This window comes from Gossypium hirsutum, chromosome D03, assembly GCF_007990345.1.
Source record: "Gossypium hirsutum isolate 1008001.06 chromosome D03, Gossypium_hirsutum_v2.1, whole genome shotgun sequence".
NCBI classification, from domain to species: domain Eukaryota; kingdom Viridiplantae; phylum Streptophyta; class Magnoliopsida; order Malvales; family Malvaceae; genus Gossypium; species Gossypium hirsutum.
The window spans coordinates 32263209-32316627 of NC_053439.1; the positions used below are offsets into that span (position 1 = coordinate 32263209).

At 33.2% G+C, this 53419-nt stretch overlaps 3 protein-coding genes and 1 non-coding gene across 4 annotated transcripts; 2 read left to right on the forward strand and 2 right to left on the reverse strand.

Moving 5' to 3' along the window:
• The first annotated feature begins 17070 nt into the window (after positions 1-17070).
• Positions 17071-19030, forward strand: LOC107950629 (UDP-glycosyltransferase 88A1). The gene has a single exon (XM_016885511.2). It carries the CDS (start codon positions 17271-17273, stop codon positions 18711-18713), a length of 1443 nt encoding a protein of 480 aa, XP_016741000.1. The 5' UTR covers positions 17071-17270; the 3' UTR covers positions 18714-19030.
• A 6263-nt stretch (positions 19031-25293) lies between these two features.
• Positions 25294-25400, reverse strand: LOC121215818 (small nucleolar RNA R71). The gene has a single exon (XR_005911789.1). It is a non-coding gene; the product is annotated as a small nucleolar RNA R71 (small nucleolar RNA).
• A 15558-nt stretch (positions 25401-40958) lies between these two features.
• On the forward strand, positions 40959-45208 carry LOC107950631 (reticulon-like protein B4). The gene is made up of 6 exons (XM_016885513.2): positions 40959-41101; positions 42058-43619; positions 44026-44206; positions 44311-44452; positions 44583-44652; positions 44740-45208. Exons 2-6 carry the CDS (start codon positions 43424-43426, stop codon positions 44904-44906), a joined length of 756 nt encoding a protein of 251 aa, XP_016741002.1. The 5' UTR covers positions 40959-41101; positions 42058-43423; the 3' UTR covers positions 44907-45208.
• A 470-nt stretch (positions 45209-45678) lies between these two features.
• Positions 45679-50580, reverse strand: LOC107950630 (uncharacterized). The gene is made up of 16 exons (XM_016885512.2): positions 50153-50580; positions 49901-50022; positions 49691-49779; positions 49571-49603; positions 49382-49472; positions 49249-49291; positions 49064-49155; positions 48533-48597; positions 47953-48446; positions 47791-47878; positions 47555-47689; positions 46858-47426; positions 46630-46768; positions 46483-46551; positions 46296-46406; positions 45679-46187 (listed from the first exon to the last, which is right to left on the reverse strand). The coding sequence occupies exons 1-16, from the start codon at positions 50365-50367 to the stop codon at positions 46074-46076; spliced, it is 2469 nt and encodes an 822-aa protein (XP_016741001.1). The 5' UTR covers positions 50368-50580; the 3' UTR covers positions 45679-46073.
• Positions 50581-53419: the final 2839 nt, after the last annotated feature.

Consider the following 53419-nt stretch of genomic DNA (forward strand, 5'->3'; position numbering starts at 1 on the left):
TGGTATATTTCACTATTAGAAAATGGGTTGTACTTAATTAATATTTGAACTTTTTTATGGATTTAACTCATACTTGAACTTGAATTTCGTTACAATTTCGTTCTTTTATAGTAAAGTCATTAAAATTTTATTATGCAATACCAGAAATCAATCGAAAAATAACATGTAATAGTCTCATATCATAACACAGGGCAATCCTTAATAAAAATTTAAAATATATAAATTTGTAAAATTTATTTATAAAATTTATTTTTGTTCAAAATAAATTTAAACAAATAATCGTTTAAATTAAAATGGTGCTCACTTTTTTTGAAAATTTTATATATTTTTAAATTTTCTTATAAAACACCAACTTTATATATTATTTTAAAATTAAAAATATATAACATATATTTATAAAAAAAAGTAAATATAAGATGTTGTAATAAATTTATGCCATTACCCACCATAATAAATAAAGAATAAACTATTAGAGTAAATATAATAATTATAATTTTAAAGTATGATATTTATAGTTTCACATTTGAGAAAAAATATTTTTATTTTTAATTAATCTAAAATTTTAATTGAGAGTCTAAAATGATTAAAATAATAAAAACAAAGAGCAAATTAATTTAAATGCTAAGATTATATTAATAACTTAATATGAGTTAAGGAATGAAGTGTGATAAGATTATACCTTTTATTATAATATCTTTACGCTATTTAGGAATATAAAATTATAATATAACTGAAATGTTCTGAAATATAATATTTATTTGTTTTGTGTATGTGAGGTGGAGGCAGGAAAATAAGAGAAGGATTAGAGATGAGATTTTTGTTCTTATTAATATGCAATTCAGTTCATATTTGTAAACGTATACCTTTTTAATATATATACATATATGTATATGTATACAGTTGAGCATTAAGATTAAAGAAAGAGTAAGGTGCGACGTTGGAGGAAATAAGGAATTGATAATTACTAAACAAATGGTTTTCCAATTCTATTTGTCTAATTTTTTTAATTTTTTAATTTTCGAACGATTTTATTTTATTTTGCGAAACTAATTCTTTAATATCTATTTTCTCAATTAATGTAGAAAACCAAGGGTTAATTAAATAATTTTTTTTAAAATTGTGGAACTACATTGGGACTATTTTACTAAAAAAAGGCCCATTTCTAACTTTACTTACCGAAATAGGCCATTTAAAACTTTATTTACCGGAATAGGCTAAAAAACCCAAAACGTGCCTACGTGGAAACATTTTAAGGGGAAATTTCAGAAAAGCGCGCTAACTGGGACACACTTTACTCCGTCTCAGTAAAAACGCACTGACATAGGCGCGCTTTTGCCCATGCTCGGACTAAATTTTCAAAAAAAGATCATTTTTTTAAAATATTATAAAAAATAGACCAATTTTTTGAAAATTTATAAGAATTAGCCTTTATAAAAACCCAATTTGGCTCACCCAAATTATATTTCCAAAAATGATGTTTGAAAATTTAGTCCGAGCACAAGCAAAAGCACTCCCAGGTCAGCGCGTTTTTGCTGACACGGGGTAAAGTGCGTCCCTGTCAGCACGCTTTTCTAAAATTTCTCCTTAAAACTTGTCGAAACCATTTTTTTTAAAAGGGGTCAACTTTGATTTTTGAAAACAAAAACGAACATGGGAGTCGCCACCAATCCTTTTTGATGAGGTGAAATAGGGTCACCTCGAAAAGTTATTGTTTTTAATAAACAATTTGATTTATTAAAACAACGATTTTGGCCCACGAAATTCAGAAAGACGGGTTTAGGAGTCGGTTACGCACAAAGAAGAATTAGCACCCTCGTAACGCCCAAAATTGGTACCTAGTTGATTACTTTGTGTTTTTTAGTGCCGAGAATTGAAAATCTTGAAGAGACTTAAAATACGATCCTTTGTTAAAATATTGAAATTTTTTCGAGAAAGGGGCATGTTTCACGTTAAATCGAGAAAGAGGATTACGTCCCGTAAGTTAGGACGCAATGTCTTAAATTCTCGATACGAGAATAAACAACGAAAAATTTGCTTATTTGAAAGATATTCGATTATCTCGGTTTTAGAAAAAAAATCATATTCCGTAAGTTAGAACACGATTTTTTTATTCCTGAGATTATTTAAAATTCAATTTTTTTTAAAAAATGTTCGTTTATTCAAATTTATCGAGAAAATTGAAACCCCGTAAGTTAGGGTACGACCTTTCGAATCTCAAAATACGAAGTATTACTTATTTCAAAATCATAATTTATGTATCGAGTAAAATTAATGTATCACAAATTTGTTGTAAAAATAAATCACAATGATAATATGCATAACACCATAAATGCGTTAAAAAACAACAGGAAAGGCAAGAATAAATTAACGAAACAAACAAGCTGATTACAGATAAAAGAAAAATAACAAGCAAAATAAAAAAAAACAATAGTAAAGAACCATATGAATAAGTGGGATATACAAGGGTTTTAAAAATAATAATACTAATAATAATGAGAATAATATGAATGATAATAAAATAATAAATAATGAATAATCTAAGGTTTATAATCATATAAAAGAATGTGAATAAATAAATATAATGTGATAAAATAGAATAGATGTATTTAAAATATTAGGTAAATAAATATAAAAACAAATATAATAGAAATAATAATGCAAAACTAATTAATTTAATAATATGATAATAATAACAAGTAAATGAATAAAAAAGGAAAATAATAATAGTAATAATAATATTAAATTAATTAATTTGATAATAAAATAGCAAAAAATAACAAAAAAATGGCTAAATTGAACTTTAAAACAGAAATTTAGGGCAAATCAGAAATAAGTAAAAAGGATAAGGACCAAGTAGAACGCGCGTATAACAATGAGGGACCAAAATGGGAAATAATCCCCACCCTCCAAAACGCACAGCTTCAACGTGGACCAAATTGAAAGTCGAAATAAATTATAGGGCAAAAATTAAAAATGAAAGAAACTTAATTGTAAACAATAAAAAAGCAGAAGGGTTAAAGGCGCAATTAACCCTTCCATTTAAAAACACACGAATCCTAGGGGTTAATGGGTCGGGTAATCGGGTGGCCCCAAAACGACGTCGTTTTGGTCGTCTGAGGTTAGTCCCAAAACGGCGTCGTTTTGGGGGCCTATATAAGTTAAAAAAATTCCAAAAAAATTCATTTCGCCACGTTTAAAAAAAATTGCACAACTCTCTTTTTTTTTCTCTCCAGCCTCTGTATGTCCGGCCATTGGGTCACCGACGACGGAGCCGCCGTCCACGGTGGCCAGAAAACGTAGAAGTTTTTCTTTTTTGGCCTTTCGGCTTCCCGAGCCCGGATCTGAAGACTACCGACTGAAAATGTGGAAAAGTTTTGATTTTTATTTTTTTATTCATTTTTTTGTATCTTTTGTATATAAAAGTTCGAAAAAAAAAGAAAGAAAAATCACCTTAAAGTTTCTGTTTGATTTTTCTTCACTTTTTTTTGCTCGATTTTTTTAAATCCACCCCCTTACAATCAGTTTAATGACTTTTTATAGCCGTTTTACAACATTATTTTTCTATTTTTCTACTATTCTTGTACTTGCTATTGCGTGTGTTTCTTTTTCTTCTTGCAGGCGGCGGTGGCAGAAGAGTGGTTGATGGTGGCAAAGGCTAGAAGCGGCGACAACATTATTTTTCTTTGTTTTGGGCCTGTAAATTTGGGCTTTGTAACTGGACTTTTTTTTTATTTGGACTTTGTTATAAATTTTTTTTGTTTTGGTTTTTTTTTTGTCTTTAGGTTTCTGTTTGGGCTCGGGCTAAATTGGCCCATTACAGCTGCCCCTCTTTGCTCGTTGACATGTAATGGGAATAGAGTAAAGACTTTTGAAGGGCCAATTTTGCCTAATCTTGCCGAGTCTTGACTTCTTTGGGTGCTTCTTTTCTTTAGGTAGCCTCATTCCAACCCACTGTATCTTCAGGGGTATAGGAATTATCGCTTCGACCCACTCCACTGCAACTTCAGGGAGATAAGACTTGTAGCTTCGATCCATTCCACTGTAATTTCAAGGAGACAAGACTTATAGCTTCAATCTGCTCCACTACAACTTTAGGGAGACAATATTTGTAACTTTCAGTCTGCTCCACTAGAACTTTAGAGAGATAAAACTTGTAATTTCAATCTACTTCACTGTAACTTCAGGGAGATGAGGTTTGTGTCTTCAATCTGCTCCACTGCGACCTCAAGGAGATAAGATCTATAACTTCAATCTGCTCCACTGTAACTTCAGGGAGATAAGATTTGTAATTTTCAGTCTGCTCCACTGCAACTTCAGGGAGATAATACTTGTAACTTCAATCTGCTCCGCTGCAACTTCAAGGAGATGAGATTTGTGTCTTCAATCTGCTCCACTACGACTTCAGAGAGATAAGATCTATAACTTAAATCTGTTCTATTGTAATTTTAAGGAGATAAGATTTATGTCTTCAATCTGCTCCACTACAACTTTAGGAAGATAAGACTTACAACTTCAATATACTCCGCTACAACTTCAAGAAGATGAGATTTGTAATTTTCAGTCTGCTCCACTGCAACTTCAGGGAGATAAGACTTGTAACTTCAATATGTTCCGCTGCAACTTCAAGGAGATGAGATTCGCCATAATGACTTCAATCTATCCCATTGCGACTTCAGGGGTATGGGTAACTTCATTGATCTGTTACACCATTCTCTGGGTAACATGACTTGTAAAATTCATTTCATGGGCCTATTTCGTGGCAAATGATTAGGATGTTATGATCAGAATGAATCAAATGCTCCTAACTAGATGTCTATGTATGATGAATGCAGAATGTCATTTTTCGAGGATGATTCCCCTTTAATGCTTGAGTTGACATTGCTCGTTGTTCATTGAGGTTTTATCACTGACGTATTAGGCTGCCTTCTTGCTCAGCTGGTATCTTTGACAAGAAACTGGAAAAAATAATTGCAATTTGGGCTATTCTTAACCACATGTTTCCAACTCTTAAATTTGGTTAGTTTTGACCAATGGTCCTGTTTCAGGTTTTTGTACTATTTAGGAAACTTTTCAGAGCAATATGCAAAACCCTTTTATGAAAGTATCATTAACCCATTAATCATTATTTCAACGCAAAATGCTTGAAAAAGATCATAGTGATAGACAAAACTGAAATTTATCAGGAACAAAATTTGAGAAGAATAAATTAATCAAAGAAAGCAGACATTGGTAAAATACAAAATTAATAAATTAATCAACGAAAGCAGACATTGGTGAAATACAAAATTAGTAAGAAGAAATATGTACCCTAAATATCGCAGCATGAGCTTCTCTGCCTGAATTTCTTAAGGACCATTTTGAGTTCAACATGTGTTTAGGGAATCTAGAGCACTTTGTTGATGCCCCAAATGTAGCATCTCTCCTTCTTATTAATTCAGAGAAAGCAAGACTACCGCGTGCCTCATCTGTGATTAAAATTTGAATTGCCCTTTCACAGGTTTTCAATTCAAAACTCCTTTGGGCAAGGCACTTTTTTACGAATTTTCGCCTTGGCCTCTCCCCTCTTTTTTTTAGGTTGAATACTTCTTGACTGAGTCCGAATTCACTGGATTAGGTAGGTTCTTGCCATCCATCTCGATCAATATTAATGCTCCTCCAGAAAAGGCCTTTTTTACAACATAAGATCCTTCCCAATTTGACATCCATTTTCCTCTGAAGTCTTTTTGTATGGGAAGGATCTTCTTCAATACCAAATTCCCCTTATGGAATTCTCTAGGGGCAAACATTTTTGTTGTAAGCTCGCATCATTCGTTTTTGGTACATTTGACCATGACGGATAGCTTTCAACCTCTTCTCTTCAATTAAATTTAACTACTCATATCGGGATTAGACCCATTCTGCTTCATCCAACTTCAGCTCCGACAAGACTCGAAGGGAAGGAATATCAACTTTGATGGGTAAAACTGCTTCTATTTCATAAACCAAAGGAAATGAGTTGCCCCGATAGAGGTCCTGACCGATGTTTGATAAGCATAAAGAGCAAATGGTAACTTCTCATGTCAATTTCTATAAGTCTCAGTCATTTTTCCTACAATCCTCTTGATATTCTTATTAGCTGCCTCAACTGCACCATTCATTTTTGGGTGATATGGTGACGAGTTGTGGTGTTGTTGTTCAACTTCAATGCATTATGCGATATGATCATTTCTGGCATGCCATACCGACATATGACATCCTTCTTTAAGAACATGCTGACTGCCGACTTTGTGACATTGGCGTATGAAGTAGCCTCTACTCACTTGGTGAAGTAATCGATGACCAACAAGATGAATTGATGCCCATTAGAAGCTTTTGGTGAGATCGGCCCAATGAAATCCATGCTCTACATAGAGAAAAGCTATGGAAAATTCATAACATAAAGATGTGAAGGAGGCACATGAATCTTGTCCCCATAAATTTGGCACTTATGGAACTTCTTGGCATAACTGATGCAATCACCTTCCATTGTGGACCAATGATACCCGAATCTCATGATTTGCCTGACCATTATAAACCCGTTAGCATGTGTTTCGCAGACGCCTTCATGGACTTCTTCTAAGATTTTCTTAGCCTCAACAGCGTCTACACATCTTAGTAGCACCTGATCCTTTCTTCTTTTGTATAGGATCTCACCATCTAAGACGTAATCATTGGCTAGCCTTCTCAACGTTCTTTTATCATTCTCAGTTGCCTGGTTAGGTTATTCACGATTTTTCACATATCGTAATATGTTATGGTACCAAGGGTGATTATCCTTTTCTTCTTCTTCTTTGATGTTGTGACAATGAGCTAGAACCTCATAAATACTCATCTGGATAAGTTTCACATCCTGTTATTTGTTCACCTTGACCATGGAAGCTAAAGTTGCTAGGGTGTTAGCCATCTGATTTTCCTCTCGCTGGAGGTAGCAGAAGGTGATATCATCAAACTTTTTAATTAATTCATGGACCAACCTTCGATAATCGATCAACTTGGGATCTCTTGTCTCTCATTCACCTTTAAGTTGATAGATCACCAGCGCAGAATCCCCATATACCTTCAGTATTTTGATCTTGTGTTCTATGGTTGCACGGATACCCATGATACATGCTTCGTATTCTGCCATGTTATTTGTGCAATCAAAATCAAATTTACTAGTAAAGGGATAATGATCTCTATTTAGAGGTACCAAGACTGCCCCAATTTCGTTACCCATAGTGTTTAAGGCTCCGTCGAAGTTTAGTTTCCAAGGATGGCTTTCTTGAGAGTCTTTTTTAGTGGTGGCAACATACATTAGATCTTTGTTTGGGAAATCAAAGTTCTAGGGCTTGTAATCCTCTAAAACTCTACTGGCTAGAAAATCTGCTATTGCACTCCCTTTTACAGCTTTTTGATTCACATAGACTATATCAAATTCGGAAAGCAGAATTTGCTATCGGGCCATCCTTCTATTCAAAGCAGTCGACTTCATCATGTACTTTAGAGGGTCTAGTTTCGAGATGAGCCAAGTTGTGTGGTACAACAAGTACTGTCTCAGTCTTCGAGTTGTCCAGATTAAGGCACAACACAATTTTTCGATCGGCAAGTACCTTTTCTCATATTTAGTGAACTTCTTACTGAGGTAGTATATCACCCTTTCTTTCCTTCCTGACTCATTGTGTTGGCTAAGCACACATCCCATAGAATTCTCAAATACTACCAAATACAGTATCAGTGGCTTATCTGGACTAGGTGGCATCAGCACTGGGGCATTGGACAGATATTGTTTAACCTTGTCAAAAGTTTTCTAGAATTCGTCATCCCATACACCTGGATTGTGTTTCTTGAGAAGACGGAATATGAGGTCACATTTCTCAGTCAGTTGTGAAATGAATCGAGCAATGTAATTTAGTCTTCCTAGGAAACCTCAGACTTCTTTTTGAGTGCACGGTAGAGACAACTCTTATATAGCTTTGACTTTATCCAAGTCGATTCCGATCCCCTTTTTGCTAACTATAAAGCCTAGCAACTTTCCCGACCTAGCCCCGAAGGTACACTTTGCTGGATTGAGCTTTAGTTTGAATTTTCTCAATCTCAAGAACAATTTCCTCAAAACATGTGCATGCTCCTTTCTGCTCGGGATTTGGAAATCATATCATCGACATAAACTTCGATTTCTTTGTGCATCATATCATAGAACAGGGTTACCATGGCTCTCTACTATGTCGCTCCCGCGTTTTTCAGTCCAAATGACATTAATTTATAGCAGAATGTTCCCTACATGGTTACAAATGTGGTCTTTTCCATGTCTTCAAGATGCATCTTTATCTGGTTGTACCCTGAGTAGCCATCCATAAAGGAGAACAGTGAGTAACTTGTCGTATTATCCACTAAGACGTCGATGTGAGGCAATGGGAAATTGTCTTTTAGGCTGGCCTTGTTTAAGTCTCTGTAGTCTACGCACATTCGTACTTTTCTATCTTTTTTAAGGACAGGAACAATATTGGCTACCCATTCTGAGTATTTAACCACTTGTAAGAAACCAGCATCGAATTGCTTCTTGATTTTTTCTTTTATTTTTATCACAACATCGGGTTTTATTTGCAACATCCTAATTTTGGGCCTAGTCGAATCAGTGGTTTCAGGACCATAAATTTGATGAGGAAAAAAATTATTTTATTATATTTTTATGCTCTACGATTTCACAAAATGATTTCGTGAAAATTTCGTTCAAAAATTTCGACGTTTGGGCACTCAATTTAGTCAAAAGGACTAAATTGTAAAAAGTGAAAAAGTTGAGTTCTACATGTTAGAGTTGTCCAATTGTTATGAAATTTTAAATTGGAGGTCCTTATATGGTTATTTAGACCATTGGTTAAGTTATTAAAATGAATTAAAAACAAAATTAAAAGCCAATTTTTGTCCATCTTCAACCCCATAGCCGAATTTCACAAGGAAAAACCATGGCTAGGGTTTTTCAAACTTCCAAGCTCGATTATCAAGAAGAATAAAATTTAGAGTTAGACCGGGAAAAGAAAAAGGTTGAGGACTAAAGTGCTAGATTTGATCATATTTTGTACCGGGGTAAGTTTACGGTAAATAAATGTAATATTTTGATAATTATTATTAATGCTGTTATTTTTCAGCAATTATGTATTTATTTCATGAAAATATCTAATGTTAACTCAAGTATGAGATGACAGAGAATTAGTGTTAAAAGGCCCCGTTGAAACATGAGGAATGTATGGGATACAAATGTCATGACATTTGGGTAAAGAGATCCAATGTAAGACCATGTTTGGGACATGGCATTGGCATCATTGAGATTATGAGAGGTCACATGTAAGACCATGTCTGGGACATGGCGTTGGCACCGAGATGAGAGGTCCCATGTAAGACCATGTCTGGGACATGGCGTTGGCACCAAGATGAGAGGTTCCCCGTAAGACCATGTCTGGGACATGGCATGGGCACTTATATGAGAATTCTCATGTAAGACCATATCTGGGATATGGCATTGGCAGTACAAGAAACATCCCATGTAAGACTATGTCTGGGACATAGCTTTGGCATGTTATATTCAGACAGGAGACCGAGTATCCTTAGTATTCTAAGTGATTCAACGGGCTAATAAATAGACGATGTTACATGAAAGTTCAGGTAAAAGCCTAATAGACAAGTTCAGGTGAATTAATAAGATTAAGAGTATCTCAGTTATCAGTTGAGAAAAGAAATTTCAGCAACGAAGGAGTAAGTTAAGCAAGCAAGTAAGTAAACGAGTAAGAGAGTAAGTAAAGAAGAAAGTAAAGATCTTAATGCTTAATAAAAATTTATGAATATAATTGTTTATGATAAATGTTGTTATTTATTTACTTATAAACTTACTAAGCTTTATGCTTATTTTTTTATTTCTTTTTCTTTCTTATAGTATTATCAAGCATAGTCGGGATGTTGAAGACGTCGAAGAGCGTTCACACTATCAACCACCACAACTCGGTATTTTAAGACGATAAATATTTTGAGCTATGGCATGTATAGGGATTTGATCATTTCGATTGTATATTCTTAAGATATGACCAAAAGATGATATGTAAATATTTGATTATGAATAGTTATTAAAATGGCTAAGTATGAAGGTGTTTGTTGTTATAAATGTCTAGGTGATAAATTATGCTAGAAATCATGAAAAAGTAAAAATTGGTAGTGAATCAGTTTTGAGACAGCAGTAGTGATGTGAATTTGAAAAATCACCAAGGATTGTATAAAATCAATTAGAGGGTGGATGATATATAGAATTAAAGCTTATTGAGTCTATTTTCATAAAAAAAATAACGGTGTAGACAAAGGAATTATGTATTCTGAGATATTTGCATTTTAGTTAGACAAGGTCAAAGTGGTTTTTGGAATCCCCTATTCTTAATTTGGAAAATTATTAAAAATTGTATAAAAATATTTATGAGTTTTAATTTATATGTCTAGATTCCTTATTGAGTCTATTTTCTGTAGAAACAAGTGAGAACACTATATGAAGTCTGTAAAATGAGATAATTGAATTTTAGTGACAAGAGGTCAGGACAGTCGATCAGTGAAATAGGGGAGACTTTAACTAATAAACTGTACTAATTGGCTAAACCAAAAATTCTAAAAAATTTATGGTAAAAAGATATAGGAGTTTAGTTTCAGGGAAAATTTACGGATCTAAATTTCTGCTCCTGCCACTGCTCATTATTTACTTTTAGGAGTTCAACTCGAAGCTCACAGTTTTGTAGTGCGGTTTCGAGTTCTTCTATCTTTCCTTTTAGCTCTTCTATTTTGCTCCGGCTAGACTTCAACTCGATTACAGAGTTACAACTATGATACTGATATAGGGATCTTTCTAACTATGACACCCGAGTTTTTAACCCCACCTTCTCATTTTGACTTTCTACCAAACTCCCTTGCAGAACGTCTTCTTACGCTTGAGCATCTCGAAATTTCCTTTCCCATTGATTGGCTCTACTCATTTCCTCTTTAATTTCTTGCAGCCATTGTTCTGATGTTTTTCCCAAACCGGCAGTTCTTATTGACAACCGCAACTTCTTGTAGTCCATTTTCAAACTTCCAAATCCTCTTCAGCTTTATTCTTCCCCTTTCTCAGCTTCTCAATTTCTAGTTTCTAGACGTCGACATCCAGTCCCAACTACATTTTCTCCTCCTCTAATTACTTTATCCTTTTTTCTAATTCAAACTCTTTCTCTCAAAATCCTGTTTGATGATCTCTAGCTCAAACGGGATCACCTGCAAGTGTTCTTCTATTGAACGAGTGTTTTTTTGGTTTGACGTAGGGATATTATCGTTGATTCTCTGACCCCACCATCGGTCGTACTCAGGGGTAGTCCTCGGGTTAGCAGCAAACCTTTTTATTCTGCGAGTTCGGTTTCAGTGTTTAATATTTCACGAACTTTCTTTTTGTAATTATCTCCCTTGTATACAAACTCGCACTGACCTAACCCTTGTGTTACTGGGGTAAACTGTCTTGATCTATGTTGTCTTAACACGAGCAGTGGAGCATACCCAACAAGCCCCATATTCCAAGTTGGGGAACCCAATCAAAATCTCTACACCGATATAAAATCTCGTCAAGGACCATCCAAAGGGCTCTCCACTTGACGTCTTCGTCTCGCAGATTTTGGAGAATCATCATCCATTTCTCCTCCGTGATATCATCCCGTCTCGGTGTAGCCACTAACTCTTTCAGCGGAGAATAGTTTTCGGAGAAGATTCAATATGAGACATTTTTTGCTTTCCAAAAATGGTTGTGGAACCACGCTAGTAAGAGTTGTGCACATTCGATGAATCTCCCTTCGCCTGCTTTTCGGTATGTGTTCAAAGATCTGAAAGTTTCGGCCAAAATTGCGGGAACAGGTGTGACCTTTTTATCAAGCCGGTCAAATAAATTGAAGACCGCCTTGTCTATATGCCCTAAAGCCTTAGGAAAGGTAACCAATCTGTAAATGCTTAACGCGAAGACATCAACCCTCTTCTTCACATCAGGATGTGGTAGGATCAAATCTCTCAAATTTCTCCAAGGAATGCATTTTCTATCACCTTTCTGTTTGATTCGGGCTGCAACCCACTATTTGCTCATTCCCGTGATGTTCATAAGCTTTTGAAGAATGTTGAGACGTTGGCAGCTTTGGAATAAGCCTTGTAAATTTGAATCTTCGGGCAACGGAGCAAAGCCATGTACTCTTCCATAGTAGGTACCAAATCCACCTTTCCAAAAGTAAAACAACTATAAGTAGGGTTCCAATACTGGGCGAGAGCTCAGAATAAGTACTTGTCAACTTTGATATTGAAAAGATAGGGCAAATCACCATAATTAGAGTAGAATAGTTTATTGATCTCGTCATCCCATTGATCCCATATTTCTTTCATCTCTTGAAGATTATTTTGGGTTACGCTGATACGAGTAAAATCTCACAACTCTGACACGTACCCCTCTGTAAGACTATCACCCTTCTCTTGTTGCGTTGTCTCGGCCCATATCCAGACGGCCGCATTATCCTTCACTTTATCAAGAAACCCCTTTTCAATGAAAAGTATCTATTTAGCAATCGAATGTGAATAAACACCTTTTTTTATGAAAATCCCATGCAGTTATAACAAAAGTAAAACAAGTCAATACTTTATACATAGTTTAAAGCAAGCGAAAAATAATAAGTAAAGCACCTACTCGGGTAACCACTAGAGTTTAGTATGGCTCCACCTAAGGTGGGCTCTTAAGGCTCGCTAATGGGGTTCGGTTCTAACGTAAAGGTACCTGAACCAGCAGATTCCTCGATCCTCACCCATTATAGGATCATATGGATCGAGTTCAGTTCAGGGAAACACATTTCCCTATGGCTATACGGAGATGAAAATCTCACGAAAACATAGTTACGGATGTATTCCGAAAGCGATCCACTATCCTATACGAAGGTGAAGACTTCACGAAGGAATAGCTTCTCACTCCCACTTAAAAAGGTAAAATTTTCTGATTATGCGATGCAATGTGCAGAAATATATCAAACGCTCAACCAAGTAAAGCAATTATAAACCAAAATAATGAAGATTGCAACAAATTCAAATGAAATGCAACGAAAGGATCGTAAATTTAAACCAAGTTTTTAATTTTCGCCAAAAAGACAAAACGTCATCAACTCGTAGCTTGACTCTATTATTTTGGGTCCCTAGCAGAGTCGTCAAGTTGTCGAAACCTTTTTTTTAAAGGGGTCGACTTTGATTTTTGAAAATGAAAACAAACATGGGAGTCGCCACCAATTCTTTTTGATGAGGTGGGATAGGGTCACCTCGAAAAGTGATTGTTTTTAATAAATGATTTGATTTATTAAAACAACGATTTTGGTCCACGAAATTCAGAAAGACGGGTTCAGGAGTCAGTTACGCACAAAGAATGATTATCACCCTCGTAACGCCCAAAATTGGTACCTAGTTGATTACTTCGTGTTTTTTAGTGCCGAGAATTGAAAATCTTAAAGAGATTTAAAATATGATCATTTGTTAAAATATTGAAATTTTTTCGAGAAAAGGGCATATTTCACGTTAAATCGAGAAAGAGGATTACATCCCGTAAGTTAGGACACAATGTCTTAAATTCCCGATACGAGAATAAACGACGAAAAATTTACTTATTTGAAATATATTTGATTATCTCGGTTTTAGAAATAAATCATATTCCGTAAGTTAGAACATGATTTTTTTTATTCCTGAGATTATTTAAAATTCATTTTTTTTTAAATGTTCATTTATTCAGATTTATCAAGAAAATCGAAACCCCGTAAGTTAGGGTACGACCTTTCGAATCTCAAAATACTAAGTATTACTTATTTCAAAATCATAATTTATGTATCGAGTAAAATTAATGTATCACAAATTTGTTGTGAAAATAAATCGCGATGATAATATGCGTAACACCATAAATGTGTTAAAAAACAACAAGAAAAACGAGAATGAATTAACGAAACAAACAAGTTGATTACAGATAAAAGAAAAATAATAAGCAAAATATTAAAACAACAGTAAAGAACCATATGGATAAGTGGGATATACAAGGGTTTTAAAAATAATAATACTAATAATAATGAGAATAATATGAATGATAATAAAAATAATAATGAATAATCTAAGGTTTGTAATCATATAAAAGAATGTGAATAAATAAATATAATGTGATAAAATAGAATAGATGTATTTAAAGTATTAGGTAAATAAATATGAAAACAAATATAATAGATATAATAATGCAAAACTAATTAATTTAATAATATGATAGTAATAACAAGTAAATGAATAAAAAAAGGAAAATAATAATAGTAATAATAAGATTAAATTAATTAGTTTGATAATAAAATAGCAAAAATAACAAATAAAATGGCTAAATTGAACTTTAAAGCAGAAATTTGGGGCAAATCAGAAATAAGTAAAAAGGATAAGGACCAAGTAGAACGCGCGAATAACAAGGAGAGACGAAAATGGGCAATAATCCCCACCCTCCAAAACGCACAGCTTCAAGGTGGACCAAATTGACAACCGAAATAAATTATAGGGCAAAAATTAAAAATGAAAAAAATTTAATTGTAAACAATAAAAAAGCGAAAGGGCTAAAGGCGCAATTAGCCCTTCTGTTTAAAAACACGCGAATCCTAGGGGTTAATGGGTTGGGTAATCGGGTCGCCCCAAAACGAAGTCGTTTCGGGTGTCTGAGGCTAGTCCCAAAACGGCGCCGTTTTGGGGCCTATATAAGTAAAAAAAAATCCCAAAAAATTTCATTTCTCAACATTTAAAAAAAAAACTTCACAACCCCTTTTTTTCTCTCCAGCCTCTGCACGTTCGGCCAACGGGTCACCGGCGACGGCACCGCCATCCATGGTGGCTGAAAAACGTAGAAGTTTTTCTTTTTTTGGCATTTTGGCTTCCCGAGCCCGGATCTTAAGACTACCGACCGAAAAGGTGAAAAAGTTTTTATTTTTATTTTTATTTTTGTATTCTTTTTTTTATATCTTTTGTATATAAATGTTCGAAAAAAAAACACCTTAAAGTTTCTGTTTGATTTCTCTTCTCCTTTTTTTGCTCGATTTTTTTAAAAATCCACCCCCTTACAATTGGTTCAATGGCTTTTTATAGTCGTTTTACAACATTATTTTTATATTTTTTCTACTGTTCTTGTACTTGCTATTGCATGTGTTGTTTCTTCTTCTTGCAGGCGGCGTGGCAGAGGAGTGGTTGATGGTGGTAGAGGCTAGGAGCGGCAGCAGCATTAGGCTAGGGTGCGGCTAGGGTTTTCTGTTTCTATTTAGGTTTTGGGACTTTTGGGTCATTAGGGTTTTCTTTGTTTTGGGCCTGTAAATTTAGGCTTTGTAACTGAACTCTTTTTTAAAATTTGGACTTTGTTATAATTTTTTTATTTTTGTTTTGGTTTTTTTTGTATTTGGGTTTCTATTTGGGCCCGGCCTAAATTGGCCCATTACAAAACTCTTTTACGTAGGCGCATTTTGGGTTTTTAGCCCATTTCGATAAATAACGTTTTAAGTGGCCTGTTTCTGTAAATGAAGTTGGAAATGAGCCTTTTTTTTAGTAAAATAGTCCCACATTGGAGTATAATTCAAAATTTATGTTTCCAAAAATGATGTTTGTACATCTCATATTAAAAAGGGAGGTTTTTTTTAATCTAAATAATATAAAAAATAAAATTAATAACTGAAATGCCCATAAGATTATTTACCAAAATGGTATAGTTTTACTGGTGCCACCTGTCAAATTGACGGCACCAAACTAAAATGTAATGATCTAAAGTATTCAGGGACCTGTTATAAAATTTTTCCATTTAGGATGGCTGCTAAAAAAAGGGAAAGGGTGCCGCCTGACAGTGTGGCGGCACCAAACTTTAAATATGGCTAATTGTCTTGTAAGCCCTCCTTATTCATTATTTTCTTTTATTCCCCTTCAACTCACTATATTTTGTTTAAATAAGCCCTTAACTTATGGTTTTACTCATAAAAGCCTTTTATTTTAATATTAAAGTAAATGTATTTTACCTAAAGTAAAACTATTTAAAAAAATATAAACTAATTCACATTTTATGTTGATGTGAATTTGATGAGAATAACTTATTAAATAAAAAAATTAAATTTCTTGAGAGTGCTTATATACATTATATTCTTAACTACTCTTTTGAAATTTTTGATTACTTTTTTAGATTTTATGTTGATGTTAAAGTGTATATAATTTTTATTGCATCAACAAAAAATTACGATAAGAGCTTGAAATTCAAAAAATATATATTTACTTTAATATTAAAATAAAGGGCTTTTATGAGTAAAAACCATAAGTTAAGGGCTTATTTAACTACAAAAATAGGTTAATGATTTGTTTAAATACAATATAGTGAGTTAAAGGGGAATAAAAATAATAATAAATAAGAAGGGCTTACAAGGCCACAATGTCAGGTTGCACCCTTTTTCCTTTTTTTCAACAGCTATTCTAAATGGAAAAATTCATAATAGGTCACTAAATATTTTAGATTATTACATTTCAGTCCGGTGCCGCCTATACCATTTTAGTAAATAATCTTATGGACATACTATTTCAGTTATTAATTTTATTTTTTTTTGCATTATTTAGGTAAAAAAGCTAAAAAGGGATAAATTGGAATTTAGGTTCTAACATATTTGTCGGGTGATATATATATATATATAAAGAAAAAAGATAAATAAGCAATGCTAAAATTTTTTAAGGAAATTGTTTACTAGAAATGAACGAGGTATGAAGAGTGAATGACTAAAATGTTTTATTCCTCTTCAATGTATTCAACATTTTACGTGGATTTTTTACTTTCACCAATTTTATTTTTCGTAAACGAAACCTCAAAAAATGAGGAAAATATTTTTCATAAATAAATGTACTTACACCTTTAATTTAAGCCGTTGATTTTAAAATATATGCTTTTTTTTAAATCGCTCCCCACCCCTTTCTCCCTTACCACATCAGTAAAAATTACCACTTCCAAATAAAATAGTCGTGTGATTAAAAGTCGACTTAATAATAATTTTAATTTTAAAGTATAACATTTATAATTTCAAAAAAATGTTTATTTTTAATTAATCTTAAAAAAATATCTATTCCCCTCTTTTCTTTTCTTTTTTTAAATCCGCATATTTTGCGGTGATGAGTGAGGCTAAGAGATACGGCAGAGCTTGGTTGGGGTTGTCTTTTCCTGTAATAGGTTGTTAGCAATGGTGGAGGCCGTAGTTCTTTACCCGTCACCACCAATTGGCCACCTGCTAGCCATGGTGGAGTTAGGCAAGCTTCTATTATCTCACCGACCTTCACTCTCTATCCACATCCTCATCGCTACACCACCTTACCAAGCTGAATCCACCGCTTCTTATATTGCCGCCGTCTCTTCCACTATTCCTTCCATTGTTTTTCACAAGCTACCCAAAGTCACCCTCCTTCCATCCACTGATGTTACCCACCATGAGTTCCTTACTTTTGAGGTCCTCCGCCTTAGCAACCCCAATGTCCATGAAACTCTCCTTTCCATCTCCAAGGATTACAAAGTCCATGCCTTTATCATGGATTTTTTCTGTACTGTGGCTTTCAAAGTCGCCGTTGATCTTAGTATCCCTCCTTACTTCTTCTACACCTCCGGCGTTGCTACTCTTTCCTCCTTCTTTTATCTACCAACCCTTCATAATAACACCACCAAAAGCTTCAAAGAACTTAACCTTCTCCTCAACATCCCAGGTGTCCCACCGGTGCCATCTGCCGATATGCCTAAGCCAGTACTCGATCGCAACGATCAAGTCTATCACATCTTCATTAACAACTCCATGTATTTGCCCAAGTCAGCTGGGATTATAATCAACAGTTTTGAATCCCTCGAGCCCAGAGCCATCAAAGCAATTCGCGATGGACTCTGTGTTCCAGATGGCCCCACACCTCCACTGTACTGCATCGGACCGTTGATTGCTGACGTTGATCGGAGAAGTGGAGCTAGATCTAATGTTGCCGGTGAAGGTGCCCCTGATGATTGCTTAATGTGGCTTGACAAGCAACCTAGTAAAAGTGTAGTGTTCCTTTGTTTTGGTAGCCTGGGACTGTTTTCAGCTCAACAGTTGAAAGAAATAGCTGAGGGGTTAGAGAGAAGTGAGCAAAGATTCTTGTGGGTGGTGAGAAACCCTCCTTCGGAGAACCTAAGTGTGGCGATAAAGGAACAATCGGAACCAGATTTGAACACTTTGTTACCTATGGGGTTCTTGGAGAGGACGAAGGAGAAGGGAAAGGTGGTCAAGTCATGGGCGCCACAGGTGGCGGTGTTGAACCATGATTCCATCGGTGGGTTCGTGACACACTGTGGGTGGAATTCGGTGCTGGAATCTGTTTGTGCGGGGGTTCCGATGGTGGCATGGCCACTCTACGCAGAGCAAAGGTTCAACCGGGTGTTGCTAGTGGAGGAAATGAAGATAGCCTTGCCGATGGTGGAGTCAGAAACAGGGTTCGTAGATTCAAGTGAAGTGGAGAAGCGAGTTAGAGAATTAATGGAGTGGGAACAAGGTAAACTGGTTAGGGAGCGAACCGTAGCTATGAAACACGCTGCCAAGGCTGCTATGAGTAAGGGAGGTTCCTCTCGTCTCGCACTAGCCAAACTCTTTGAGTCGTGGAAGAAGGAATAATACCTGAATTCTGGTGCGGTTTTAATTTTTTACTTAGGGTGAGTTTGGATGGGCAGTGCGTTTATCTGCAGTTAGTGTAAAAATAGCAGTGGCGGTGAAATTAGATACTATAGCGATACTGTAGCGTAAGACAAAAAGTAAGCTAAACGGACTGCACCGCACTCAATCGTCCATCCAAATCCACTCTTAATCCAATTTAGAGTTGTGCATTGTCGGGCTGGGCTCAACTAAAAGTTTAGGCTTAAATTGAGCTTAAATAAATATTTAAGCTCAATTTGAATAAAAATATAAAATTTGGGCCTGACCCAGTCCATCAATATTAATTTTTATATTATTTTTATGTAATTTTAAAATATATATAATAAATCAAAAATACTAAAAATATTAAAATAAATATTTCTCAATAAATTGAAAATAAATTTTAAAAAATATGTATACTAATAATATTAAAATAGATGTAACTTAACAAACAGATGTCTCTAAAATAATAACAAAATAAACAATAAAATAAGTTTTATATAGTATCCAAACAATAGTAACAAAATAGTAGTATAATAGTAAAATGGTAATAAAATAGAGATAAAATAATAAGAAAATAATATTAAAAAACAAAAAAAGAGATTTTTTTTTGTTCTTTAGTGAATTTGGGTCCGGTCGGGATCCGAACCAAAAATACTTTATTCGAGGTCTGGCTCATTTTCTAAACGGGTTTTATTTTTTTGTCCAAACCTAATTTTTAAATATGTATTTTTATCTAAACTCTCTCACATTTCAGACAAACCTTCGGGCCAGATCGAGTGACCCAACCCATTAACTGCTCTAATCCAATTTGAGTGAATTTTAGACATATATGCTGTGAAAAAGTATACTGTTTTTTGAGAGAATAAAAACGCCTATGATTGAGTTTCCTAATTTCCATGTCAGGAGATTCTTATTACACCATAAATTTAGGAATACTCTTGTAATAACCAATTCATCTAACCCTTCTTTTACTTAAGCAACACTCCTATAATTCTAAAATGCTATTATCAACTGTTGTGCATAAAATTTATTATAATTACTAAAAATACCATAAAATAGCAATAGCATAACTAATAAAAATTACATAATATAATAAATAGACTTGTTCCACTGGATAATTTAAAAAACAAAAAAAAGGAGTATATAATTTTATTTTGTCATGAATATATATTTATAAATAACATTTAGGGTGCTCAAAAGGAGACACTAATGGTTATAATTTCTATAATTTTACAAGTGTATGCTTAGGATTGTTAAAAAAACGTTAATGATATCTTTACAACTTAAAAAAAAAAGTAATATTATTATGCATCAAATAAATATAATTACTAAAATAACAATAACATTTTATAAAAATATAAATAATATACAAATATTACTTAATATGAATCATATCTCTAAAACTTATAAATAAATAAAATAAAAATAAAGGAACTAATGTGACTTTCGCCACCCCACATGACAACAATTTCTGCCACACATAACTATTCTTATTATTGAAGCATCTTTTGCCCATTTGCCTTTAAACTTAGCGTAGCGGCATTAACTTCTTAGCCTAGTTGGCTAATACTTTCATTCTATAATCATGTACATGTAGTGTAGTGTAGGGCACCTTTGCTTTGTGTTAATCCACATATAAAACAAAAAGCTTTGACCTTGATCCTTTTCCCTCGTGATATGATCGGTTGGTTTCTGGGTTTCATGCTCTTAAATTATTTTTGTTTTGAAAAAATTGTAATTTTTTAAAAATTTTAAGGCATATTCTCAATTGGTAAAGGTAAAAAGTTTAATTATAAAATTATGATTTTATATTTTACTCCACGAGACCTTTACAACGATATATCATATGTTCAAAATGGTTGAGTGATGAATGAGAAATTAATGCTCAAAATAAGCTACTTGTAAATATTTCTTAAGAAAAAAAAATCTTAGATCCCACATTAGTTAATACCAAGCCTGAGGTGTATATATTTGAGAACCCACTTGAAGAAAAATTGAATGATTAAGCTTGTAATCTTGCCTCACGTGCATGAGGGGTGCAGATCCAAACCCATCGGGGTTGGGCCCACCCGCACGACGTGGGTGACGTGAAATGTACCAACACAAAATTTATTTTTTTCTTAGCAAATATACAAAATCTGGTTTAAAAGGACATATATCATAATTTTATTTGATTCCAATCAATTTGATTTAATTTTAATCAAATTGATTTAATTGTTCATTTAATGTAGATTTTGTATCATTATTCATGGATATTTTCAAAATTCCTTCATATTGAATGCCTATAAAAGCCTAAGAAATCTTCAAAAATTTTTGGACAATCACACTTTCTCACACCGAGTTTATTTTGCTCTCCAAAATTCTTCTCTTTTCCTCTCCATATTTTCCAACGTTTCGGTGATAGAAAAAGACAACATTTGTTCGTTGATCACTGTAGAGGTGCTACTGCTTCGATCATTGTGTTGTTGTATCTTGGGAGACAGTCGACCAATGTTTCTCCCAGTACGGCTGAATCTGTCTTAAGGAAACAGTGTAAAACATGCCTCAACATCTAGGAAAACTCGGTTCTTCTTTTCAATTTTTGGTTTTCGTTATATTATTTATTGGTTTTTCGTATCTGATAAATTAGATATAAATTATTTAATTTATTTTATACGTAAATATTTGTTTATTTATATTTGTATATTTGTTCAATAACGTGTTTTGTCCAACAATCTTAAGACATGTTTCCTTTATTATTTTTGCAATTCTCTAATCCGAGACGAACGAGACACCAAGGCGAAAAGAAAAAAGAATGTTTTTTATTTGAAAATAAAAATAAAAATTGAATAAAATCTGTTTCGGGGTTTATTCCCGTCGTTCAACAAATTTTATTCCATCTTTGATTTATTTTCCAAACGAATATTAAAATTAAATAAATTCTGTTTCGGGATTTATTACTTTCGTTTAACAGATTTTATTCGATCTTGATTTGTTTCCAAATGAAAACTTAATCAAATAATTTTATTTCGGGATTTTTCCAACGTTTGAAAGAATTGATTTTGATTTTATTTTAGAATTTTAATCCTGCTACTTAACAAATAAAAGAGAAATTTTTCTGTTTATGGTGGTCTTAATTGTGGCTTTAAATTGTGAAAGCTTAATTTGTAGCTTCAAAATTGTAACATCAAAGGAAAAGAAAATTATCAACGGTGAATTAAAAAGACAATATAAGAGTGCATGTCTAGGGTTGGTTCTTTGAAAGATTTTGTATTTAAGAGTGCCAAGTGCACCACCTCTCTTTTAGGGTTGCCTACCTGGTGCATTGTTTTATTGTATTTTTTATTAGATCATATAAACTTTTGTTTCGGGTTTTATTAAATTCCTGCCGTCTAACAAAAGTTGATAATTTTCTAATTATGGTTTTGTTTCTTAACAGAAAATGGAAACTCCCACTAATTTAATCAATTCGCAATCTGAAGCTTTGGATCAAATGCAATCTTCGATTCAAAACTCAGTGTTGTCGGTGGTGGCTACTGTAAGCCACAACGAGAAACCTGCAAAATTCTCAGGACAATTTCAGGAGTTGGCAATAGAAAATGTTGTTTTATTTGACTATGCTGAACTTGGCCAAATTTTTGAAAGATGTCTCTCCTACTGTTAAAGAGGGCGAGGTAGATGAAGTTACCGCTTTCACAGCTTTTGAAGCTTGAAACTATTCTGATTTCCTGTGCCAAAAGTACATCCTAAATGGATTATTGAATGCATTGTACAAAGTGTATAGTGTCAAGAAAACAGCTAAGGAATTATAGACATCATTGGACCATAAATACAAAACCGAAGATGTTGGAGCTAAAAAGTTTTTAGTTGCTAAATTCTTAAATTTTGTAATGATTGATTCTAAACTAGTTGTGAATCAAGTGTAGGAACTTCAATTGATTGTTCACAAAATTCTTACTAAAGGGATGGTGATAAGTGAATCCTTCCAAGTGGCAGTCATTATTGAAAAGCTGTCTCTTGCTTGGAATGACTTCAAGAATTAACTAAAGCACAAAAGAAAAAAAAATGTCATTGGAAGATTTAATTGTCAGGCTTCGGATTGAAGAAGACAATATAGATACAGAAAAAAGGCTCAACAAAGCAACAAATGTCAATGATGCTAGGACAAATATCATAGAAGTCAAGGACTTCAAGAAGGGAAAACAACCTCAGAGTGGGTCTAAATTAGGACCAAAAGGTGGCGTTTCCAAGAAGCATAAATTTAAAGGAAAATGCTTCAATTGCAACAAGATAGGGCACAAATCATCTGACTATAGGATTCCAAAAAAAGTTAGAGCTAACGAGGCCAATGCTGTGGAAGAAATTTATAAGGAAGTTCCCGATATGAACTTATGTGCCTAACATACGCAAGAACTATGAATAAGAATTTTCTTCTAAATGGGGAATGTTTGTGAAAAAAGGATATGTAATGCAATATTTGTAAAAAGAAAAACTATGAATAAGAATATTTCTTCTTCTTCTATTTATATACTTGAGTCATTTGATTTATGGCATGGTAGGTACGGACATGTTAATTACGATACTTTACATAGATTAATTAATTTAGAGCACATTCCTTCTGATAAGTGATAAAAGTAACATATTTTAATTTCGTTCTTAATTCATTTTTGGATGATTATTTATGCAAATTAGTGAATTTTATGCTCTCAATTCTTTAAATTTATGTTTCTATACTTAGGTGAGCATTTGAGAGTAAAAAGAGCGAAAAATAAACGAAAATTAGACAAAAAGAGTATATTTAAGAAGCCACATGGGCTAGACACACGACCATGTGAGCCACACGGTCTGGACACATGGCCATGTGCTAGACCGTGTCGATTTCGCAACTTGCTTCCTAAACATGCAGAAAAACATGATTTTTAGGCTTTTTGGGCATTCTAAAGTCTATAAATACCAAATAGAAAAAGAGAATGGGAGCCATCAGAGAATATTGAAGAAAACAACTCGAAGAACACTATTAGAGCTAACTCTGAAGCATATTTCCATTAAGATCGAAGTCCTTCTTTAAATTTCCTTTGAAGTTTTTATGAGTTTCATTATTTCTTGTGGTTATTTTGACTTTGAGATGTTTTTATTCAGAATTATGAACTAATTCCCTAGATACTTAAGGAGGATGAAACCTATGATGAATTCTATTATTTGATTTTTGTTTTACGTGGTAAATACTTGATTCTTTTCTCAGTTATGTGTGTTTATCTCTTGTTTTAATATTTCTGGGGTATTAATTCATGTTTAATGTGCTTAAATCAGAGGAGGAAAGTCCCTATTTAAGAGTAGATCTAGCATAATTGAGTGGAGTTGCATGCAATCCTAGAAATAAAACGAAATAAATCTACCAGATTAGAGTCAAATCTAATAGGGGAATCCATAGATCGAGTTAATGTGATAATAGGGGTTTTAATTAGAAAGAAATTTTAATTAATCAACCTAGAGTTAGTTGTTCTTACTCTCGAAAGAGATATTAGCATAATTTAGGGATTTCCACGGATTAAGATACCAAGTGAATAAATCATTTAATTTAGATTCTTAATAATAGATGAAGTCTAGGTGGAATCTTTCCTGGGTATTGTCTCTCGCATTGGTTATTATTCAATTATTTTCCTGATTTATTCTATGTTTAGTTCTTAGTTAAATTAATTTAATAATTTTAGTTTAAAATCAATCACTCCAATTTTTCGGTTAAATAATAGGAAAACGGTAATTACTAGTACTTTTAGTCCTCGTGGATACAATATCTCTACTCACTATAGCTATACTATTTATCGATAGGTGCACTTGCCTTTGTCGTATTTTTAGTTAGTTTCATCTAGTTTTTTGGCGCCATTGACGAGGACTAAAATATTAGGAACACTTTATTTTTATTAATTTAGCCCTTTTTATTTTATTTTATATTTCTTAAATTTAATTTCTACATTCTAATTGTTTTTCTTTTGTTTGCTTTTGACAGGTACTTTTAGTTTATGACTAGAGGAAACTTGTCGGGACCATTGCTTTTCGACAATGAGATTAAAAGTACTGCTCACAGAAATCATAGAGAGATTAGAGAAGTAAAGCTAAGTCAACAGAATATAGTAGATGAATAAGAAGACAACATTATTACTGAGGAGATGGGCGATAATCAGAATATTCAGCTACCTCTAGCAGCTATTGTTCCTCGTACTATGTATGCTTATGCCAAGCCTACTTTGACTGGGGCTGAATCGAGTATTGTTTGACTTACCATTGCTGCAAATAATTTTGAACTAAAGCCGAACACTATTTAGATGGTACAATAATATTTTCAGTTTGACGGTTTACAAGATGAAGACCCAAATACTCATTTGGCCAATTTCCTAGAGATTTGTGACACTTTCAAGATTAATGGTGCCACTGATGAAGCCATTCATTTACGGTTATTCCCATTCTCGTTAAGGAACAAGACAAAACAGTGGTTAAACTCTTTACCACGAGGTTCCATTACTACATGGGCTCAACTAACCTAGAAGTTTCTTTTAAAGTACTTCCACTGGCTAAGACAGTTAAGTTGAGGAATGACATCTCTTCTTTTATTCAGATCGATTTAGAGACATTATATGTTGCATAGGAGAGATACAATGACTTATTGAGAAGGTGCCCTTATGATGGGTTACATTTATGGTTACAAGTTCAAACCTTCTACAACAGTTTGAATCCCTCAACTAGGAATTTGATTGATATAGCAATCGGTGGAACACTGAACAATAAAACACCCAAAGAAACTTATAAGTTTATAGAAGAGATGACATTGGACAATTATCAGGGGTAAGTCATGAGGATAAAGCCAATGAAAATAGTCGATGTTTTTAATCTAGATGCAGTCATCATGTTACCAAACCAAGTAGAAGTACTAAATAAGAAAATTGATGGTTTATATTTTTCTACGCAGGTGAATCTGGTGATGCAATGCGATACAAATAGAGTTGGAATGACGGATCCAAAATGTTTACCCTTCAGTCTTAGTACAGAGAATGAGTAAGTCAATTATATGGGTAAAAATTTTAGACCTCAAAATAACTCTTATAGTAATAACTATAATACAGATTGGAGGAACTATCTCAATTTTTCTTAGGGTGGTTAAGGCAATCAAAGAACACAACCCCCTTTAAGCATTCAACAACATTATCAGCAAGAGAAAAAGTTGAACTTTGAGGAGATGTTGACAAAGTTTATCTCAGTGTCAGAAACTCGCTTGCAAAATATTGAGGCAGCACTAAAAAATTAGCAAGCAATGATTCAAGGACTCAAAAATCAAATCTTGTTAAATTAATTTCGGAAATACCACAAGGTAGCTTGCCTAGCAGTACTATAACTAACCCAAAGGAGCAGCTTCACGCAATTACTGTTTGAGACGTGAAAGGGTTAGTTGAACCTGAACAAGAATCAAGGCAAGAATGTGGTGAACAATGATGAGGTTGAGAAAGGTAAGAAAGAGCAAAAACCGGTTGTCAAAGAATACAAACCTCAAGTGTCATATCCTAACGCGTCAAAAAGAGACCACATGAACGAACAATATGGTAAATTTTTTAAGTTTCTTAAAAAATTACACATTAACTTACCGTTTGTTGAAGCTTTTTCGCAGATGCCAAATTACGTCAAATTCTTAAAAGAATTGTTAGTAAACAAGAGAAAGATAGACGACTCGTCTAGAGTTCAACGCAGTTTGCTTGCCCATTCTCCAAAATAAACTACTCAACAAACTTAAAGATCTAGAAGTTTTACTATTCCTTGTCTCATTGGTAGTTTAAATATTGAGAATGCTTTGGCTAATTTAGGGGCTAGTATTAATGCCATGCCTTATAAAATGTTTAAACAACTTGGTCTTAGGAAACCCAAACACACTAGGATGAGTATTCAATTAGCGAACAAAACCATTAGATATCCTAAAGGTATTATTGAAGATGTGCTTGTGAAAACCAATAAATTTATATCCCCCTTTGATTTCGTTATTTTAGACATGGATGAAGATAGTGAGGTACCTTTGATCTTAGGTCGACCCTTTTTAGCCACTACTAGGACTATTAACGATGTTGGTACGGGTGAACTTGTGTTTCGTGTAGGTGACGAAAAGATTATTCTCAAAGCACGCGATTCTGTGAGAGTCTCTAGTGAGCGAGATGATTTTAAATGTTTTGTTAATGTGAGTAACCATGTGGCTCAATGAAAACACGAAAATTTATGTGTTTTTACATGCCCTTTTTAACTTAAAATCATGCTATTTCGGTTAAATTATTGTCGAAAAATAATTAAATATTATAAAATAATTAAATTTAAAATTACGACTATCTCATTCCAAACCCGATCCTCAGATCCTCGGGATTAGTCTAGTATCAGAGCCAATGAGGAGCATGTATTTTTAAGTTTTGAAAATATTCAATTTGTTTTCAATATTTTCGAGTTCTGGTTTAACTATCTTCATTAATGTATTATTATTTTGCTAAGAATTGATACAGTGTCCAGTTAGCCATGGGTTAAGCGTGTCAAGGACAAAGTATCCCTTTAGGCAACTTTAATAATCTGAAAATCCAGATAGTAGAACATCCTTGTAGGAAATAAGAAAACAAAGAATGTTTCCTTTCCTTAGAAGAACCGATTCTTCTGCAAGCTTTGTTTCCAATCAATCCCAAGAATCCGACCAAACCTCAAACAATAATGCTAATAAACAAGAAGAACATTATGAAAATATTCCCCAAAGATTTGATAATTGGACTCTTCCAAGAGTTCCAACAAACCAAGTCTACAAGAAAAAAACTTTTGAAAATTTAAATGCTTTTTGCAATTACGTTATAAAAACAAAAGAAATGAGTTTACCTATTTAAAAAGAATCTGAAACTGTAACATCCTTGTTGACACCATTTTTTGTGAAAACGGGGTCTACTTGGATTTTAAAAATGAAAACGAAAACGGGAGTCGCCACCATTCCTTTTTGATGAGGTGTGATCGGATCACCTTGAAAAGTGGTTGTTTTTAATAAACGATTTGATTTTATCAAAACAACGATTTTGGTCTACGAAATTTAGAAAACGGGTTCGGGAGTCAGTTACGCACGAGGAAGGGTTAGCACCCTCGATACGCCCAAAATTGGTACCTTAGTTGATTATTTAACGTCTTTATGTCGAAAGCTGAAAGTTTGAAAAGATTTAAAATACGATCCTCTTTTATTAAAGTTGATTTTAAAATGCTTTAATTAAATCAAAAATGGAAAATGCCTCATTATCTCGAAGTAACAAGATGTCACACCCAGTAAGTTAGGACCCGGCATCTCATATTTTGAGAGTAAGTTTACATTTCACTTTTTATTTAAACCTCATTTATTTTAATTTTAAAAGGATATTCGGTTACTTAGAATCAACGAGAAAAACCGAAGCCCAGTAAGTTAGGGCACGATTTCTTGAATTTTCTAAATATAGAATATTACATTTATTTTTGAAATTTTATGCGTTTGGAAATTTAAAAGGATATTTTGCTATTTAGGTTTAACGAGAAAATCGAGACCCAGTAAGTTAGGGTACAATTTCTCGAATTTCCAAAATGCAAAATATTGCCTTATTTAGCAAAATTTCATTTTGAATAATAGCGGGTAATCTATTTGAAGGTAAGCATTTATTTTGTTTGGAATAAAATAAAGTAACCTAAGTTGGATAACTATGTCAGAGTTTAATTTACAATATGATGACATGGAATAATGGTACATGGATAATTACAAAAATGTATGACAATAATATGAAAATACGAGTAAACTAATTATGGTACACACAATGACAATACACACTCAACATACATTATTTGAATACTAGCATTAATAAATAAAGACGAATGAATTAAGTAGCATATAACAATTTCAACATGAATAGCATAAGAGAAATTAGAACAAATAAAATGCAGGACAGTCCTTAAAACATAATAAATAAATTTTGAACAAGTAATGTGACAAAAGAAATATATAATATATATATATACAAAATAATTTTAAAATACTACGTATGGTAAAATTTTAAAATAAGTAACACGTATGTACATATAGAAGCGTGAAATAAGAAAAATTTTAAAATGGATAATAAGTAAAACATAAAACAAACAGCATAGTTAAAAAGGTACAAAATAATTTTAAAATAATTAGTGTACATAATGCATTCTAATGTGAGATAAATTATGTATAAAATACTCAATGTATAGAAACTCTAAACAAAATAAAACAGTTTCAAAATAAATAATATAAAGAATTTCAAAATAAATAGTATAGGAAACAATTTAAATTACATAGTACATACAAATTCAAAATGGATAGTGCATACACATGTATTTAAGATAAATATCATATAAAAAAAACTTGAGATAAATACCAGTTAATCTAAAACAGTCTAAAATAAAATAGCATATAAAAGAAAATCTTAAATAATAAAAGAAACAGTTAAAAATATACAAAAATGGGGTTAAAAGGTCGAGGGCGCGATTGAAATCATAATAAAATAAAAGGGCTAAATTTTAAAAAAGAAGTAAATAGGAAAGAGGGACTAATTCGCCACGCGTTGAAAGTATCAGGGAGCGAAGGAGCAAATAACTCAAGCCTCCTTGTGCGCGACGTTTCAGTGCGAAGGACTACACAGTCAAAGGATCCAATTGAAACAGACACAGAACTCGCAATCCAAATTTAAAAAAAAATAAAAAAGGTTAGATTGCACTTCAGCGCAACATGGAGGGACTAAATGCACAAATTACCCATTAAGGGCAAGAATGCATAGGTCACCCCTCTTCAAATGGCGCCGTTTTACAATCACAATAAAAGCTAAAAAATTGCTTTATTTTTCTGCTGTTTCATTCTCTACAAAGAACGCAAAAAAAAGGGAAGTCCCATTTCTCTGCTAGGGTTCCAGGCCTAGCCTTGGAACCCCGCTGCCGTCCCTCTTCCCCACTTCTCTGATCGCGCCACCGTAATAGTCGACGGGCAGTGGCGAAAGACGAGGCTTTTAACCCCGCTTTTAAGTTCGGTGGATGACACCAGTGAGGAGAAGCCAAAAGAGAAAGAGGAGAAATCTAAACACCTTTTAGCCCGACGCCGATGACGACGAAGGGACCTCCGTCGACGGAGCCACGCGGCGGTTTCAGGTACTTCTTTTTCTTTTTATTATTAATTTTTGTTAAAACCGACTTGCAAAAGAAATGAATAAAAGAAATAAAAAAGAATAACGCAAGGAAAACAGTAAAGCGAAAGGAAAATAATCAGATTCAACCTTTGAAAACTCTGTTCTATTTCTGATTTCTTGATGTGCATTAGTAAAAAAAAATTTACAAGAGGATATTTCAGCTTTTATAGCCATATTACAACCGTTCCCCTTCATTTTTTTTGTTTTTTTGCTCTTTATTTCACCGGGTTCTTTGTAATCCTCTGTTGCTTTGCATTCACTCCTCTCTACAGGTGTTAGAGGCATGACGATGGCATGTGAGGAGATGGAATGGCGCGCATGGGTAGAGGCGGCGGCCAACGGCGCCCTAGGGTTTCTCTTTTTTTGCTGTAAAAATTTGTTTGTGGGCTAATGGAGCTGAGTTTAGTTTTGGGCTTTTGGATTGGGTCTGTTTGGGCTTAATTTGGGTAGTGGGTTTATTTTTTGTAAAATGGACTGTGAATGTTTTATTAATTTGGTTTGTTTTGGGTTCTATTGGGCCCCGGGCAAAATTTGGGCTCTACAATCCCGATTTCGACTCTAATCAGACATAGTGTTTTCAGGACCACAAGTTCGAGTCAAAAAAATATTGTAATATTATTTTCTATGTTTATTATGTGTGAATTTACTAGTGTGAAAATTTCGTGCTTTAATTTCGTCGTTTGAGTGTCCGATTAAATAAAAGGATTAAATCGTGTAAAATAAAAATTTAATGGTTATTTCTAAAAGGGCTGAATAGTGGTTATTCTTTTAATATGAAGTTTTTATTTTGCAATTTTACCATTAAAAAGATAGTGGATGGCATTATGTGTATAATATATAGTTTTTATATTATTTATAAAGGTTATAATATATATTATATTATATTATAATATTACAATTAAACAAATAAAAGACACTATCATCTTTTATTTCATTATCATCTAACTGAAACTAAGAAAAGAAAAGAAAAGAAGAACGGCCATCTTTGAAGCTTGATTTAAGGTATGTTTGGTTTCGGTTTTTGGTGATTTTTACGTTTTTATGATCGTTGCTTCGTGTTATATCTAGTCCATGCTTTAATTTTAGAATTTGATGGTGATTTTGAGACATGTCATTTTTGAATACTTGAGCTTGGTAATAGTTAATGATGAAATATGAAAGATATGTGATAGATTATAATGTTTATTCTTGAATTTTTGATGAATTTGATTATTTTGGGTTAATTTGTAAGAAAATATTTAATTGAGGGACTAAAAGGTGAAATAAATGACATGCAAGGACCTATATGAGTCTAGGGAATATTCGGCCAAAATATAGTGTGGTCAATTTGGAATATTTTGTGTTTTGTACAATTTGGACTAAATTGTGAAAATGTTAAATATCAGGGGGAAAATAGTAAATTTTCCATTTATGTGTTGTTGGACAAAATTGAATGAAATTATGTTTGAATGAGTTCAATTTGAATGTGTTTAGATCAATAATTAAAGAAATCGGACTTGGATCGGGGGAAGACTAAAGTCGTTGAATAATCGTTCCGTTTCGATTATCGTTGTCTGAGGTAAGTTTATAAGCAAATAGACGTTGTAAATTTTAGATAAATATTAATTATATATGCTGAAATGAAATATGCAAAATATATATATGTGGTAGCCAAATGTGTATATGTTTGAGAAGCAGGGATAGATGTGAAGGTGATTTGTTGATATTTAGCACTGAGTGTGCGAGTATTAATGATGTTAAATATCGGGCACTAAGTGTGCGAAACCGAGATCAATTTGGTTAAGTGAGAGAAGAGCACTAATGGTGCAACTTTATTAATGCTTCGATAAATTATTTAGTACAAATTGTACTGATCCAATGAATGATAAATGTGACACATATGTATATGTTAGTATAAGTATGTAATATTTAATTAATATATGCTATCAAATTTAGTTGGTTATGTCAATTGGGATACAAAAGTATGTGTATGTGTAAAAAACCTATATATATATATTCGGCCAAAGGGTAAGTATATGTGTGAAGTCATAACTATGTTTTATATGCATTTATATATGAATGAGTACATTCGGTAAAAAGTGGTATATGATTTGAATACGAAAAAAATAACGATGTTATTACTTAATGTATATCCGGCCAAGCTGAAATTGGTTCATAGTTATATATTTGATATATATAAGATTTGCAAGCTCGAATGTGTATATATGAATATGATTGCATTATTCAGCTTGTTATTGAATTTTTAACGTTATTGAATTGTTTAATTGCTTATGACTTACTAAGCTGTGATAGCTTATTATGTATATATGTTTCCTTCAGTTTTATAGATTTTGGAAGCTAGTTATGGGCTCAGGGTTCGTCAGTGTAGTCAATCACACTATCGTCCGTCCATCGGTACCTATAAAGGTTAAATTTAAAATCTATGGCATGTATAGACTATACTACCCCTTTTGAATATATTTTGAATGAAGTGTATATATATAATAAGCCATGCGAAAATGGCTTGTTTATTTTGACATGAATGGTTTCATGCTTTGATTAAATATTATGGTTGATGATTTGGCTATGTTTCTTAAATGGTTGAGACTAATATAAGTGATGTTATGCTTTGGAGGATTTTGAATTTTGATAATTATGAATATTGATTGTGATAGACAAGTAAAGTTGATTGATATGATACGGTATAAGTATAAGCTATGTTTGAAATCATGGATGGAAATATTTTAATTTTCGGTAATTGAGATTGAATTTGAATTATCATTTACTATGTGAAAGTTGTATATTGATTTACTATGAATATAGAGTAGTTGAAATTGGTAAATTGCATAATGAGCATTGTTTATGGAATTGGTCTTGTAAATGACCTTTGAAACATTGAGGGATAAATAATACATAGTAAATAAATAAATATATATATAGGATCGGTCTTGGTATGTTATGCATGGAATTGTTTGAGTATTGATGAATTTGACATTGGTTAAAGCATAAGTATTTAAGCTTAATTGTATTCGAATAAAGCTTGGGAAATTGGCCATATGAATAGTTATTTTATTTTTTTGATGAATAAATATTTGTATGCAATTTGATAAGTAGTTTTGAGTGTATGAATAATAATAAGTGAATATACTATGAAATTATACAAATGCTTATGGCATATTCAGCTCAATGTTTTTATTTGTTTGTATTTATATAGGTTGATATAGGTACATATGTTAAAATATAATGATTACATGTAAAATAGGTAAAATTTTAAATATGAGTTTTATATACACATTTGTGTCATTGTTGTTTGTAATTGATTTGTTAGTCGAGTAGGCGAAATGAGGTATGACCAAAAGTGGTGTTTGAAATATTCTGCATAATTTTTAATTATGAGTTATGTGTTTATGAATTTGTTTGATGCATGATATGAAATGACTTGTAATAGGTTGATATTACCTTTTTGATTTAAGACTTGGTTGGTTTAGTAGGCTGAACATGTGTATATATATGATTATTCGAATTTGAATTTGGTTTGGTAATACCTCGTAACCCTATTTTCGGCGACGGTTACGGGTTAGGGGTGTTACAGAAACAATCCAATTATTAGATAGAGTCGTCATTAATAAACTCAAAGAACAAAGATACAAATATTTCCATTTTGGACTAGTCCAGGTTGGTGTTAAACCTCTTAGTGTTGAAGCCACTAAAAACACCTCAATTTTAGTTGTCTTAAGAGACCAAAGACACATCATGTTTAATAACTCATTATTAGGAACTATAGAAACAAGCCTATGTACAGCCCCGATACATTTTAATTGTTATCCAAATTTTATGGTTTCTTTGACTAAAAAAAATATTTTAACCCTCCAAATATTTTAATATTAGTCTATAGACTTCATTTCAAAAGCTATGTATTCTGTTGTTAATACTAAGGCTTTACTCCAAAGCCCAAAAGGAGAAACCCCCTTAATAGAGACAGATACCACAAAATCTCATACCACAATCTCAAGAACAATACAATGGCATGAGATAAACCTTCCTGATAAATGGAAACTTGAGGGTGCTACAGACCCTGTGGCACCAACTCCCATAAGAAACTCTTCATTAAGTGAAATTTCTTAGCACCAAGATGACACAGTTGAATTAAAACTCAACATGCCACAAAGAATGCCTCCAAGATATTCCTTCAAAATTAGAAGTACCAGTACAACTTTTAGGAGGTTAAATTTAAAAGAAGAGTCAAATCTAGAAACACAAACAGTAGATTTTAAGACAGCTAGAGCCTCTGTCTCTTCTATCCCAACAACATTTAGAACCAATTTACAAGGAATAGATAATTCCTCAAATATAGCTCAACCTATCTATGCCAGACAGGAAGAGAGTCCCCAAAATTCACCTAATATGTCACCAACATATTCATCAATGACTAATAATGCAAGATAAGGAGAAAATTCAGAAATATTTGTTTTAGAAAAAACTTTTGAGATAAACAAAGAATGGTGTAGAAAGCACTTCTATTCTAACAAAAATAAGTAAAAAAGATAAGATTACTTTAAAAATTATAATGATAAAAAAGAAAGCAATCTTCAAGAATATTATGAATTTATGAATACCCATAAAATCCATATAAAATTCTTTGAATGGTTTGAAGAATATTATTCAGAATCTGTTAATACAATAAAACATAATACTAGATTGCAGACTAATAAATGAGAAGTTGAATCTCGACATCCCCCTTTAATGGAGGTTCAATATCTTCACAAAAATACTGGAATAAAAGCAAATCCTTTAAGAATGAGAGCTCCTAATGCAGGAGAACAAATCTCATCAAAAGATATTAAAATGATAGTAGAACAAAACAATTATACAAATATCAATCTTCATACAATAGGAAAACAATTAGATTATATTAAGAATTTGATAGAAAGTCAACCGATCAGGAAAGAACCAGTAAAAGAGATAACCAAAAAAAGTTCTAAAGAACCAATATTCACATCTTATGAGATTCCAAAACCTTTCCAAAAATCCCAAAATAATTTCTTAACAGAAATCCAAAATAGACTTGATGCTTTGGAAAGTTACAAGTTTGAATTAATTGCCCATGATACCCTACTACAAGCCCAACATTCAGTAAATACATTACACCAATCCTCCAAATCTGACTCTGACCAGTCAGATGAACAAAAAATTAACAAGATGGCTTAGAAAAAACCAAAAAGATTATATTATCCAAAAACCACTGCACCTGATCTTAACATAGAAGAAAAACCTATTTTCCAGAATAAATACAATGCTAATACAATTTATGAATAGAATATAAATGGAATGTCTGAATACAATATTCTTAGTTTATTACAACAAATGACAATGGTTTCAAATGTTTATAAAATCCAAAATCAAAATGGATTAATCAGTGATCATGCTATAGCTAATCTTTTAGTTGCTGGATTTACTGGTCAATTAAAAGGTTGGTGGGATCATGCACTCACTAAAACCCAATAGGAAGAAATTTTAAAAGCAATAAAAAAGGATGACCAAGGAATAATTATTTTAAATGAACAAGGAAGAAAAATCCAAGATGCAGTAGCAACTTTAATTTTCTCAATCTCTAAACAATTTATAGTTTGAATCTGAATGGTATAACAGGAAATTATATGGCAAACCCGAATATGGGTTTGAATTAAGCAATTCAGATATGTTTGAGTTATACGAAATTGAAAGTAAAGGTAAGTATTATGTATAACATGAAAGGATGAATTAATCATATAAATATAAGTATATATGTATGTGTACAAGATTAGTAGAATTCGGCCTACTTGTATAATTTATATGTGTTCTTTGATAACTATGTGCTTACAACTTACTAAGCTATTTAAGCTTACTGTGTGTCTGTTCATTCATTGTTTTATAGATTTTGGAAGCTAGTTACGAGCTCGGGGATCGTCAAGGAAATCCGTCACACTATCGAACTCTATCTCGGTATTTTGAAAGCTTGAAATTTTGAATATATGGCATGTATAGGCTAGCATTTATTTTGTGTACTCATGAAGTGTGTCTATATTTAGCCATGCGAAAATGGCTTAATCTTGATTTTAATACTTATGTGTATTCGGTTATGATAATAGTTTAATAGGAATGTATATTTAATGGTATATATATATGTGAGGTATTTAGTTATATAGCTTGAATATAATGTTAAAGTTTGAGTATATATGGTTAGAATTTGAATCTAATTTGAAAGTATGAGATGTGGAACAATTTTGAATGGTGGATAGTTATATAACTTAGCTTAACATTGAAGTAATGATAGATATGTATTTGATGAATTTTAATTATGCAAAAATTCGGTTGCTAATTGTAAGAAATGGACATGATCTATAACGGTTTGGTTGATTGTTTTATTTTAGATTTAAATGAAAAAAGGGAGGTTTGATTTGGATATGTAATGGTTAAGTATGCTTATAATATATACTTGAATGATTGAATTTTAGGTGCAACTCAAGATAAAAATGGCATGAATTATTTTGGAGGTTGGATGTGATGACCGAATATGTTGTATGGGTTTGGTTATGTGTATGTATCTTAAACATGTGAATTAGGTATAAATTAGATGTTGTAAGTGTACAATATGGTTCAAGTTGTCATGGTCATATGCGCACAAAATAGTAGTGAGAAAATAGGTACATTTTTGTGATATAATTTGATGTGCTTGCAAATTCGATTATAGATAGGTAACTTGAAACTATGTATATATGCTTATATGTCATGGTTGCTAATGTTTGGATTGTTGGCTAATATTAGTTAGTTTAATTATGCATGAATTGGGTATGGTCGACTCATGGTAATAGTTAGCCGATTTGAGGAATGAATAAATGGCATTAAGTTACATAAATTTTGTTTGGATGGTTCATATAGTTGCGGTTAAATGAGAAATAATTTTTTTTATGAAATATGCTTGATCATATTATGGAGTGGTTAATTCCGCAATTACTTTTGGACCTTAAGCCGTCTATAAGCCTATATGGAATAATGAACTAATTATGTTAAGTACTTCGAATACTATTGAGATTTTGTTGTGCATATGATTCGAGTAATATGTTTTGTAAAGCATGTGTATATATTAAATAGCTTTAAGACATGTCTAGTTAATTGAAAATGTGATTATTTTCATGGTATGGATTCGAGTAAATTTTTTGAGGTATTGATTTGTATTAGTAATATGAATTAATGTATTATTAACCTTTAATTAGCTATATGCTTTATATATATATATGAATATGACTTGCATAAATGTTCGTATCTGTATTTGAGTTCGGTAATACCTCGTGACCTTAATCCGGTGACGAATATGGGTTAGGGGTGTTACAATATCTATACTCACTATAGCTATATTATTTATCGATAGGTGCACTTGCCTTTGTCTTATTTTAGTTATTTTCATGACACATCACCTTCATTTCACATTAATTATAAACATAAATGTGAAATTTGTGTTGAGGCAAAATTAACAAGGTCTTCATTTCAAACTGTTGAAAGAAGTATAGAACTATTTGATCTAATACATAGCGATGTTTGTGACTTAAAGTTTGTTCAAACGAGAGGAGGGGATAAATATTTTATTACCTTTATTGATGATTGCACAAAATATTACTACGTATATTTGCTTAAGAGCAATGACGAAACAATAGAGAAATTTATTCTCTATAAGTAGGAAGTTGAAAACCAACTTAATAAAAATATTAAGATGGTGAGAAGTGATCATGGTGGTGAATATGTTGAACCATTTGGTGAATATTGTACAAAACATGGTATTATTCATGAAGTGACACCACCATACTCTCATCAATCAAATGGAGTAGCCGAGCGAAAAAATCAAACTCTAAAGGAAAAGATGAACGCATTGCTAGGAAGCTCTGGATTATCACAGAAATGTGGGAAGGGGGAAGCTTTTCTATCAACTAATTACCTTTTAAATAAGGTGCCGCGGGCAAGAAAAAGGACAAGGCACCAAATGAATTATGGAAAGGTAAAAAACCATCCACAACCACTAGAAAGTGTGGGGTGTCTTGCTAATGTAATGGTAAGTCGGGACATATGCATTGTCAACACAATACCGTTAGACAACTAATCTCAAATGAAGTTATCTCTATTGATTTTGTAAAATCAAAAGATAACATTACGGATCTGCTAACTAAAGGCTTAAATCGAGATCATGTTGATAAAACATCAAAAGGAATGAGACTAAAGCCCATGAAAATAAAAGGCGCTATGTAAAGGAAAACTTTACCTAGCTGACTGGAGATCCCAAAATCTAGGTTTAAAAGGATAACCTAATTGTATAGACCTTGTGAGGTCACTGTGGGGGTACTTATCCCAAGTTCGTTCCTACGATGTAAATAATGACTAAAAATGGGATAGGTTAAGTAATGCTTTTAAAGACCATTGTGTGTTTCGGTGAGCTGAACAACATAAGTTACTTATGTGAGAGTGAAGTGGGGCCGCTTCAAGGAGACTATTGAGGCATAGTTCTCTCAAACTCTTGCAAAACCAGGACATGTTCACGGCTATATGAACATACCCATGAGAACTAAAACATTACCAAAGAGGTAGTAGTGTGAGGTATATCATCGTTTACACAAACGGCAGAATAGTTCAAGGACATCACGTCTACTGGTCATCTAGTAAAGTAAATATACTTTCACAATGGAAGGTTCAAGACTGGATGCCAACGTATCCTATGCAACTATCAATTGTAGATTCTATCACCACATCAAGTCAATGTTTTCCGTTAAAACTATCAATTTTCATTCATGTGGGGGATTATTGGAAAAATTATAATTATTTGGAAACTTTGAGGCATATTCTTGATTGGTAAAGGTGGAGAGTTCAATCATAAAATTATGGTTTTATATCCTACTCCATGATACCTTTACAATGGTATATCATATGCTCAAAATGGTTGAGTGATGAATGAGAAATTGTTGCTCAAAATAAGCTACTTATGAATATTTGTTTAGGAAAAGAAAAGCTTAGATCCCACATTGGTTAAATACCAAGTATGAGATGTGTATATATTTGAGAACCCACTTGAAAGATGATTGAATAACTAAGCTTATAACCTTGCCTCGCGAGCAGAGAGGTGCGGATCCAAACCCATCGAGGTTGGGGTGCACCTGCATAACATGGGCGACACGAAATGTCCGGATTGGTTGGGCCCAAAATGGGTCTGCGGATATTTTAGCCCAACAAGAAATTTATTTTTTCTTAACAAATATAAAAAATCTGATTTAAAAGGACATATATCCTGATTTTATTTTATTCCAGTCAATTTGATTTGATTTTAATCAAATTTATTTGATTTTAATCAAATTGATTTAATTGCTCCTTTAATGCAAATATTGTATCCTTATTCATGGATATTTTCAAAATTCCTCCATATTGAATGCCTATAAAAGCCTAAGAATTCTTCAGAATTTTTTGGATAATTACACTCTCTCACACCGAGTTTATTTTGCTCTCCAAAATTTTTCTCTTTTCCTCTCCATATTTTCTAACGTTTCGGTGATAGAAAAAGGCAATGTTTGTTCGCTGATCATTGTAGAGGTACTATTGCTTCGATCATCGTGTTGTTGAATTTTAGGAGGCAGTCGACCAACGTTTCTCCAAGTACCGTAGGAGCGGCCGAATCCGTCTTAAGGAAACTATGTAAAACAAGTCTTAACATCTAATAAAACTCAATTCTTCTTTTTGATTTTTGGTTTTCGTTATGTTATTTATTGGTTTTTTGTATTTGATGAATTAAATATAAATTATTCAATTTATTTTATTTTATACTTAAATATTTGTTTATTTATATTTATATATTTGTTAGCTAACGTGTTTTGTCCAACAATTTTAACAATCAGATGATTGATAGATAGCAAACCTTCCATGAAGTATGGTGTTTGGAACAAACCCCATTCATATTGGTTCTACTACTAGATAATGCCGAATTGTGGACGATCCTTGATGGGTTATGTTTCGCTTGCCGAGTGTGACAATATGTATGTAGTGCAGATGATACCGTTAGATGGAAATGAGTGTAGCAACAAAGCATTGGTAAGAAGGATTAGAGTTGTTTGAAATGGTGAATGGTGAAACTTTCGTTGAACAAGGATCCAGGACTTTATAAATTTGCAGAACCTCCATCTGAGTTGATATGGATTATATTAGACATCATTCATGCAAGTATGAAAAGGGTCCTATAAAAGTGACACAATATTACTAGTTTCAAACCCGTCATAAGCGGGACTAATTTATTAAAAAGCATAAGGATAAACTTAGTTTTCCTTCTTATCAATTTGATTCTTATTTTTTTAATTAAATTTGGTTATTAACCTTTAAAAAAGACGATTTACTTTTTTTAACAAAAAATTGATTAAAACATTAATTTTTTAACATAGTTAGCGTAGCAACTCGTGTGATAATCCATATGCACTTCGTGCTAAAATGACATTATATACCACCAAAACATATGATTTTAAAAATTATAAAAATATAAATAAATTAAACTTGAAAATAGAAATATAATAATGATGTACATGTGAATTATCATGCAATATGTCATGTTTAAACATTTAATATCTTAGATAGCATTTTCGTTAAAAAAATATAATTTCAATTCTTTTTCAAAATTATGGTAAAATTTGATTTTTTTTTTAATTTCATGACCAAATTTTTAAAAAGAAAATGAGTAAATTGGCAAAAGAAATTTAAACCCATTTGTGTTTCGCCAGTTCTAAAGACAGGGCCATGGGTTATGTCATGCTTTTTATGTTTTTTTTTGGTCTGAAATTCCACATATACAAATGTAATTAATTTAGTTTGTAGATAAGATGAGGCAAGGGCAGATGGTACCCAGCGCATATTCGTTTTAATGTTCTTTTAAACTCACATGGAGAAGTCGACATTGACAACATTGCCCCTTTATTCCCATCAGATTCATACCCTCAAAACATGGTTATATTGGTCAAACCAGAAAAAAAAATTGAACAACACCCAAAAATTAGCTTCAAATATGGCCAATGAAGAGCTCCAGGCATTTTGTAGCTCAAAACCTTTGTTATTCAGAAAGAGTATCCATGTACAAGCTGCTATATATATATTGCCCTGCATTGCTTTTTTCTCTCTTTACAACCTTCAAATGAGGTAATCTCTATACTCTCTTTGTTTTTCCTTCTACTTTGTTTAGTATTGTAGGACTACCTATTAGTTTTTTTTCCCTGTAGTGTCATTTCTTGCAGTATTTTTTGTGTTGTTATAGAATTATAATAAAATATATCATAATTTGATTTGAAGTTTGATCTGTTTTGATGATTCAAAATTCGACTTGAAAAAATCTCTCTTACATAAATTTTTAAAGACCTCTTGAGGAGAATCTGCTCTTTAGACACTCTCATTTTCATCATCTTCTTCATCAGATACCCTTTTTCTTTCTCCAGGCCAATTAAAATTTGTTCCAACAAATAAATTTTAAGTGATAAATTAATTGGTTGAATGTTCATCTTTCTTAATAAGTGTCGTTCGCTATAATGTGTGCATGTGAGTCTAATGATTAAGGGCAAAGTCAAAATATTTTTTGAGGTGGTTATTTGTGTGTGCTAAAATATAATTTTACAATTTTAATAGTATATATTTTTTTAAATAAATTTTAAAAAATTAAATTGATAATTTATTAATTTGGGAGAGTGATACTAAATTAAAATTTTATATAATTTTAAAAATCAGATTTTAAGAAAATAGGGTTAGCAGCCCTCGAAGCCGCCCCTGAAAATGATCCGCTCCTATTAAGGGTTTGTGAGTCCTAAAGTGATAGGAGACCACATTTCAGTTGGACAGCATCAATACCCCAAACTTAATTTCAACTATAATACAAAACTTAAGGAACCTAATTCAAAATTTATTTTTTAGAATTAATTATTTTATTCACATTTTCTCAAATTAAAAAAAAAACCCCTTACCGTCCCCTTCAAACTACAAGTTAAAAAGAAATGGAAATTGAATCAATAAAAAAATTATATATTTCAATTGGTTTGGAAATATTGATTGATTTATATATTATTCATCGAATTGCAGTTTGTCTGATGTTGTTGTCACATATGTAGGGTGATCAATATCATGTGAAAAAAGAGGATCTAAATCAGGTTTTTGGATCTTAATTTTTGACTTTTTTTTATCCTTACATCTTCATTTCCCCATTTCACATCTTCTTTTGTTAACTTTGATTTCGAATATGCGAGATATGGAAATTTTAGTTTTAAAAAAATCATAATTATTTTATTCAAATATTTATTCAATTTAAAAGATTTAGTGTTTTTACTTATTCAAACCTTGGTAGATCTACACGTTCTCCCTTTGAGCTCTCCATAAAGTAGGGAGACAAAAACCCAGACATAAAACCAAGCATATACATTTCGGGCACAATACCTCCACCGTTTGAGAGTTTATTCGACTACTAAAATAATAGCATTTTCAAAACTTCTCCAAATAAGAGAGTCGACCCCTCAACATTTCTCATACACCATCACCCAAAAATTAGTCCTAAAAATAATTTATATTGTACATTTTTTGTTTTGGTTTTATAGTTACCACTCTTTAAATATAAATATAATAAAAAAAATAAAAGCTATGATATGTTGTATCGATTACGTTAAAATATGTTATAAATCTTTGTATATTTCGTAAGTTCGGAATTTAAATTTTCAACTTTTATTTTTAGAAATGTATTCTCTATTTTTCATATTTCAAAATCTAAGTCCAACTATTAATACTGTTAAAATTATTTTGTTGAATTGAGATTCATTACAATGTCATTTTTTAATTACATTATTATCGAGTGAGTATTTTTTTTATTTCAAATGTCATACCAACAAATTTAACAATGTTAGCAATTGGACTTGAATTTTAAAATTTAAAAAGTAAAAGGACTAAATTAATTGAAATAAAAATATAAAGGCTAACATTCAAATTTGTAAAGAGTACATGGACCTATATTATATTTTAACCTAATAATTACAATTGATGGGTATCCCCCAAACTGATGGTCTAACAACCATGTTTAATTCCCATCAGAAACATCTAGATTTTTATATTTTAAAAAATAATAATAAAATAAATATTTAATACAAATCACCTGCTCATTCCACGTGTGAAAATAATATTAGTCGGTTTATATCAATCACGAACGTCTTCATCAAGAAAATCAAACGGTCGTCAAACTCCAACATATGAAACGGTTCAGATTTGAAACACCTTCATTAAACGGTCTAGATTAAATCTAACGTGTACACACTCACGCTCTCTATAGCCACAAAACCCGATACTAAGAGCTTCAAAGAAAACAAGTCAAACAACACTCAAATCTTACATTTCTCCCTTTTTTTTCCTTCCAATCTTCAAAAACGTTTCAAAGCGAGTAGTTGGGGTTTTTTTTTTCTTTTAAGAATTTGTGTGGAAAAAAAAAGGAAAAAAATGGCTGAGCACGAAGAGAAGAAGCAGGAGGAATCTTTGATGGAAAAGATAGCGGAGAAGATCCATGGTCATGATTCATCGTCATCGTCGTCGGATTCCGATGACGACAAGCCATCGGAATCTTCGATCAAGGACAAGGTGTTTCGTCTCTTTGGAAGAGAAAAGCCCGTCCACCATGTTTTCGGTGGAGGCAAACGTATGTTATAAGGACCCTCCTTTTTCTTCAGTTCTAAAATTATGGTCTTTTACAAGTCTGGGTTTTTAAATTTTCTGATTTTCATTTAGAATCAGATGTTATTTTTATTTTGTGTCATGAGAGAGTAATAAGATCTGACTTAGTGATTTGCATCTAGCTTTTAATTTGATTAATTAGTGATATTTGAGCTTAATTATGTTTTTTGATCAGTGAATCTGTAGATCTTTAAGTGAATTTATGGATTAATTTTGGTAAAGTTCATTTTTATTTTTTTTGCTTTGTGAGTGTGCACAAATTCTAGGTTTATCTTATTTTATTATAAATTTCAATACTTGGTATTATTGATTATCAATAGCCCCCTCCGATGATATAATTATGTGATGAAATTGGTATATGTGTGTGATAGCGGCCGACATTTTACTGTGGAGGAACAAAAAGATCTCAGCAGGAGCGCTTGGTGTTGCAACTGTGATATGGGTTTTGTTTGAATTGCTTGAATATCACCTGCTCACTCTAGTGTGTCACTTGTTGATACTTGCTCTTGCATTGCTCTTCTTGTGGTCAAATGCTACTCAGTTCATCAACAAGTAAGCTGTTGCATTTATTTTCCATATTGGGTTTTTATTCGGACTCAGGTTTGTTTGTTTCTGCTCATAGTAGTAATGTAAATGGTTTTTTTTTTCTTGAATAGGTCTACACCGCACATCCCGGAAGTTCAAATCCCTAAGGAACCGGTTTTAGAGTTTGCCATGGCACTTAGGTTTGAGATTAACCGGGCTTTCGCTGTCCTGCAGGATATTGCATTAGGAAGAGATCTTAAGATGTTCCTCTCTGTATGTTATTTTCTTGTTTCTCTTATACTTAATACTAGGTTTATTTGCTTGGCCATCATTTGCCGTTATTCATTCATGATAGTCCATTTCATTTATATGAAAATACTGGAACGGCGTTGTGATTGTTCAGGTTATTGCTGGATTATGGGTCTTGTCTATTGTGGGAAGTTGGTGCAACTTCTTGACTCTGTTCTACATAGGTATTGAAGTTGCCTTCGAGCGCTTTGTTTTCCCCCCTTTTAAATGTTCTAGTTTCCTGGTTTAATGTAAATGCTTTTGCAAAACAGTCTTCGTACTACTTCACACTGTACCTGTGCTGTACGAGAAGTATGAGGACAAGGTGGATCCCTTTGCCGAGAAAGCAATGCATGAGATTAAGAAGCAGTATGCAGTGTTTGATGCAAAAGTTCTAAGTAAGATTCCTAGGGGACCGTTAAAGCAAAAGAAGGATTAGCTTACCGGTCAAGATGTTGATGCTGCTAGGTTCAGAGGTTAGAAATACATCTGGTAGCTGTATTTCATGAAGTTGTTGAGTTTTATCCAGTATCAGTTAGAACCCTGCTTTTATGCTTTACTTTTGTAGTAACTGGGTTCACAATGATGATGAAAATGGGAAACTTTTTTTTTCTTAACATCTTTGTTTCTGCTGCCGTGCATGGGAGCTGTCCCATGGATTTATATGCTATGTGAGACAATATGTTATTGTATTGCATGTTGATTAATGGATTGTACACCGAATTGCAAGTTCTTTGGAAATTTTTCTGGTTATCCTACTGAATAATTCACTTTGCTTGTATGTTTGGGGACTGTTTGACCCCGTTATCTTTTATAGACTGCTATTGCTTTCGTTAGAAGGTTAATATAGTATTTTAGTTATTCTGGTTCTGGTCAGTTTTGGATTCACGTAAATTTGGATTCAGAATGTTTCAAGTTCAGGTCATTTTGGGTTTAAGTCAGATCATTAGGTGTTCAGGCCATTTTAGGTTTTGGTCACTTTCAGTTCATCGGATCAGTTTTCAGGTTTGGCTTAGAATTGTCAGGTCTAGTTGTATGTCCTTCCCAAACAATCTCACAGCACACTTAATTCCACTGGATTAATGCCTGTTTGCCTGTGTGTAAAAAAATTAAATCGAACAAGCCTTTTATAAGGATGATAAAAACGAAATGAATTGGTTTGTTTTGAGTATAATATCTGCCCAGGGATGTCATAGGAACTTCTGGAAGGATACTGCAAATTATATCATCTATAAACGGAATCAAAGCTGTTGATATAGACTCGATTTCCACGCCTCTGTTTTGGCTTGAAATATAACAGACACTAATGGTATGTAGTACTTTATGACTCTAATCCCTTTAACAAGCTCTTTAAGTTACTACACTCGTACGGGTACAACACAAACCACTGTAAAATAATATTACAAACCTTTTCTTGTATCATTACAGGACTAGGCTAGCAACAAGGATAGATTCTCAGGTTGGCTTTTGCTTCTCCTGGTTAGCATCGATTTGCTTGCTTGTTCTTTAGTAGTATTTCATCTGGTCGTCAATGGAGGATGACTTCAATCATGGCTTCTCTGTTAAAATTCTTCTTGAGGTGTCTGTAACTGTAAAACGAATCCCTTCATAGGAAGTAAGATAGTTGCTCCTTTTTTCTTGAACCCCCTTCTCCGTACAAGTCATTCCACTGTTTTAACTCATTCATTCCAGCTCCCTCAGATGCGAAGCTAGCCGCCACCTGCCCAACCAGAAAATGGAGCATAAATAAAACAATCGACAGATAATTTTCTTGGCAATTTTAACATGCTATTATAGTCATTTGACTATGATTTTGTTTAGGGGTTACCTGATTCTTTGCTTGCCTGAAATCTTCCATAGATAATGGCCTTAGGGTAATGACTCTTTCATCTGTACCATCTTCTTTGTTTTGTACTTCAACAACTCTTTGTTTTCTCTCCTGCAAAGGGAAATTTATTAGACAACAGAAAGTGCATTTATTTTCCGGGCACTTGAAAAGGAAATTATGCACTCACCAGATCTTTCAATCTCTCTTGCTGTATTAACTCTCTAACTGGCAGATAAGCCGCGGTTGTGCATAAATTCTGTTTTAAACAGGAAATGGCGGTGATTATACCTTTACACTATTCATCTAAAAACTATCATCCTCTCAAAATGCTAACCTTAAGGTCACTTCCGGTATATCCTTCCGTCATTAATGCCAGCTCAGTGAAGTCTAGACCATCTTCTACTTTTTCTTTTCCCAAAAGAGTTCGAAAAATCTTTTCCCGGTTCTCTGCACCCGGAAGTCCCACCATGATTCTGTTAGAATGACTCAAGGGTTAGTAAATAACACCACAATTAAGTGTTCCAATCTTGTTAGAGATGCATAGAACTTGATCCTTATCTACCTTCTCTCAAAACGCCTAATTATGGCTTCATCGAGGTCAAATGGCCGATTGGTTGCAGCAAGAACTAGGATACGTTCATTTTGCCTCGTCAAGAGGCCATCCCAGTGAGCCATAAACTCATTTTTTATTTTTCGCATGGCTTCATGTTCTCCGACTCTAGTCCTCTGCCCTAGCATGCTATCTACCTCATCAACGAATATAATAGTTGGTGAGACTTTGGCTGCCAATGTAAACAAAGCTCGGACATTCTTCTCATCTTCCCCGAACCATTTAGAAGTAATAGTAGACATGGATACATTAATGAAGCTTGCACCAGCTTCTTTAGCAATGGCCTTTGCTAACATTGTCTTTCCAGTGCCCGGAGGACCAAACAACAATATTCCCCTGCAAGGCTTTAGGAGACCACCTTTGAAAAGGTCTGGCCTTCGGAGAGGAAGCATCACCAACTCCTGCAGTGATTCTTTGGTCTCTTCTAACGCACCAATGTCTGCAAATGTAACGTCGATCTCTTTCGCCGGTATGACCTCAGGCCTTATTCGCTTTTCAAATTCATTGTCTGGAGGAACTTCCTGCAGCAATTAGAACAAGTACAAAGTGACACAAAAAGAATGAGAAAATGGGATACCGAAGGAACTGGATATCAGAGAAAATTTTATCATGCACAAAATGTATCTAAAAGGAAGACAAAAAAACTCACCAGAACTTTTGAGGCTGGAGCAGGATTTTCACCCTCGGCCTTCGTTGCCGGAAGGGTTGTTTCACTCTTCTTTTCAGGATTTTTGCTGCCGGATTTTGATTCCGGCTTCACGCCTACTGAACCAGCTCCTGCTTCCTACAGTTACACAGAGACCAATATGGGCAGGTAAGCTTAGTAACCTACCATTTAATTCCTCCTTTAGATAATGTAAAAGGCAGGTAGCTAAGTATAAACACCTTCAATGTTTCGGATTGTGCTTCCCGTTTTAGTGTCTCTTTACCAGTGGACTTCCCTTCCTGGAATATACTCAATCCATGCGACAAACTGCATCAAAATGACCAAATCAAAAAATGCAACGTTAATGGTAACAAAAACTGAGCATGAGAAACTAATCTGACCTCTTTGATGATATCACGAGTTTCCCATTTCTGTATTCGGGGTCCTTATTATTCATCAAATGATAAGAAATGGCGGATACGACCACCTCCTCTATGTATCTACTGAGGGCCATTGTATCTGCAATGCAGATCGAATCTAGATCATCGCAGTCGAGATCGTTCGCCGAGAGCACCTCCATGATGTGATTTCTATTATCCTGAGCTTGGATCATCTTCATGTCCTTTTCTAGCTGAGATTTCCAGCTTACAAGATGTTTTTCATCTGCTGGGGGCCTGATCTCAATGTTGTAAGGGAAAATGGCTGATAGCCTATCGTCAAATTCCCTGTCATCATTATTCAGGTCAACGCGTGACCCGAGGATCAAAACGTTCCCGGAAAGTTTCTTTAACATCTTTTGGAACAAATTATAAATCCTTTGTGATCTAGACAAGAGCTTGTCGACGTCCCTAAGATAAAGCACAATGGGACTGGCTTTTGATACATATATCAACACCTGCATTTAAACAAGAGATGATTTCATACATACATAAATAAGATTGTTCATTGTTGCAACTAGCATGCATTCCCAAATGGCAATACCTTGTAAAGAGCCTGTATAAGAAGCTTCTCATCAAAAGACAAACTGCTTGTTCGCCTCAGAGGAGCTACAAAAAGGAGGAAAAAAGATTAGATCGGTTATACGAACCTGGAAAATTTTACATAATTGATTGAAGAAAGGTCAAAGCGGAGTTGTTTAACATCTTCCAGCTTCAACTTAAGATTTCTATATTATTCATTAAGGATTGTAAGACGATTCCGAAGCTCTTCAACCGCAACAACTCGCATTTTTAATAGTTTCAGCTCTACGAAGCCTCAGATCACTTGAGAAGAACCCCGTTACAGTCCACTAGAATTTTCTTTTACTGTTTTCTCATACAGATGACAGCACTGTTTGTTAGCTACTTCTAATGGGGTATAGAAGAAAGAGATATTTATTGGTTGTGAAATAAAAATTAGTGGCTTACAGTGTTGATCTTGCACTTGGGGGTTAAACTTCCGATAGCTTTGCCGAGAATTTCTATTCCTAACCATAAAAGGACTAGATCATCATTAAAAGAACTTCAATTGTACCTGGATTTCCTGGACTGCATTGAGAAGCAAGGCTATTGATATTCTCTGATACAGATGCATATCGACGTAGCTTAGGAGGACCTTCTGTTCCCCTGCAATTACAACAACCAGAAAGATTGAATAAACAGAATACTCCTGGATATGAAATTTCTCAAAAGATAAATCGAGAATATATGTCGCAATACCTTGACCCAATATCCACACCGCTGCTCTGCCGCCTCAACGTACCTGTAATATAACTTATGGTTCATGGTCACAGAGATATACACACAAACACTGTACACAATACCATGGAAACCAGAACATTTCCTGCCATACCTTTGGGCTCTTCCTGAGAAAGGAGTGAAAATGAACCAAATAAGCCTGACAATCGCTCGAGTGTCGACTCCGAAGTGGATCTTTTGAAAGACTGCATGAGAGAATCAACGGTTAGGGAAAGCTCTAAAGCAGGGTTGAACTGAACTATTTCGATGTGTCATCCTAAACAAAAAAAAGAGAGAATCTTACAGATTCTTGGCCACTTCCATATTTACTTTGAATCTGTAACAAAAGTAAATCACTTAAATGTCAGATGTTAAAACTTGAAGCTTAATGGTGAAGGAAGAAGAAAATGAGTAACATACTCACTTTTAAGGAAAAATCAGTTACATCCAAGAGCAGCAACTTGGATTCAAAGAAATGGGCTAAAGCTTTGGCAAGCATTTGTTGGTAAAGTTCTACCAAGGAAAAAAAAGAAGAAATAACACAGACACAGTCAGTAGCAGCCTTATAGAGACAGCCCCATGAACACCAAAAAAACATGTCAAGTATAGCCGCCTGTGATTTCGGGCAATCAACCTGCAGGTCCCGATAGTAATATAGCTTGACTAGCAGGAGAAAGGTTCCTTGTGTACTTGGAAACATCAGCATGTTTCAAATGGACATAGGCAGCACTGGTTAGCAATGCTTGAGTTTGTTCACTGCCACATAAAATTAAACATCATTCCAACAATTAAAAAAAATTGTATAAGCAAGTTAAAAATATTCATATAGGTGATTCAAAAATCTCTTGTTTTCCAGCCAATAGAGCTCAAAAAATTGGGAATTTACCTGAGGTAGTAAGGGAACTCATCGAAGGTGACTTGGCTTTCTCTGCCATCAACGATTTGGCGAAGTAATTCTTTCTCTATCCTCTCCAAAGTGATGCCGGTTGATGAATTGGAACCGCTTCTGGTCCATTTGTTCTGACCCGAAGCCAAACCTAGCCCTACCCCTACCCCAACACCCACACCCAACGCCGATAACAGTAAGCCTTTTTGTTCCATTTGCTTTGCCTACAATTTTTTTTAATTTTTTATAATTAAAATGAAAATTGTTTTGATCTGCAACTGTTTTCGTGGCTGATTCAACAACGAAACGAAAGAAGCGGATGCTTTGACAGCGAGGCGTCGCCGGTAAGGGGAAAGAGCAGCGGATGGCGGCGGATGAAGAGCAGTAGAGTCGGTTCCCGCTATTTATGGAGTCTCTATCAGTTCGTTCGTTTTTTGAAGTTTTTAAAGAGGAAATCAACGGGGAGAGATGAATAGATTTAATTTATGCCCCAGTCCTTGTAATCTTAAGAATTTTAAAATATTATCCCTCTATTTATAATTCAAATCAGATACCTCTCACAATAAACTTTCATTAAATTTAAATGTACATCATTCTAATTTAAAATTTAATAAATTTTTATTGAATAATCGTATAAAAATAATCTATTAAATTTTAGTAATTTTATAAATAAATTGAACATATTTTATATATAAGAATATATTTTAACAAATTCATTATTAAATTAGTGGGTGGTGGGTGATACCATTAGCATGGATTATTAGATAGAGTAGTAAAGGATTAAAATCTAAAAATATGAAAGCGGCTAGGTAGTGAGGAATAGTAAGAGGTTAGCATAGGTGGCAGTAATTTGACGGTTTATGAATCGGTTGGACAGTTTGTTTATAATTTGTGGGAATACTTGGCGCAAAACTGCGAAGGGAGTTGTGCATGAAATGAAACGGTCGCCCAAGTGTGGTCAGCTTTGGATCCTGTCCGGTTCCTACACGCGTCCGGTTCTGTCAGTACCCATTTAAAAGCAAGTTCCGCCTTCCGGATCAAGATATTGGGTGGTACCATATTGCTGTCAGCAGATTATCAAATTTCAAGATAACGACAGATAATTTTTCATACCATTTACTAGGTATTTTATCCAATTGTATAGGATTTATAATAAATTATTTCTATTAGTTTTTTAATTAATTTTTAATTAATTTTTTATATTACAGTAAGTCTACTTTTAAGGTTAAAAAAATCAATAATCTAATAAATATGGAATGTTAAAGTAAATTAGATGAAAATTAAGTACAAATTACAACAGGTGCGATTTTTTTTATATTAAACATAAATTAAAACCTTATAAAAATATATCACTTATTTTATAAAAAGGAACAAAAATTCAATAACTATTCATCCCGATCATCGACTCTTTAAATATGGTATATATCATGGGTTGAAATCCAGAATTAAATATTAATAGCATATATATATATGAAATTTTCCTTAAAAAATATTAAATGAGGGCAGCGATGTGATGGAGGTATGGGCGAAGGGGGACAGAATCAAATGGGGGCATTGTATCTGTAACAACCATACTGGGCAACCTAAAAAGGATGTGCTGAATTTGGTGCTTCGAACTTCAAAGCAGCTGCTTTAACTACATTACAATCAAACAGCTGTGAAAGGCACGTGAGAAGTAGACAAGAGCACCACCATTTGTACCAATCACAATGTGTCTGACGACTGACGAGGTTCATCAACATAATTTTATATCTGCCGTGTACATATGTGTGATTGCAAGTTGCAGCTTGGTTCAGTGTTCTGACGTCTTTTCTTAACCATGAAACCTGGACCTCCAAATCCATAGGATCTGATCTATTGCCGCCCGCTTTTACTTCACCACCACCCTTTTCTCCTTTAAACCACCTTTCATTTCTATTACCACTTTTAATTTTGATATTCACTAATTGCTTTTTTTTACCTCTTAAATTATCATTTTTATCTCAATTTCTTAATATACAACTTGTTGATATTATAAATCATAAATCATTTATTTAATTTTTTTATTTATTTTTAGGTGATTTGAACAAAAAAATACAAGTTTAAAGGTTAAAAAAGATAAAAAATTTTAAATGAGTACTAAAATAATTTTTTTATAAAGTTAGAGAGCAAAATAAATCATTATGCCTTGTATTTATTCTTATTCATATATTTATCTTATAAAAAACAAAAACTTGTAATATACAGTGAAATATTTATCTACTTGATCACACACTTAGAAAATTCCAAAATGAAAGAGCTTGATGCTAAATATGACTTGAACGATTCTTATTTTTATATCATAAGGTAATTTGGCAACTAGTTTTGAAAAAGTCCTAGTTCAAGTATGAGACCTAAAGTTGGAGATAAACCTTAGAGATATTAAAGATTTGAACATAATTTATTTGAAAAGGCTTGGAACTAAAACTACAAGATAAAGTTTTTGAAATTAAAAGAATTTATCTCATTTTACATGGAGATAATTTTGAGATTAATTGAAGTGTATATACATGCAATTTGTGGGTTGTAAATCGCAGATCAAAGTCGTGACGAATGCGTACAGAGTGTTCTATAAAGCTCAATTGATAAAATGAGGCTCATTGGACCCACTTGAACTAACTCAATTTGTGAAACATATGAAGAAACCTATTTACTTGAGGTTTTGGTGGCCTAGTGAAAGACTTAAGGAAAATTATGGTTACTTTGATAAATATAGAAAGTAATCTTAGAAGATATGTAATCTGAGAAGATTTGATTTTGTAATCTTAAAGAATTGAATTAATCCTTTAAGAATCTTAATTGTAGATAGGCTTCAATCTTGTACGGTTGATTTTGGGGAGTTCAACTATAGATAGAGGTCTTCCCCTCGTTTGTAATCACTCAATTATAATCCTCCATAGTAGTTGAATACTATTGAGAACATTTACTAAAACACATTGTGCATCGCTTTATTATAACATTTTTTGTTCTTCCATTTTGAGTTGCTTCTACTTTATTTTCAGTGCCTTACAGAATTTCTACGGAGAATTCTCATGTTGCGAGAGTTAGGCTGACTTAGGAGGATTTGAATCTAAGAAATCATCTAAGGTAGCACGGATTGTGAGACTAAAGTTCTAGCCTCATAACACTTACAGAGAGTTTATATGTCCATAATTAAAGAACTTTTATTGAGGGCATTTTATTGTTTATTCAATTTTGAGTGATTAGTTAACATCCTTTAGTAGGAGAGTTGGGGAGAGTTCTTACTAA

What these genes read in the sequence shown, in the direction of transcription:
- LOC107950631 (XM_016885513.2), top strand. Translation starts at nt 43,424, where the DNA reads ATGGCTGAGCACGAAGAGAAGAAGCAGGAGGAATCTTTGATGGAAAAG. An exon ending in TGTTTTCGGTGGAGGCAAAC is followed by an intron (nt 43,620 to 44,025) that starts GTATGTTATAAG and finishes TGTGTGTGATAG; the next exon opens with CGGCCGACATTTTACTGTGG. An exon ending in ATCTTAAGATGTTCCTCTCT is followed by an intron (nt 44,453 to 44,582) that starts GTATGTTATTTT and finishes GTGATTGTTCAG; the next exon opens with GTTATTGCTGGATTATGGGT.
- LOC107950629 (XM_016885511.2), top strand. Translation starts at nt 17,271, where the DNA reads ATGGTGGAGGCCGTAGTTCTTTACCCGTCACCACCAATTGGCCACCTG.
- LOC107950630 (XM_016885512.2), bottom strand. Translation starts at nt 50,367, where the DNA reads ATGGAACAAAAAGGCTTACTGTTATCGGCGTTGGGTGTGGGTGTTGGG. An exon ending in GGTGTGGATATTGGGTCAAG is followed by an intron (nt 49,156 to 49,248) that starts GTATTGCGACAT and finishes TTGTAATTGCAG; the next exon opens with GGGAACAGAAGGTCCTCCTA. An exon ending in TCAGGCAAGCAAAGAATCAG is followed by an intron (nt 46,188 to 46,295) that starts GTAACCCCTAAA and finishes CTGGTTGGGCAG; the next exon opens with GTGGCGGCTAGCTTCGCATC.